Source organism: Amblyomma americanum, chromosome 1, assembly GCF_052857255.1.
Source record: "Amblyomma americanum isolate KBUSLIRL-KWMA chromosome 1, ASM5285725v1, whole genome shotgun sequence".
NCBI lineage: Eukaryota > Metazoa > Arthropoda > Arachnida > Ixodida > Ixodidae > Amblyomma > Amblyomma americanum.
The window spans coordinates 104445824-104517912 of NC_135497.1; the positions used below are offsets into that span (position 1 = coordinate 104445824).

The following is a 72089-nucleotide window of genomic DNA, read 5'->3' on the forward strand; positions in this document are numbered from 1 at the left end:
GTTATTTTATTTCGGATTTGTCGTTATGTGCAACTTCGGAAAAAATAGGCTGATCTTTTAATTTCTTTTTCAGAAAATCCGGGGGATTGAAACGAGGCGACAATTTTTAAGAACCTCAATTTGTGCATGGTACCTGGTACGCAAAAAACGTCTTAATGAAACGGACAAATAGTATATGCAGTCTATGCAATCTATGTGGGCATACTAGAGAGAGAGATGTAAACATTATTCAACCCAGAAGTTTTACTGCAGTAGAGAAAGCCTATTGTCTTGTTTTGCGACAAGAAACACCCACTGATAATTTTCTGTAGGTATACATACACAGTTATGTACAGAGCGTCACGATGATCCCAATATTGTAACATGCTACTGACGAGTAAAGAACCCGGGAACTGAAGCGACGCCAAGCCAAGAAAAGCCGAGAACGCTACGCTCACGCTTGTAGACTTGACTAAGAACAAAAAAACACTAAAACTAAACGAATTAGTGTTCCATACCCTTTGAGGGTGAGCGAGACACTTTCACGCATTTTCACAGGCTATGGTTTGCAGATTTTCATTGTGCCAACCAGCAAGCTAAAACAACAGGTGATTCGCATTAAAGACCGGCTAGAACGCTCCACTTACCCCGGCGTAGTGTTCAAGATAACTTGTCAAGGCTGCGATGCTGCCTATATAGGGCGAAATTGGGAGCTATAGAAGAAGGCTTAAATTAAGAGCATCAAAATGACGTCAGGAGCGGCCGCTCTACATCTAATTCTTCAGCGGCGAGCACAACGAATCAGCAGGACGATGCGTCTGTCATGGCCACAGAGAAAAAAAAAATTGATCATCGTGCCTTTTAGAGTCATTTCATGCACATAACATACATAACACGAAGCATGCTCTTAACAAAACTCGTCAAAACCTTCCAGAAATGTACAATCGTTCACTGCGCAATTTCAGCCGTATATAAGACATCGTCGTTCTATCCAGCGCTCTGTGGGATCAAGGGAACCGGACGGGCCCCGAAACCCCGTGTTTTCTTTCGTCAATTGTCTGTGAATGTATGTTCACCATTTCCTCAAAGCAGCGCTTCGAGGTGCGCCTAGGAATGCGCGGCTGATTTTTCCATTTGCTCACTCTTACTTCTACTTAAAAATTTTCCCGTGCTGCCTTGCTTGTTGTAATAGAAATTAACTGCGTGGTGCGAATGAAAAGTATACTGAAGAACCCTTGGAGATCTGGGCGGGAGAAAGTCCCGCGTCTGGACTGTGGAGAAGAAAACGAGAACTACATGGAACAGGACTGTAAGACTTGTCCCATCTTTGAGGGTGCGATCGAAGAAGGGAAGGAAAAGATGCCTTCAGGCCAAGGGAAATATACTGAATCATTTGTAGCAACAAAAAAGCTGAACTCTGCTGTCCTCCAACAGACACTGTATGCAGAGAAAAACCTTTCAGCCCACTGGATTCACGCGGCACTTCCTGGCCGCTGAGTTTTCAGCGTGCTCTCTTTGCTACGTTTGCTGCAGAGCAAGGATATTCGAGCTGACGGGACCATACTGAGCTGCACGCAGAGCGTATGACAACGAACGCGTTTATAAATTAGCGGGCGCTATGAGCACGCTGTGTCACCTATGACGGTGTAACGGCAGTTTCCTCGAAGAACGGCAATGCGGACGCAAGAGCGTATCACTACTCGAAAAAAAAAAAAAGTGGCCACGCATGCCCCAGCATGGCTCTAACGGATACTACGACCCCGTATATAGCTACTGCTCACAAACGTGAAACCACTCATAGCCAGTTTGATGGTTCCTTGAGGGTCACAGTCACGAAAACAGGTATTTGATAAAGCTGTCTTACTTGACAAAAGTCAGCAACTCTTTCTGTGTTTTACACTCGTTAGAAGCATGTTACAATATTGTGATCATCGTGGCGGTCTGCGCACAAACGTGTACATACCTGTAGAAAATGAATAGTGGGTGTTCTAAGTTTGTTGAAAAACAGGATAATGGGCTTTCTTTAGGCCTGCACTGACTATTTAAAGCAAAAAAAATGTGCTTCTATTAAACGCGGTATCTTTAAGGGGCTCAAGGTAATTAGGACCTGTACCTGGCGCCTGTCACTGGGTACGACGTAACTTTTTCTCCAATATCATAAGAATTTTTGGGGAACAGCTGGCGCATTGTCAGCTGTTTTGATTTATTTACACCCATGCCTTTTGAAAGCACACATTCGTTTTGTGTAACTTCTGGTCTCACAACCTTAAGCACATAGTCATCGCTACCAGTGTTGTTTTAGTTTGCAGGTAACCTTACAGGCATTGGACACAGTGAAACGAACTCAGGTCAGGGAGAGCAACCGCTCCTATGTCTCACTCCCGAAGGCTCAGATGCGAACCCCACCTCAAAATGTATACGACGTGACAGTGTCCTTGCATGTAACGAAGTGCATATTGTATACTGAACAGTTTCGTTGCTTAAGCGGCAAGCAAACTCCCTAATCACATTACCGCGAGAAAAACTCGCAGAATGCGGAGTAGGTACGGTGAACTTTACTAGGGTCTGCTTTTTATGTTTTTACCTCATGCGCCATTTCTCCTGACACATGTTTTCTCGGTATTTCAATTGGCCTGGTTCGTAAGCTGTAACCACAAGAAGACTGGGAAGGCCTGCGGGACTATCTGTATATTTAGTCATGCTGTACATTCCTGGAGTGCGTGCACTGGCCATTCTTCCCTCTGTGGTGTTATTAAAGCCGTTTTCAACCCAACAGCGTCCTAATGTCTTCATTTCGCATGTCGAGGGTGACCAGCCGGTCTGCCTTGAACCCGTGTGACTTTACTTACTCGGTATTTGTCTCTTGGTGAAGCCGATAAACACTGGTGGCCCTTTCCTCGGCAGAATTGCAACAGACGTGTCACAGTCTATCACGCCTAGGAATAATCCGATTGAAGTCGTGCCACATCTGCGAGACCTTCCTGGCGCGCAGTGACGGGTAAAGGAAAACTGAATCGGTTCTCGGTTGCTTCTGAAGTTTGTGATTTTCTTTCTGCTACTGACTCGTACTTTTCCTTATCTTCATTTGTTTACTTTTCCTTAAGTTGGTCACTGAATCCTAGTGACAGGCCAAGTAGCTCATGGCACGGCACCTTGCACACAGCGTAGTAGTGGACCGTCTGCCACGTCTCGTCAAACACGACGAGCTGTAGTCAAACAGGCCTCGGGACGCGCGGCCGACGTTTGTCCGCTGCCTGTGGCCGACGTCAGACTGCTCACGCGCCGTCCTTCCGGGCGTCAGCGGGGCCCCCCCGCGCGATCACGGCGGCGGCCAAGCAGCCAGTGGACACCCTGCACTTTCGTCAGCTTTTTCGCCGCCATCGGGAAACCGGGAACATCGGCGGCGGCGCTCAAGATGAAAGCGTGCCTTAAACTGGAGGGGGCATGTTTATCGGCGGGGGAAGAAGGATGGCAGAAGAGGGCGCTGGGCGTGGAGGAGCTCTTTCAGGCAGCCCTGTTGTCAGGGCGCCGCGCGTCACGGAGGTGCGAGAAAGGCGGGCGGCCGCCGCCGCCGCCGCCGCCTCATTGTGGGGGGTCGCCGCCGACGCCGAGGAACCGCCGCCGCCCCACCGATGAAGTTGCAACGCGGCACCGCCGACCGGCTCCGTGCCGCTCGGTGCACGCTCCGCCGTGGGCTGCCCACCGAGCACGAGCAGAGCGTCGCTCGTTCGCTGCGCTGCTCCGGCCCCACTCGACTATCCGCGAGCGATTGTTTGCCTCTGCGGCGGCGCAGGATTGCTCCGTACGTTGAAGCGGATGGGGGCGATGAAAGCAGCAAGACAGAGCAGTGGCCGCACAACTCAACTGTTGATTGGCACTGTTTTCTACTGGAAAGAAACGAACACTCAGTTATTGGAACATCAGCATCGCACCATTTATTTTTCTGTGCGGTTCTCGTTTTTGGATTGCTTAGCGTCGTTTATTTATTTATTCAAACAAATTATGCCCAGTTTGCCTGGACTTGGAACTAAAATAATATCCTTACCTGACACGATTACCTGATTTTTCGCATGCCTTGTAGATCTTCTTGGGACACATGGTCGTTTGTGTAGAAGTGGTGCAGTTTCGGAGCCGGCTGCTTAATCGCATAGCAGTGAATGTATGTGACGTGAACAGAAAATAAAAACACTTGCCGAATGTCGCAGTACGCCTCACTGTGAAGGTATCCTATTATCCTATGTAGTTATCCTTTTGTCAGTGTGATTGTCTGTCTTATCGCATATAGTTGAAGCTGGAAAACGGAAAATGCCGAAAAACCTTTTCACGTTCCACTGCAGGCTACAAGCATGAAATTCCTCCGTATGGCGGCTACCCTTTTTCCGGTTTCTATGCTGTGAAGATGCAGAAAGTTCACGGCGAAGCTGATCTGCGAATCTAAAGGCCCAGGCCCGGTAGCGCGACTCAGTCCCTCGACTCTATGTAATGTGCAGCGTATGTAGTGTTGTGGTCGACAGCGATGGGCGCGACTCAGTCCCTCGACTCTATGTAATGTGCAGCGTATGTAGTGTTGTGGTCGACAGCGATGGGGCCACTAAATGTCCTTCGGTGGACCTATTACGCTGGCATGAGATACTGGCATCTAAAGTTCGCCCTTGACCCGTCCTGGTGCGCTCAGGTAGTTTTCATTATGCCGTAACCGCTACCGCTCGTAATGAAACTTGGAAATCCTGCGGACCCTGTAAACACCCATCGCACATCAATCATTGTACACAGACTGCATGGGCCCCATAAACGACAACATCGACGGCGAGTTCACTATCGCAGAACTAAACATTGCATTACTTCAAAACAATAAGACGACGGCACCGGGCCCTGACGGTATCACATATACTCTTCTCCTAAACCTGCCTGACGCAAAGAAACGCTGCTCTCTCACATAAACGAGCATCGGAACACGGGTTCCCTCCCAAAGGAATGGAGAACGTCGCACATAACCATGATCCCAGAACGAGAAAAGGCAGCCGTACTTAGCAACCTCAGACCAATATCCTTAACGTTATGAGTGGCCAAAACAATGGAACGTCTGGCATTGAACAGACTAGAAAAACACCTCGAAAACACGAAACATTTTCCGCACCAGCTCATAGGGTACCACAAAAATATCTCCACGCAGAACTTATTTCTCATACTACGGAGCATGATTCTGCAGCCCGAGGCAGCACAGGCACAAGCACTTCTCTTAATAGGCATAAGAAAGGCTTTTGATAACGTTACACACGATCACATACTGCAGTCCGTTCACCACACAGGCTGCTATACTGACAACCACATAAGCAGTTTCCTTAAAGGTAGGATAGCCCGCTTCAAGGCCGCGCATTCTCACTCATTCCCAGTCAACATTACCCGCGGAACACCTCAAGGATCGATTATATCTCCCACCCTCTTTAATCTATGTATAACAGTATTATCCACGCAGCTAACCACCATCCCCAACCTTCATCACACATTCTACGCCGACCACATTACCCTGTGGTGCGAAACCGGATGTCCAGGGGACATTGAAACGACCCTCCAGGAAGGCATAAACACCATAGTGTATCACTTGCACAAAGCCGGACTCCAACCTTCAGCAGAAAAGTCGGAACTCCTCCTGGTGAAACGAACACAATACCGAAAGAAAACCAACGCCCTGTTACAACTCACCCTACTCGGCAAACAGGTGCCAAAGATGTCATCGTGCAGAATACGCGGACTCATAATACACAACAGCAACAATGCAAAAGCTAACGTTTTAGAATTTCAGAAAGATTGCCGAAATCTCATACACCTAATAAGACGGATCCTTAGCAAAAAACACGGACTTAGAGAAAAACAAGCAACGCAGCTCGTCGCTGCACTCGTGTATAGCAGACTCCTGTACACCGCCCCGTATCTAACACTAACACTTATACTAAAACAAACTAGAAAACTCCAATCTTCACTCAGCACCCTCTGGGTCTACCCATATACACATCAAATGAGCGACTTCGACACACTGGCCTCATTCTCACTCTCGCCGAAGTAACACAACAACATAGAGACAGGCAAGTAGCTTGCTTGTCTTGTACAGAGCACGGATGCGACATCCTGAACCTAGCGGGCATCACTACCATCAACTTGACACCAGTCAGCCAAAACCCTCAGCTACCGTGCAACATCGCATTTGCAAGCATACCTAGAAACATGTCGCCACACCTCCATGACGGTCGACGTCAAGCACATGCAACCATCACCACAGAGAGATGTATGACGATATACGCGGACGCCACACGCTCTAATATGGGGTCATACGTGTATACAATATATTGTTGGGGACGAGGGGTTCTTGAGTGAGCTGACTCTTTCAGCGCCGCAGGTCCCTTCTCCGAATGACGTTGTCGGACTTGGTTATGAAGGAAACTGTACAGGGCGTTTATTTTACATTATTTAAAACATTTTGGAACCCATTGGAGGGTGATGGGGGAAGGTCGGAGGATCTGAGCAGATCTGAGGATGATCGAGGATTCTCTTCTCACGGCACTCGTCGTCCGGTTTAAAAAGGGTCCGGTCCCTAGGATTCCCCAGGTTTGAGGAAGTCTTCGCCAGGTTGGGCGTGGCCTAACTTGCGTTGTCGTACACATACACACAAACACACACCACTTCACATAGGGACACGCCCCCGTCACATGCCTCGGCGGAGAAAGAGGGTGCCGCTGGGCAATCACCCCCACCAGAGAGAGCGTTGTCTTCGCGTCCGAACGACAGTTCTCACGCTCAAGCCGGACACGTCTTCCGGGAAGTCCGAATGGGCGAGGCGCCGGCGAGCAGGCATAGTTGAAGGGGTGAGTCACCCCCTGCTCGGTTCTGGCGGTCGCTAACTGCCTCCGTGCCGCACGATCTTCCGGGAACAAGGTTTACAAACGGCAGTGGAATCCTCCGTCTCGAATCCAATAAACCACGTGAGGACCGAGCGTGGGAACCCAGATGCCTATCGCCGTGCAGGGACCCCGGCTGCAGGTGTCCTGGCCGAATACGCAGCTGAATCAGATCACCGGCTGTCGCCAGAAACCTTACAATATGCACCCGGACAGACAGAACCAATCACTCGCACAGCTGGGCCATTTTCCAACCCTCCCAACATAACCACTCTAGAAACTGACGCGATAATATATGCCATACAGGAAGCATCTTTACTCACTAAAAACCAGACCACTAACATCAACCTCTATACCGACCCCAGAAAAGCCATCCGCAGTTTACAACGCCGACCACTGGAAACTCATCTGCGTGCCATTCTAGTAGCATCCTGTAACAGCAATCCGAACATCACAGATCACCCTGCGTTGGATACCTGGTCATGCTGGGGTAGAGGGGAAATGAGTTGGTTCATCAAAGGGCCCGCGAAGTTAATATCCGGGCGCCCTCGATGCCCTGGCCAAATACAACGTCAGCGAAAGATGCCGTAACGTACAATGTGCAAATATCCAAACGCTACCAGAACACCAGGGAAAACCGCACAATTTTACCCCAACCTCACCCGTCACTCAACACGGAGCAAGCACACGTCCTTCACAAAATTCAAACTAACACTCTCCTCACCCCTCTAATGCTCTGCAACTTCGGGTGGCGTTACACAGCTCACTGTCCCAACTGTCCGGAGACGAAGGCAGACACAGAACACATTCGCTACTGATGTGACACTGCCATTACCTCTCCTTATTTCCCTCCCCTCCTTCCTGGAGTACTTGGCTTCAATGCCAGATGATCAGCGGGCCTTAGCGGAGCAAGCGCTCTTCACTTTGCCTTACTGCTGGCCTCAAATAAAGTTTTTCCTCCTCCTCCTTCCTTCCAAATCACTGGTGGGCCATAAAAACTCTCGTCCTTCCCACTGTGGAAGTTCGGATTCCGCGGGTGCTACGCTACAAGAGCCCCACTACACGGCTTAAAGCGATCCCCTAAGGGATGTATTTTGCTCAGTCAATAGCGGAACAGACACTCTTCGAATCAGGAAGTAGAACTGCAGTTTGTTTGCTTTTTGACGAAGCAGATGTTAACGTGGTTCCAGTAAGGACACCATGTGCAGCTGACACGCGCCAGCACGCGTTATCGGCATTTCATCTTGGCAAATTTCTAACCAATTAGGAGGTCGGTACAGTCCAATTAGGGCAGAGCTGAGCACCGGAGACCTCTGTACTGTGCGCACTCTCGGCTGAGCGACTACATTCCAGAGAGGTAATTTCGGTCTGCGTAATGTGTGCGCGGATACACTGCGGAAAATACGGTTACTGGGTTTTCATTTCACGCCCTTAGAGCCTTCATAACATGCAGGCGCACTGTCTGTACTGGTACGTCATTTTGTGAATGTCGTGAAGAGTGCGTTACAGGGTCGCCCACATTAACTGATGCATTTAGTTCCCAAAGGATCACATCATTCTTGTGCGCGTGAATAGATTTTTATCTTTTTTTCATCGGCTGGGGTACGTTTGCTGTAGTTCTCAAGAGCCAGTTGCGCCAAAGAAATCGCGTCAGAGGCGTTTGAAATGAGTGGATTAAATACATTCAACTTAATCGCACAAGCACAAACTCGCTTGTGGATGATACGCCAGACTCTCTTGAAGGTGGCTTTCCTCGATATCTCTAGCGAAGAGCGTTTGTTCATATTCAAAGGGTCCTCGTGAAGCTGAAATGAGAAGCCGAGAATAGTGTCTTGTCAGCCAAGAATAGCGTTAAAAATACTCACGCATGCAGGCACACGCACACAAAGAATCACCTGACAGAGTTTCATGTCAAATTATGCAGTACACCTATCTGGCTCCACGTGGGAGGCTGCTAGTTCTCGAGTGAGGCTGCGATTTTCTTGGTTGTTAAAGGATGCGGCATCAATAATGAGCTCCACTTGAACAATGCAAGCTCAGCGTGAAGAACCATTTGTAATCGAACTGCGCCGCTTGAAGTGCACCTAACCACCTCGCGGCGGGCGTTCCGTGCCCTATGCGTGCACGACACGCAGCACTGAAGATGAGTGTGGGGCGAACCCGAGGGCTGGGAGCAGAGTTCGGTCGAGAGAGGCGGAGGCGCTCTCGGAGAACGGGTGGACGCGCCGATAGCGAGGGACACGCCTTGGGATCACCTGGCGGCTCGTTTGAGGCGCCCCGCGTGCCCCGGGCGGCCGCGCTCGATTGTGCGCCCAGCGCGTCCCGCGGCTCGTCGCCCACCGGCGCACGGCTCATCAGCCGCGGCGGCGGCAAGTGCAGCATGAGATCGGACGCGCGGTGCTGGCTGCCCAGCCAACGAGGAGGTCTGACGCGCTTTGAGGCAGCTTTTGACACGTCGCAGGCATTCATCACCCGCTAAACGAAGCCGGACGCCCGGCGGGCGTTCCATTAGAGAGTCATCCGAGCAGCCGCAGCGGCAGGAGCAGCAGCAGCCAGAAGGGATGACAAATGCGAGAGGCCGCGGTGCGCCCGTTGGCATCGGCGGCCCGGGGTGTGTCGAGCGCAGCATCAAAGGCGCCGCTCGCTCGTGCGCAGGCGGAAGACGGCGGCCGCCGCTCCGCAAACGAATCACGAGCCGCAGCAGCGCCGCCGCCAGTGGGTGGTCCCACGCATGCCCTGCACGCCGCGGCGCCCGATTAGGAGAAAGGCCCCGGAGACCCCTCGCGCCCAACGCCACTAATTACTGGTGCCTCGAAAGGGACGGTAACGAGTCAATTTTTCCTGACGCGGCCGGCGCAGCCGGTTGAGGTGTCCGAGCCCTAATTGTGATGGGAGTCGACACGTGAGCTGTAAGATCCCCACCCCTCCCTTCCCCCATCTTGCTTCTTGACAGCTTGTAGACCTGTCGGCCCGGCTTCCATCTTGAGCAGCTCGCCGCGTCCCATAGGAACCGCTCGCCCATGGGGCCGACATCGGCGATCACTTCCGTATGCTGCTGCTGGGCTCGTCGCTGCGCGCGGAGCACGCGACCGCCCTCTCGAGGACCACGTCTGCTGAGCGTGGGCTGCAGTCGATGATAGCTCACTCCTGTACGCGCTAACCTTGGCACACATGCAGCGGGGCGAACGCGCTGCCATTGTCCGAGACGCGCGAAGGCACGTCTTGGTGCAGCGCAATAGACACTTGTGCGACCTGCGGCTGCTGCGCTACTGGAAGCGAGATCGTGAGTTCAACACCCCGCCACAGGCGCCCCGCTTGTGTAGCCGCCCCACGGAAATCACTGCGATCAGGGCACGCGGTGAAAAACTCCGACTGATTTCCAGCTGTCCACTGTGACGTTCATTTGCCGGGCGGCATTGCTGGATGCATACAGAAAGACATCATTTCTATCCGCCTTCTGCTGTGTGCTTAAGTATATAGTTTTCACCAGAAATGAAGGACTTGTTCATTGATCAACGGCATGTAAATATGATTAAGTAACCATCATGACAACAATGCATGTTGCAGAGGCGGCACTTAGGTAAGGCACTGATGGGACCCATGACTTCATTCGAAAGCCTCACCATGCTGTATTGGTAACCTTGCGTCACGTTAGCCCTCCGTTTTATGAGCATTTATAGCATCAAAAAGGGCCACAAGTGGGATTTTACCGCACGAGGCGTTTTTATGGTTGCTTGACGGCGGAACAAACCACTGGCCCGTCAAGGCAACGGTTTATAGAGGCCACTCTTAATCGAGTAATTAAAAGGAAAAGGAATGGCAGCACAGGCAGGAGGAATTTGAAAGGAAAACTTTCTTCGCACTCAAGGACCTAATTTATTTTTACTTGAGTATCGAGCTTGAAAATACATGAAAGGGAACATGTGTTTCACACACAAAAAAAAAATTATGCAGTATTTACGCTATGCTGCGGAAATCGGTAAACTGAGCGGCAGATAATTAACGCACACCGTACCCTGATATTTACAGTCCCAAACATGCTTGTCGTGATGTCATAACCACGTTATTCCTTCACCGCTTCCTAAAGGTATAGTGGTCATCATCAGTCATCATCAGTCGTCAGTGGCCATCACATCATGGCCAGCCTATCTACGTCCTCTGCAAGACAAAAGCCTATCCCATGTCTCTCCAAATAACCCTGTCCTGTGCCAGCTGCGGCCACCTCATCCCCGCAAACTTCTTAATCTCATCCGCCCGCCTGGCTCTCTGCCGTCCTCTGCTACGCATGCCTTCTCTGAGAATCTACTCGGTTTCTAAGGGTCCATCGGTTATTTGCCTTCGCATTATGCCCTACCCATCTCTTCCTCTTTTTTTTTTCGGATTAGCGGACCATTTTTTGAGACAACTCCTTAATTTTCTACGTTTTTTTCTCACTACAGAAGTCTTTAACACTTTTCTGGGTTGTGTAGTCGACGTGCGACGATCTGAGGGTCCCTGCCCACCTGAAGAAGCACGTCAAGTGACCTCCTAGGCGCTCTGCGCCGTATCTCCCCGACAAGGAACCTCACCGCCAGCTGCACTCCGTGTTGCACTCATGGCAGCAGTGGCAACCACTAATCCAATAGCCACTGTAGTCGCGTTCACAGACTAAGACCCTTCGAACAAGAGAGTGCGAGACGAAGAAGCCACCTGTGAGCCTTTGGCCGGAAGTGCAAAGGAGATGGACCAGGCATCATTCACAGTTGTATAAGAAACATAGCCTGAGTCGCTTTGGGACGTTAAACCCCTATAAACCATAAACCGTATCCTACAAGAAAAAAAGAGCGGCTGGTGTTCCTGTAGTCTTCAGGCCCACCTCGGAAGGAGGAAGCCTATGGAAAGCCAACCCTAACATCGTATCATATGCGGTCGTAACGTCGGCTGAAGAGAAAGTTTTCAGCCATCGCCTTAACAAGGACGGAAGCCTGATGTTTAGTTCGACACTGCCCGCCGCCAGTCGTCTGCTCACAGTAACTGAGCTGGGTGTAGCGGCTGTAGAAGCCCGCGCCCATACTCGTACACGCCTTGTTATGGCAAAATTTAAGATGTAACTGTCACTTACTCAGGTGAAGCGCTAGAGGAGCACCTGCGTGACCAAGGTATCATCTCAGCTAGGCGGGTCACCGTTTACACTCCTGGAGCCGGTGGCAAGATCAAAGAGGTACGTCCTCGCTCGGTTCTCTTGGAATCCCCCAAGAAACACCTCTGCCTAAATGTGTTACGCTTTGATTCTTTAGTCACCCTGTATCTGAATGCGTTGGAGCAGCAACGCAGTGTTACAAATGCCAGAGACATGGCCACATATCAAGCCTTTGTACCAGCGCCGTTCGTTGAAAAGTGTGTGCTGGCCTCCATTCGCACAAAGAATGGACTTAGAGAGCGCAGCCTAAATGTACGAAAGGCGGCGGCCCACACCCTGCGTCATAAAAATGAGTGACACGCACTCCAGCAGCGCACACATATTCACAGACTCTCAAGCCACCTGTCGAGCGTATACAAGCGGCCGTGTACCACGACAGGCGCTACGCACACTGGGACACACTCTCATTTGAGACCATGCCATCACCTGGATCCCCGGCCACTAGGGCCTTGATGGCAACGTCAGGACGGACACTTAGCTCGAGAATATACTCACCGAGCGGGGCCATACCCTCCTGCCGTATACCCCCTATCCTCCCACTTCGCCACCCGACTCGAAACCCAACACCTTAATAGACGCCTTCTACCCTCTCCCTCATCCCTCCCTCACATCTGAAGACTCCTACTTCCTACGGCGTCTTCAAACACCTATCCCAGGCTACAGTATTGACATCGCCTACACCTAACACTTTGCAAAGACAAATGTCCATGGTGCGGCGACGCCCCAACCCTAACACATATCATGTGGACATTTCCCAAAAAACCCACCATCTAAAGCCGCGTAATGCGACCCTGGAGCTGTGGGAGGTGAAGCTGACCAGCGCACGCCTCAACGACCAGGCATCTCTCCTTCCCATCGCCAGAAGGTCGGCAGAAACATCCGTAGCCCTGGACTGAGGGCCGACTCAGATGCGCTCCAGCCACCATTCTCTTCAATAAATGTTTATTCAATTCAATTCAGTTCCTCCCAGCAAACTGTGCGTAGCCATCTCCGGCATGTACACCAAGGGAGGAATTTCCTACACCGTGTCCAAATAGCCCACAGTAAATCTGGCCTCGACCAAGCTGTGCAACCCCTGCACCTCCGTACTATTACTCAGTGACAGACATTACTGTTTCCGGCCTTCAAAACATCCAACAGTTTATAACAGGTGTGAATGCGAAGAGCCGCATGCCACAGGCTGCGCTACTCCAAGCTACTCTCAACTACTTAGTCGAGAAATAGTTTCAGGACACCCACCTTTTCACCGATGGCTCAACTTCACAGCAGACCTCCTCCTGTGGCCATTAAGTGCCCTCAACAAGCGAAATGCCTTCCTATCGCTTGCAGCGGAAGACACCTTCCACGACAGCAGAGCCTCACAGCGTTAAAGAAGCTGTAAGCTTCTTAAAGCCGTATGCTGATCGGTCTGTAGTTTTTGAAGTCTTTGGCGTCCACTTTCTAATGGCTTATTAAGATAATGATAGCGTTCCTTCAAGATTCTGGTGCGTTCAAGGTCATGGGGCATTGCGTATACAGGGCAGTAAGTTTTCCTAGGACAACAGCCCCACAGGGTAATTACACAGGGGGTATACAAGGTGGTATGTTCAGATTAATGCCCCGAAGCGACACATTGGCTATGAGGGATGCCGTAGTGGAGGGCTCCGCATTTATCAGATCACCCGGGCTTCTTTTATATCCACTGGCACCGCACAGCACACATGCGTTTTTAAATTTCATCTCCGTCGAAATGCGTCCGCCGTTGCCAAGATTCGATCCAGCGATGCTGGGCTCAGCAGCGCAACGCCAAAGATACCGAGCCACCACGGCGGCCCTCATTGGCTCGCTTAACGTACGCGGGGTCTTTAGGGGTATTCACATCACGTCGCCTGCAGATGCCGTTTTGTTGCACAGTGCGCAGCTTCAGTGGTGCAGGCAGTAGCAAATAGCGATAAGCTGATTAGTAATGCGTCTCAGGATGTCTCAGGAGACGAAAGATGTGATTAAGCAACGCTATAACATGAAAGACTCTAACCCCACAGACAGAACAGAACTGTCAGGGCTATCAAAGCTTATCAATAAGCGCTAAGTAACCGACATGAAGTTTAATATGGGATGAATGGAGCTTGATCTAAATAAATGAGGTAGCCAAGAGCAGTGAAGAGGAAACTAGACATAGGAAAAATCAGATATATGCGTTAAGAGACAAAAATGGCAATGTCATCAGCAATGTGGACAAGACAGTTAAAGTAGCTGAAGAGTTATACACAAATCTATACAGTAGCCAATGTAATCAGGACGTCAATGAGAGGGGCAGTATCGCACAGCAATGAGACATCCCGCCAGTAACGAAAGACGAAGAAAAGAAAGCCTTAGGAGCAATGCAAAGGGTGAAAGGAGCTGGTGAGGATCAGGTAACACGAGGACGGTTAAAGGACTGTGGGAAGACTGTGCTAGAAAAACTAGCCACCCTGTATACGCAATGCCTTATGACCTCGAGCGTACGGGAAGCTTTGAAGAACGCTAAAATCATCTTAATGCATAAGAAAGGAGTTTTCAAGGCTTAAAAAATTACAGCAACTGTACGTTGCCTACAAGATACTTACAAGGTAATCACTAATAGAGAGAAGACCACATTATAATTCAATCAACGAAATGATCAGGCAGGGTTTCGTAAAATGTACTCGACAATAGACTATATTCACACTATCAATCAGGTGATAAAGAAATGCGCCGAATATAACCAACCCCTATATATAGCCTTCATAGATTACGAGAAAGCAATTGACTCAGTAAAAACCTCAGTAGTCATGCAGGCAATACGGAATCAGTGGGTAGATGGGCCTTATTTAAAATGCTGGAAGATATCTATAACGCCTTCACATCCAGCATACTCTTCCAAGTAAGGAGTGAAATTCCAATAAAGAAGGATGTCAGGCAGGGGGACACGATCTCGCCAATGCTATTCACCACCTGTTTCAGAGGTATTCAAAGAGCTAAACTAGAATACCTGAGTAATCTGCGATTCGCTGATCCCATTGCCTTGCTATGTCACTCAGGGGATGAATTGCAAGGCATGATCAATGACTTAGACAGGCGCAGCAGAACGGTGGGTCTAAAAATTAATATGAAGAAAACCAAAGTAATGTTCAACAGTCTCGGAATGTAGCAGCAGTGTACAATTTGTAGCGAGGCGCTGGAAGTGCTAAAGTGGTACGTCACTTAGGGCAGGTAGTGACCGCAGATCCGGATCAAGAGAGTGAAATAACTAGAAGTGTAAGAATGGGTAGAGCCCATTTGGCAGGTTCTTTCAGGTCATTAATGTCAGTTTAAAAATATCCCTCAAGAGAAAAGTGTACAACAGCTGCATCTTGCCGGTGCTCACATATACGGGGCAGAAACGTGGAGACTAACGAGAAGGGTTTAACTTAAATTGAGGACAACGCAGCGAACTATCGAAAAATAATGGCAGGTGTAGCGTCAAGAGACTGGAAGCGGGAAGATTGGGTGAGCGAACAAACTCTGGTTAATGGCATGGTAGCCGAAATCAAGGGGAAGAAATGGGCAGAGGATGTACTGCGAAGGCAAGATAACCGATGGTCCTTAAGGGTAACGGATTGGATTTCAATGGAAGGGAAGCGTAGCAGGGGCAGCAGAAAGTTAGGTGGGCGGATGAGATTGAGAAGTTTGCGGAGATAGGGTGGCCGCAGCTAGCACAGGACAGAGTTAATTGGAGAGATATGGGCGACGCCTTTGTCCTGCAGTTGGCGCAGTCAGGTAATCATGGTGATGTCGTAGAAACCAGTGCATCTCTACTACCTCTGCTTACCAACACCTGTGTTCGCAGTGCAAGCGTGGCACCAGGTAAGCTCTTCACCCCCTCGCCTCTGCTAACCTCCTCCACACCCTCTCGTTTTCACTGCGTCAGCGCCCTCTCTCCGGCCCTCAAACTCCGGTGCGATAGAGAGCCTCGGTGGCCAGCGCCGGATCCGAGTGGACATCCAGGCACCCTACGATGCGATAGCATACAGAGGAACACTACGATGTGAGATCCCGCACCGGCATCCAGTGGCGATGCCTTGAACTTGGCTAAGCAGCGCCCTTGATGTTAGCTATGCGAAATAGCGTGACTGCTGCGACGCGTGGCTGCTTTGTGGAATGCCTCCCAGATAGCGATTTCCCTTTAAAAAAGAAAGATGGCCTGCACTGCACTGAAGCCTCCCGAGGCGAAATGCAATGTGACGACATACTGCGTGTGATTGTGCGACGTTTTGCGTTGACCACTGGCAAATGTTGTCTGCCTTTATTAATGCCATAGCATTTAAGCTGTGGTCTTACAAGAACCGCCGGGTTTCGTCGTAACGGAATTCCCTGATTCATCGAGAGGGTCGTGACGTCATCAGCACCGCTAATTTTGAAAATCTGAGGGCTTGAATGTTGAAGTACCTTCCACTGGACTATCATATGTGATTATACATAATGGGGCGCAATTATCAACCTTAACACACACTAATTTCCGCTAGTATACCTTAATCCGCCCACTATTATCCCTAATAATCCACCTTAATTCATTTTCAGGGGTGGGCCTACTTCCAAAATTTTAAGGTCTTTTGGAATTTTGGTGGGCAGGCCAACTTCCAAATGCTATCGTATTTTCTTTAAGAGTATTGTTCAGAAGACACCCAGTTTTTCCTTAATCTCTCTCAGTTTCACCCTGCCGTTTCACCCCTTCACGGTAAGATCCAGGGGCCGTTTTATAAGAATCCGTTTGAAATGAAAACCCATTTTTTTTATTTCATTTCGAGTGCCGTCACCGTGACGGCAGCATAAAACGAAAGCAGCAAGCGGCCAATCACAGAAATCACAAAGTAGCCCGTTCCCATGTCGACGACAGCCTTCCCTACTCGCCGTATGCACCGGTTAACCGTTCGCTGCGAAGTGTAGCCAATACGGGGTCCGGTCGTCAATGAGCCACTGGTCCCGCCGCTTCTCACGGACTCTTGAAAGCCGCGGCTGCGTCACCGAGCAGCACTGAGCAATGCCAGAAGACCAAGTGGACCGGAAAAGGAAAGTAGATAGTGGAAATAGAACAGTTTGGCAGCGGTGCGCAAAGGGAAAGCACGTCGCTAATTCCCTCTGCTCTTTGCAGCATCGAACGTCTACATTTCGTGCCTGAGCTACCCGTGCCTGAGCTCCTTCGGGCTACGTTGCGCAATCACTCCCGCCTGGACACAGCGGTTTTCCTGCGGTGCCTGGGCCGCAATCGGCGTCCAATCGGCGCCTGACAGCTGTCTTCTGCGAGCTTTAAAAAGAGCGACACTCCTGGATCTGCAACAGTTTGGCAGCGATGCGCAAACGGAAAGCACGTCGCTAATTCCCTCTGCTCTTTGCAGCATCGAACGTCTACATTTCGTGCCTGAGCTACCCGTGCCTGAGCTCCTTCGGGCTACGTTGCGCAATCACTCCCGCCTGGACACAGCGGTTTTCCTGCGGTGCCTGGGCCGCAATCGGCGTCCAATCGGCGCCTGACAGCTGTCTTCTGCGAGCTTTAAAAAGAGCGACACTCCTGGATCTGCAACAGTTTGGCAGCGATGCGCAAACGGAAAGCACGTCGCTAATTCCCTCTGCTCTTTGCAGCATCGAACGTCTACATTTCGTGCCTGAGCTACCCGTGCCTGAGCTCCTTCGGGCTACGTGGCGCAATCACTCCCGCCTGGACACAGCGGTTTTCCTGCGGTGCCTGGGCCGCAATCGGCGTCCAATCGGCGCCTGACAGCTGTCTTCTGCGAGCTTTAAAAAGAGCGACACTCCTGGATCTGCAACAGTTTGGCAGCGATGCGCAAACGGAAAGCACGTCGCTAATTCCCTCTGCTCTTTGCAGGTGAGCAATTCGCGCCGCCTTTTATTCAGTGCATAGTTTGTTGCGCACTGCTGCCAAACTTGAACTTTTGCGCATTTGCTTTTCTGCCGTTCTTGTGCCATGTCGAAAGAAAAAGGAATCATGAAGGCTTTAGAAGATTTCTAACGTGAGATGAGGGCCGAGCTGCGTTCTGTCAAGGATAGCCTGAAGTTCTGCAGCGTCACTTGTGACGAGACGAAAGTTATCATCTCTGATATCAAGGCGCTAAGAAAGGAGATTGTTGATCTTGTAAGCTGCAATGAAAATCTTTGGGCTGAAAACAAACGCTTGGCTCAAAAAGTTGAACTTGAACAATACGGCCGCCTAAACAATCTAGAAATCAAAGGTGTGAAGTCAGATATTCAACCCAGAGAAGTAATTGAGAAACTTGGCGAGGCCATCAATGAACAAGTTACTATCGCCGACTTAGACGCGTGTCACAGAATTCCCACACGTAGTAAAGGCGAAACCAATATTTTGGTCCGCTTTGTCCGCCGAGATAAGCGCCAAGCATTTCTTTCTAAGGCTAGAAAGCACGAGCTATCTAACAAGGACCTTGGTCTCACTGACAGCGGGCGCATCTATGCCAACGAAAAGTTGACTTATGGCAACAAACAACTGCTGGGAGCAACCATTGCCCGTAAGAAGGAAACAGGTTGTAAATATGTTTGGACGAACGGAGGAAAAATTTGTGCACGCAGGGATGAAACATCTGACACAATAAAAATTTGTGCACGATCTGACCTGAGTAAAATGACCGAGTAGGGCATCCACAACTTTGTCAGCTAGTGACTAACCTGTCGTTGACATGGATTGCCCGCCCCACTACATTCTACCTGATGTTTCTTGAACAATAAGTTTACTCCTCTCACAGAAATGTTCTCTGCTATGCATATTAATGTCCGCCGTATGAAGAACAAACGCGACTGTCTAGGCATGTTTCTTGGGTCAATAAACTGACCGTTTGATGTGCTTTTGTTTACCGAAACATGGCTTACAACACATGATGATCATCTTCCATTCAAAAATTACCAGTATCATGGCCCCCTTCGTTCTTATATTAGAGGTGGTGGCCTTGCCGTATATGTAAAGAGTTGTTATCCAGAGTGTGTGTTAGACGAAATTTCTGTAACAAATTCCAGTGTTGAGTGTTTAGCCGTATCACTGACTAGTATCATTGTAGCTGTTGTATACAGACCTCCTGCATGGAACAATCTACTTTTTTTCAAGTTTCTTGAAATCTTACTCTTGAACCTCGCCAATTCTCGGTTGCCTTTTGTAATAATGGGTGACATTAACATTAACCTCATGCACGAAGATCACAGTACACGTGAATTTATTAGCCTTATAGCATCTCATGGTTGTTTTCGTAGACAACTCCGGGGAATCTTTCCTTTGGCAGTGTGTACTTCACCTTTACAAGCTGATGGCGCATCTTTCTGGCCGGGACATGCGCCACCTGTTCCTCATATTCCCGTAGGACACGTGCCAGGCATTCAGTTGTACTGGGACATACGGCACAGAAGCCCGTTTCTTGAGCGGAGGGCGGGCGTCCGGTTGTCCTTGTTTTGACAGCTGACGTTCCACCACGTCGATGAAGTATGGCTCAGTATGGCTTTTTGAAAAATAAATCGTCTGAGCAAGCTTTACTCGCCGTTAAAGAAAAGATCTTTGACAACATTGAATCCAGGGCATACACTCTTGGTCTGTTCTTAGACCTTCGGAAAGCTTTTGACTGCGTACAGCATGAAATTCTTTTGAGTAAACTGAACAGTTACGGGATACGCAGAATAGCTCTAAACCTGCTGAAAAGGTACTTAAATAACAATACAATACGTTAAATGGCATAATTTTGTTTCGAACCGTTTGTGCATTACCCAAGGGGTTCCGCAGGAGTCTATATTGGGTCCACTTTTGTTTTTATTGTATATAAACGACATCTGTAACATACCTGATCCTCCAGATTTGGTTATGTACGCTGACGATACAAATATTTTTTTTCACATCACGTACTCTGCCGGAATTATAAACTATCGTGAACACTTATTTGGTAAAATTATACGCTTGGATGCAGGCAAATAAGCTTAGCTTAAACTTGTCAAAAACCAATTACATAATTTTCAGACCTATTAATGCCCCTGTTCATTGCACACTTAACCTAGCATACGCCAACACAAAACTGCATCAGGTAACAACTCAGAAGTTTCTTGGTGTCTGGTTTAATGAACATTTATCATGTAACACACATATTTCAAAACTTCTCACTGACCTTAGTAAAACTGTTGGTTGTCATTACTGGATCAGCGATCTCTTGCCTGTTTCCCTAAAAGTTTCCGTATACTACGCACTATATTTTTCCATATTGTCCTATTGTGCACTGGTCTGGGGCACTACAACAAAAATAATTTTCATAACTTATTCCTTTTGCAAAAGAAGGCATTACGGGCTATAGAGGGTTACCATGGTAGGCCGGAAAACCTACCAACAACACCACTCTACCATAAGCATATTTTACTTAAAGCAAACCATGTTTACATATTTCGCCTGTTACAGTACATTTATCGTAATCGTTTGTATTCCATTGCTCCAAACCACCCTCCTTCTAAATACCCGCTTCGGCAAAACAGAAACTTGGTCCCTAAAACAAGGACAAATTACGGCAAACAAAAAGCTCGATTACCTGATTCCAGTCGTTCTCAATAATCCATCTTTAAGTGTCATGTTTGATCTCCCTAAGAACACATTTAAAAAAGACATCAAAAGGTTACTAATCAGCACTGACTCAATAATAAATTCAGTTTTTACTTAGCGTAGCATCTCTAGTTTTCGTGTCATGCTGTTTGTGTGTGTGTTTTATTTAGTGACCTCATGCCATGTTTATACACTGCCTTTGATTTGATTTATGGCGCACTGCCTTTGTATCAAAAGTATTTTTTTTACGGTGATACTGTCGTTTGATGCAATGAATTTTGTTCACCATCATACTATGTTAATATTTGTTATTTCTGTGTTGCTCACTGCCATATAAACTGTTTTGGGGAACTGTGACCTCGTCAGGCTTTACCGCCTTTTGTCGCAGTTTCCTCTTTCATTTTTAAAGGAAAATAAACCTCAACCTCAACCTCAACCTCATCCTTACAAAATGTGGCCTCAGGTATCCGCCCACTGTTAAGAGCGCAACCACGTATTTATGTTAAACTATAGTTGTAACCGCCACACAGACGCGCTCCGAGCGTCCAGCGGGTCGTTTCGAAGCATTTGGTAGCGTCTGACGACCGGACGTCCCACCCAATGATAGAGAAGGTTGCACAAAGCGTGAGGTAAGCACTATGTGGCACGGGATGATCACATGATCGCTCACACGAACTACGTATGGCTAACGGGAACCATACTTAAGGGAAAATAGCGCAAAAGACGGGAACAAGTGAAGAGAACAACGGGACCGTCGGTTTGCCTGCATGACAGTGAAGTTCGGTTCCTCGATCACACATAGCTACACGTTTGTTTGCTTTGTTATCTTGTTTGATTGCGCTGTTTATATTCCTTGTTTCCTGTGAATAAACCTTCAGTTGTGAGTTAGCGCTGGTCATGTTGTTTTCTTCACTTGTCCCCGTCTTTTGCGCTATTTTCCCTTAAGTATTTATCACCAACTCGCCCGTCTTGCCATCGTGGGGAACCATATATTGCGCAGAGCTGCTGTGCGAACACGAATTTTCTACATTTTTATCTTAACTAAGATTTACGCGCCTGGCAGTAGTATGCACGGCATCATGGAGCACATGTCCAAAACTGTGGCCTCCTGCATCAAAATCGTAGCGCCATGAAACTGCGTCTGGGGAACGCAATGGCGTAGTTTCTTCACCCTGTAGGCGTATGTGCACCCTACTAGCGACGAACCTATGGGTGAGCTAGCATTCTGGACAAACTAGCCGAAAATGAGATGTGCAGGTCACAAATGCATATCTGTATTAAAAGGCAGACTTTTGCGTCACAGCACCCCCTACCGCACCGGAGCACCTCAGAGTATGAGTGCACGCCTTCCAAGGCATATATTGTGGACGGTATGTGGGGATTAACGTCCCGAGGGAAGCCGTAATGTGGGGCTCCGGATTAATTTAGACCGCCTGGGGTTATTTAACGCGCTCTAACATCGCACAGCGCACGGGAGTTTTTGTATTTCGCATTCGTCGAAATGCGCCCGCTGCTACCAGGATTGGATCCCGCCACCTTGGCATAAGCAGCTGAACGCCAGAGCTACTGAGCCACCGCGGCGCGTTCCTATTAGGCACGCCTGTGCCAAGGGCGCCCTCTTCCCGGACCACTTGCCCCTTACGGTTGCCCACTATAGCAACCCATCATGCCCACCATAGTGTTGCTAACCATGGAAGTGTTTCTACCAAAGACAGTGCTGCCAACTTGACAGTGTGCTCCACGAATGACAGTGGGTGCGTTCCAATACCTCCAAGTAGACGGCTACTTAGACGTCTAGCCGGACAGCCGCCATCTTGGGACGCGTTCCATTTCTCACGAAGCTGTCTAAGATGACTGCTTCGCCGAAGTCTACATCGATGCAGGCTAACTTGCTGTCTAAAGATGGCGGAGCTGATGTACGCGGATGAGCGAGTCGTGCTCTTGCGGGTGTCGGACTGTACCCGGAGTATAGAAAAGGAAAAATGTGAGTCATTCCATTATGTTATTTGGTACGCAAACTAGTGGCTAATTAATAGACGTTTTTAGCATACCGGAGACGTACTACCGGAGACGTATACCGGTTTACCGGACCCCTTCTGCGCACGCGCGGTGGCTCCCCCTCACCCCCACAACGCCACTGCGCATACGCAAGCGGGGTACGGTAAACCGGTATACGTCTCCGGCAGTACGTCTCCGGTATGCTAAAAACGTCTAATCTTCGTGGAAGTGCGATTCCTAGCAGTGAATCACGCCGGAGAAAATCGTGCGGTTGAGAGCTTTGCTATAGCAGCGGACGCTGCAGGTCTGTTTACGTGGTCTTTTTACGTGATCCGGCATCTGATGATGCCGGATCTTAATTAGCACCTTGATTTCTGTCGTTGGTTTCCTCGACGGGCGTTAAGATGGCTGGCGTGACGGTTAACAAATGTGTTTTTTTGTTGCTGTATTAGTTGCATCAACTCTTTCGCGTACATTCTTTTTCTCTACAGTCTCAGAACAAACACACCGGCATGTTGCGAATTGATTTCAGTCTTTACAGGATTAAAGCTCACTGCTGTCTTTAGGTTTCTGGCCGTCGCCGAGTACCACGTACAGCAGGCAGCAGGTTTAATGGCACGGATGTGTTTTCCTGTTGCGGTGTATATTAGCCGTATCGCATTTCGCGCATATTGATTACAGTCTTTCGTATTCTTTCTTATGTTTACAGGGCCGTCTGGACGAGCACGTTCGAGGAGCATGCACAGTTTAACATCAATAATAAAAGAATAATCTCATATGTCTTTAGCGTCGCCTTCGGAGAGCGGCCCCGTCTGCTACAAGTAAACTGACCGATAGGCGCATCCACCAGTCCGATTTACGCGCAAAGTTATTGCAGAAAGAAATGTGCAAACTTATTGAAAACGCCTTTTTAATTATCTTTATTGCTCATTTCGTGAAAAATTATAGTACAACTGTTCATAAGCTGTAGTTACATTTATATGCCGCGAGGCGGCGTGAGCAGTAGACGCTTCCTAGACGTCTCACTAAACGTCTTGTCGGACGTCTAGAGAATTGGAACGCACCCAGTGTAGTCCATCTGGCAGTGTTGCCTATCAAGTACAGTGTTGCCCACTAAGGACAGTGTTACCCACCATGATAATGTTGTCAGCTTGGCAGTGTTGACCATCAAAGGTATTGCTACCTTCCTGGGCAACACTCTTCGAGCAGGCGGTGAACCCGGGATTTTTCAATTACGGTAGCCCCGCCGCGGTGGCTCAGTGGTTAGGGCGCTCAACTACTGATCCGGAGTTCCCGGGTTCGAAACCGACCGCGGCGGCTGCGTTGTTATGGAGGAAAAACGCTAAGGCGCCCGTGTGCTGTGCGATGTCAGTGCACGTTAAAGATCCCCAGGTGGTCGAAATTATTCCGGAGCCCTCCACTACGGCACCTCTCTCTTCCTTTCTTCTTTCACTCCCTCCTTTACCCTTCCCGTACGGCGCGGTTCAGGTGTCCAACGACATATGAGACAGATACTGCGCCATTTCCTTCCCCCCCAAAACCAATTATTAATTATTATTCAATTACGGTATTCCACCACCGTCAACGCCCTTTACCGTGGAAGAAGTTTCTCATAACTTATCGCTGTAAAAGCAGGGGCTGGGTGCGTTTCTTGAGCAAGTTTTCCTGCAGCATGACTACCACCCCCCTCTCACGCGTGTTGCTTCAAGACGTTACTTTCGCATGTGTATGTCCACCGTAACGTTTAGGTATGACGGGATTTTCGCGGAGTTTAGTGTGTTTCTTTAAGCTAGGCATTCTTTATCAAAATTTCCCAAGCCACGTATCATGTTTCCTGCTGGCCCTCCTTCCTTCCCAACGCAAAGCTTCACAGTGGCGATGATGGGAGTACTTCTCCCCTTCCAGATGCTCGGAGTGGTGGGTGTCGAATACCGGCCGAACTGCACGGCGCAGCGGCAGCGAGTATGGACAGGGAAGTCTTTACCGAGATTACCATACGCAACTGTGGACGTGACATCAATAACTTTTCTTCCAACCATCATTCCCCAGAAACTGCGGCATAAATTCTTTTCCGCACTCAAGTTTTCGGAATAGCAATGTAAGTTTTTAAATTTGTTCATTTATCACTTGTTTTCCAAGGCGTGTGCGCATTATGGAGAGGCGCTTCACGTCGAGTTAGTGAAGCTGAGTTAATAGGTAGCTGGTTACGCAGCAGTAGCGCAGAACGTTATTAGGCACAGCTGCATAACGTATGGCTCTTGAAAGGTATGTACTAATTTGGTATTTAACAGCGCACTGATCATAGTCACTTAAAGCCCGAGTCAGTTTAAAAAGTGAGTTAGTTCCACTGTCCACTTTTCTGTCGGAAGCCGAGTTTGGGGAAAGAAAAACCGGGAGCACAGCTGCATGGAAGCAAGCGCGTTAGAGACGAGACAGGAAAGAGAGCCGGCAGCGAAAATGAAGGAAAGAACAGCGCGTATATACTGGCGGCGAGTCTTCAAGGTGTCGTATAGCAAATCTAGTGCCCAGTAGGCATTTAGCAGCTCTCTTTTTTTATTGTTATTCTTTCTGAAGTCGAGTTGGAAACGGCTCCGCTGGCGGAATGGCTCATATGAGCTAGAAGCAACAAAGCGGAAAATGGCATCTGGCGTGACTTTCTTCACGAAGCGAGGAGGAAAAACGAACAAGAAAGAGGAGCAGAACGACGCAGCGTCGTTGCAACAAGAAGACCGTCCCGTCTTTGAAGCACTGTGCAACAGCCCATGGCTTCCTTAATGCTTTCTCACTAGAGCGTTCGCCGGAAACACCATTATTACATAGCATTTCGCGGCACACAGCGGCGCCAAGTGTATGTGCCTTGGTTAACCGGAGGGAGTCGAGGCGAAAAAGACATTCCGGCGACAGCGGTATGGTACAAAGACTTGTTCAGCGATAGCGGGGACATAAAGTGCCAGGGACCCGGCGGCGCCGCTCGCCCAGAGGTGTGTGGACATGTGTCGTGAGGACGGAGTCATTATAGAGTTTGGGGGTCTCTACGAGGCCCCGAGCATCGCAAATGTACGACGGAAGCCGCGCAATGCGCGCCCCGAATCATTTTTTGTCCACCTTGCGAGCCGGCCTGATGTGCGCCGATGTGTGAAAAGAGCGAGGAGGAAGAGAAGAAACGCGCGCGTCGTATGAGTTTGTTTCATTCGTCTTCACGAGACCCCTGTCCACTGCTGCCCTATCTTTCTTTTTTTTTTTGCCACGCACATGCCTGGAGTCTTAATCTGCACGTTCTACTTTTGAATAACATGCGCCCACTCAGTTACTATATCCATAAACAAACTGTGGCGCTGCGGAAGAGGAGAGGCATAGAAATGGAGACGGACAGCAGGATCGTTAACTACCAAGAAATCTTATTTTTCTCAAGGAGCACAGCTCTACGCCAGAACACGATGTGTTATCACATGTGCGAACTGGATTATATATTAGAAGCGCCCTTTATCATGCATAAGAATATGTGCATAGAGTAATAACACATGTGCGTCCTGATCTATATATCTTTTCAGCTTAACTATTTATCCTGTTAGCCAATCTTTGCTTCTTCCTATCACAACGCATTTCTCAAGGAAACGCTTAGAATTCCGTGACTCACATGAAAGATTCTGATCGACAAGCGATCGTTCTCGCCCGTTGTGCACCAATAGGCGTCAGTAATCCCTTATAGTTCGGCAAAGTTAGATGCCCAGAGTATCGCATCATTCTCCCATTTTCCCTCTCCTTTGTTCCTATTTCCTAAGAATAAACAAAGTTCCGACACTTTTGTATCGTTTTGTATAGACGGCCTTTTGTTTCCCCTATACTTCGTCACAAGCTGATTGTAGTGCTGTGAAAAGTAGAGCTCTCTCGTCCAACAAGGGCCATGGAAAACAACAAATAGTCCCTCAGATATTTGTGCGGTGTTGTGACTGTTTTTCAAGCAAATATTGCAGTAATTAAAAAAATAGTTCGGGGTGGTGTTTTAAAAGCACTGCGAACGTTTCGTTTAGTGCTTAAATAAGCAGACAAAGTCCGCAGGAACACAGCACTGCGGAGTCCTGCTGAGAAGTGGTGCGCCGCCATTGGTAAACATGTCTCCCGCCGAGTCGGCTGAGTCTCCTGTGCGCAGCATCTGGAGACTGGTGTTCTTTTCTTCCCAGAGATGGATCCACGAGTCGCGGGGTAAGGAGTAGAGGAGAGAGAGAGAGAAACATTATTGACGTCAAAAATTGGTCGATTCAGCGGGACCCGGGTGTCTTCATGTTGAAGTTCTGAGTCTTCGAGGGATGGTGCCCTTATTCCAGGGCCCCACTGAGTCTTGCTACTTCATACGCATGCTGGACCAGTCCTTTTTGGACCGCCAGCACGCTGCTGGTGAGCAGGCTCTCCCACTGTTCCGCATTGGGCTCTTTTAGTTTATGGAATGAATAATTGTTTTTACACTCCCATGTAATATGGTATAAAGTGGGGGTGGCTCCACACCCCTTGCATGTGTCCGCGTACTGGTTCGGAAACATTTTGTGAAGTATGTGTAAGTTATGAAAGCTTCCTGTTTGCAGTCTACGCCAACCGACTGCCTCATATTGCGTTAATAGCTGGTGTGGTGGAGGATACGCTATCCTCTGTCCTCTGTAGTGATTTAGGATTTCCGCGTACTATGGTTCCACCGTTGTGGTGGGCTCAGGGTCACTTGATGTATCTGCTCGGTTGGTAAGCTCGCGAGCTAGATCGTCGGCCCTCTGATTCCCAGTCACCCCGGTGTGCCCCGGCACCCAGAAAATTTTGTGCTGAATTTCTTTGTTCGGGGGTCCCGCCTGGAGGATGATGCGTAGCGCTCCCTTGCTGATCCTACCATTAGTGTAGTGCCTGCATGCTTCTTTGGAGTCAGTGATTATTGTGAGCGATTTATTTCGGCGGTATCCTTCAGCTACTGCTAGCGCAACAGCAGCTTCTTCCCCCTCGGATACTCTGCAGCCGCTCTGTGATATACTGGTGACTAGGTCCCCTTGATGGTTCACCACCACTGATACTACTCTGGGTAGAGGAACATTTTTTGTAGCGCGTGGCGTTCTGATTGGCTCAGATCGCCGCACCCTTTGCAGCGCTGCAAACAGCTTGTTCATGAGATGGAGTATAGGCCTGAAAGACACAAAGTGGGGTCTTTTTTTTTGACAAACAGATGGCGCCTCTGACACATGTTCATCCATACACCTCACATACCTTCCGTGCCACGGTCTGCCACTTTAAAGGGAATACTAGATTTGTCTTTTTCTGACAATATTTAGAGCTTACAGAGCATCTCCAACGGGAACCGATCTACGCAATCTTCTTAGGAGAATAAAGCTTCATATCAGCTAGTAAATAATACGCCGAATCACCACTGCTCTCAGAAATTTAGCGAGGAGTGGGGGGGACAAGGGTATATTTAGCTGAAACTCGGTCCCTGTACCTGAAAATCACAAGATAAGGACTGGGATGGAAGTTTCTGTGGTCCTTTGGGCTGCATTGTTATCACGACCAAGTTTCAGCTGTAGTGATTAGGGACGAACATCAGGTTGCTGCAGCTACTTAGAATCAGGCAGCTGGAAGCACACAATTAGATGACGACTGGCAGTCAACTGTACGGGTCTCTTGTGGCCTTTCGCACGAAGGTATGCATATATCAATGAATGCACCATATAGCACATATGTATAACAGCATATATTTAGGTAACCTGAAATGTTTAAACGATACGTATCCATTAGTTCTTCGCATATCAGAAATGTACTCGTTCCCTAGAAATGTACAAGAGCAGGCTCATAATTTGACATAAGAACGGTTCTGAAAATGCTTTGAGGCGCAATATTGACCAAGTTGGAGGCACTCTGTGTCCTTTATGGACAGGGTCGGATTTATGGGCCACTTTTAGAGAGGGCTGGAGGGGGTCTTATTTTGAGCCACATTTAGAGAGGGCTAGAAAGGGGGGGGGGTCTTATATTCCATATGTCTATGCGCTTCCATGTGTCCATGTGTTTCTTGGACATTTTCGTCGATAAAGATCGGTTTGTTTGGCTTACCTATAAAAGATTTCTCGCTTCTGGGGCGCCCCCGCACTTGATGTCCTCAATGTCCCCTCCTGCGTATGTGTACCAACTTAATAAATTAAATTCCTCCAGTTTTCTTATACAGGGTATCGCCTACGGAGGCGCATTTGTATATCACCGGAACTGTGTTCAACTTACTTCCCACTAGCACATAACAAAATGTCAGCTCAGCTGTGCATATAAATAAATATTTGAAATAAATATCTGAATGACGCTAAATGATGCTTCTGCGAAACAATGCGCTGTCCGGGATCCTATCTTGTCCAAGATGGCCGCCGTGGTGACCCCGCCTTAAAGGGACACTGAGGAGAAATTGAAGTTGGCTTGTATCGATGGAATACCAGCTCCTAAACCAAAAACGCCGCTCTTTCTGAAAGCAAAGCTCTTGTAAGGTATAAAAGAACAATAACTAAAACACAGGTATCACCGCCACAGTGCAATCTCGCAAGTACAAGCGTGATAATGAAATAGAAGAAAAAACACCACAGATCACTGAGGTTGAGAAAGGGGCATGAAGGTTACGTGTTTGATCGATATTTAATTATATAAGTTTTGTGTTGAAACCACTAGTGCACTTTTATCACACGAGGAAGACGGAAAAAAGAAAATCTGTATGTTGGAAGTAAAAAAAAAACCTGTAATTGGCGGCGCAATAGCCGACCAGCTGAGTTTCGGTATGTTTTGGGGTGCTTCGCGGCTATGCGTTGTGCGTGCTCGCATGGTTTCGTTATGCGCTTCGATTTACAAGGACGGAACAGCACAATACCTCCAAGTGCCTCTCTAAGTGCTCCTCAGATGAAGTTCGTGCAACGGAACGCAAGTGGGACAAGGAAAAAGAACTGAGTGTAGACAATGTTCAACGTGACTCCACGTTAAGAAACACACCGCTCGGCGTGTTAGCTTAATTCGGCAACGCACCAAGACGCTGGGCTGCATAACCAGCCCTACGAGGACTATTATTACAGAATTTAAATATGCTCGCACGTACCATTCGCCACACATCAGTCGTGACGGTGGCTCGGCAGTGACAACGACGGTGCCGACCCCTCGGCGCTATAGGTCTTTGTTGCCAGACCGGCCGCCTCAGCCCTCAAAAGCCTCGCATGCTGTGTGGGGTTGAGGTCGCTGAATGCAGGCCGCAGTTCTTTGTGAGAAATTCGTTGTCGGAATCGGGAACGGGATCCATCGCAACGTTGGTGCAAATGTAAACGAAGCGACGACGGCTGATAGAGGCCTTCAGTGTTCGCCCAGCAGTAGTTTTCATTTCGGCTGCTGCTAGGCGGGAGCGCAGCGCTCGCCACCAGCAATCACGGGATCCTCGTTTCCGTTTCCTGCGCTTTACGTCATTCTTCTCCTATTTCGTCATCAGAAAGTCCCGAGCATGAATCGTAGCAACGGCACAGAGTTTTTCAACTTCGAATCCAAATCTCTTGACAATAAATGCACATTTCGCTGCCGGACAAGCGGCAACAAAGTAACGAAATTCGTGAAAGACACGAGAGCGCAAAATTGCACCACGGACGAATAAGAGAACAGGACGATCGCCGTACTTTCAACAGGATTTATTCATCGAAGAGCGTTTATATAGCCTCTGCCCTTATCCATGCTCTTAATCGCCGTTGACAAACAATCACCTCTCACAGATGTGCATCAAGAAACAGCATTTCACTGTGGCGAAGAAAAACTGGCGTGTCACTGATGCAATATTCACCTCGCTTCTTGATATAGCAGGCTTCCACGAGCTCACGTTCTGTCTTATCTCGGCTTTTCAAGAGCACTTTGCATTCCGATAGTCGAGTCTTGCAAGAAATCCAGCCGCAGGCTTGGTAGTGGTCTGGCAGATGGGCACCTTTCTTGTTTAATGAATTCTTGTGTTCAAGCAGGCGCTCATTAAGACACCGTGCGGTTTTTCTAACGTACACCTTGCCGCATGTAAGCTGGAACTCGTATACCACACCTTTCTTGCAGCCAACATGCGGCGTTCGGTGTCTGATGGCTCACTCTTCCATTTTTTTTCCTCCCATTGCGAGAACACATTCCGGAGAGTTTTCGAGGCGCTGAAAATACCGCGTCGACGCCGTATTTATTGGCCACCTTCTTGAGGTTATGAGATGTGGGGTGTACGTAAGGTGCAACTTCCGGCCTTGCCAGCCTTTTTTCTTGAGGTCGGTTGTTTTCCTTGCTGCCCTTCAGCTTTTTTCAGCAAGGTCTGCGTCACGGAGAGAACCAGGGAAGCCGGGATGCCTGCTTTCTGCAGCCTGGACACCTGAGATGCAAAGCAGGCGTGCATGGCATGGTGGCAGGACTTCTTTAGTGCGGACGGTAACCACTGGGACGCTAAGCACTGGTTCCCTTGTCCGTGTTGCCAATTTGCGCTCGATCATGTATTATTTCACGAATACGCACCAACAAGCCCCGTTGAAAGTACTTCAAAGCCACGAAATGCCGATTTTGCTAACAAAAAAAATTGCTAGCGTTATCCTCAGTGTCCCTTTCAAGTCTGTTTTTGAATGGTCAGTGCTCCACGGCATACCGTGGACGCACTGCTGCCACGCTTGCGCCGGGTTCGTAACTGCATGTTCGTGTGCACAAGATAGTCTTTTGACTTTTTCACTAAGTCACGGCCCCAAATTCCGCCGCAGATTGCAAAGCACTATCTCAGCTTTGACGAACGAAATAGGATGCAGCCAAGAACCTCACATGTTGGGTGCTGTACTCTTCCATTCTGAAAAAAAAAAATTCAGAACGGTTTGGCTCGTTTGGAAAATTGGCGTTAAAACATATGCAGTGGGTGGCGCTTTCCGCAACAACCGAACAGTTTGATGAGCTGCGTGCCCAGGGGGGATATGACTATAGATTCCACAGCTGGATACAGGCATACACTATAGTCGAACTTCACGAACGTGCTTGCTTCACAAGGATGCGACTACCATTGCGAAGAAACCTCTCGAAGTGTCTTGTAGAGAGGAGTCGCACACCGCATGCCCAAACGGAACAAAGAGTCCACGGGTGTTTTCGTTCTGGCGTCGAGCCTTCGCCCATAACGATCGCTGGAATGATGGGAGCTATGCGGGCTGCGCCTGCGGCTCTGTGCGCTCAGCTCTCACAAAAGGAAGCCGATATGGTTTTGTTGGGAAGCCAAACTATGTACTCATACTTGTAGGACCTCTTTGGAATGTTCCCCTCCGCTCGTGGCTGTTCCTCGGTCCAGCCGCCGCTCATTGGTGCAGCCGCGGCAGACAAAAGCCAAGAGCCCGCGCAATTTGCCGTTTGTGGCGCGTTCTGTCCCCCCTCTACGGCAACTCCGCCAAAAGTTCTCGCCTTGAGGAGGGCTCGCATTCCAGCCAGAAAAGCGATCACCACACCACCACCACTGCTCGGGGGCAATACCGGGAAAGATGAATGAAAAGAGGCAGCGTGGGGGCTTTTCGCGGGCCTTCCGCTGAAATGCCCCTCCTGTGTGGGACGCGAACTCGCTTTCAGAGCCTCCTGTGCGCAGCGTTTATATACACTGGTCTGGAATTTCGGCGCCAAAGCCGATGCCGTGACAGCGTCGCGGCCGACGCGCGCGCAACGCCGTTGCTTCTTGCCGCCGAGGCGAGCAGAACGTTCGTTCGGCGACGTTTTCAGATGCCGCCCCAAATCGGGGCCCGCCCTGATCGCTGCTGTTTATCTTCCTCCGCTGGAATGTCCCCCTCTCGGTCGGGCTCCGGGGTTGCAATCAGTTTGCGGTGGCCAAATAAATTGAAATCCGGTAAACTCGCGCTTCCATCGCAGCGCCGCCCGTCGCCCCCGCCCCACGGCGCGCCCTTCCCCGTCTCGCAGCCAGCGCCGACGCTGCCGCTGCTGCCGCCAGTTGCGGCCACCAGGGCAACAGCGGCGACGACATCCGGTTCCAAACGACAGTTTTTCACTGCTGTTTTTCCGCAAGCTGCGCGATGTCCTGCGCACGCCTCTTTTTTTTTTCTTTTTTTTTCGTCTGTCATTTAGTCTTAAAGCGCTTGCCTACGTGAAGGTTATAACTACGTAGAATTTGGACGGGGGGCTTGTTCTGAAGAGTCATAATCTTGTTGATATGCTACGTTGTAACAAGAACGTGAAAAAAAAAAACAGTTGTTAGATGCATCATTAATCCTGGCGCTCAGCGACAGTTGTGCTTGAAAAAAGGTGTATAATCTGATTAACCTTACAGTAATATTGTTTATGACACGGAATATACCAAGAGTGCGGCACGCTGCGCGTTCTGCCTCAAGCTACGTGCCCTGTAATCATATATATATTAATATCAGCTTCACATCAAGAAATATGACAATGCGAACCGGCAGTGCTGTGCCCCCCCCCCCCCCCCCCCCCCGCTCCACACGAGTCTTTAGTTTATCTGTTTCTTGATTAATTTGTATGCCCTTCACCCTCTCTCTCTCTCTGGCTATTTAAGCGTTATCACAGGCCTGGTGCAAGTCGGGGCTATTATCGAGCGGTGTTTTCGCCTCGGTGCTGGTCATTTTTTGCTCACCAACGCCTGCGATAAGGCGCACTTTGCATGTCGAGCAGGCCGCCACAGTGATCCATCATACTTGGGGACAGAAACTGGGATAATTGCTCTACGGGACAAGGGGCGCCTCGGCGACTTTCTGTACTTTAAAGCAGGTGGGTTACAGAGCCTTCACTCTAGCGTGGATACACAAGATCGCCGCACCATAATGTTAGATACGGACAGGCAATCGGTTTCTGCTCGGCAACCGAATACAACGTGCGGTGAGGACACGATGCCCCGGGGCCACAGCTTTTTCCGAACGCCTCGAGTGCAGTCGCTGCAATCACCAGGGTGACATTGCATTGCCCTAAAGTCGAGAGCTGAACGAAACGTCGCGTCGTGCACAGTCCTGATCAAGAAACAGGTCCCGCGGCAAACTGTTCAGCTAACGTAAATATGTCGTTAGTTCATCTCCGCACCTTCCTTTGCTCCAAAAGAAACTCGTGTCACTGAAATGTAAATATGAGCTTTAATAATCTAACACAAATAAACGAACAAGTCCATGCCAGGTAATCATGCAGGAAGAGATATTGTGGTCTTAGGACCCTTGAGCTTGTTTCTATTAGAGAGTACTAAAGTGACTTTAGGCACGGGTTCTTGCACTATCGAGCCAATTCACAGGAAAAAAAATAAAAACGCACTCTTGCAGAGGCCCAGATGTGAGTTATATCAGTTGTGATATCATGATAAATAATTAAAGGTGAGATACAGCGAAATTATATTCCCTTTTTTTTCTCCCTTTGTCCCAGCTGGTTCAGTGCATGTACGCTATTATGACTGTTGTTGACATTTATTGAAGAATAGAATCCGTGAAATGCCGAGCCGATCACGCCATCTTAAATGTTAGAATTCACGCAGTTGCTCTAAAACCACGCATATCGTACGTTTAGAACGATGAGTGGAGAAAAAAATGTCCGATCCTCCTCCGGCCTCTAAAGGGGGAACTGCCAAGAAAAAAAGAAAGTAGAGCACTGTGTGAATAGGCCTCTTCCCCAAGATGATTTTTTTTTTCGATGCAGTCGCACCACTATTCAAAAGACGCTTCGTGCTACCGCCACATATGCAATTTGCTGAGCGAACCTACGAATTACGTATTCCCCTAGGCCTGGCGGGGCGTATCAGCTATTCATTTACACCTAGTTAAATGGGTATATCACCAGGTGTGGCCATTATTTATTTATTTATTTATTTATTTATTTATTTATTTAATATTAAATTCATCATTTTTTTTCTGTTTGTGTGACCTCCTTTATTTATTAATTTCCTTCTTTCACAAGAGCACCGCATGGAGCCCTGCATCAAAGGTGAGAATTAAAGGGCAACTGCACTACTTTTTAAGAATTCTCCAGCATTCAAAGGTTCAAATCTATATAGGCTGTAGGTAAAGCATGCAGATGTTTTTTGCGCCAGCTTTTAACATGATGTCGTAATCGCCGACTGCAGCGCATGCTTCTCCTTAAAGCGTCAGAAAAGTGCGGAGAAGCTCGGTGATATGACTGCATGGACGGGCAGATTCCAAATTTCTTTCTTTACCCAAACCCTGCCGCGTGTCGTCGGATGCCGTCACACAACGCTCCAAGACCATATCTTATCGTATGCGCGACGGTAAGCCTGCGCAGCGCGCGCATAAAATGTATATGATACTCACGCAAAAACTTGTCCTTGCCCTCTTTTGCTGCTTCCAGTATAAATACGCGCTGCTCAAGAAAGCGGGGCTTCTTCCCCCCTGTTGGCTTCGGCGTTCCTGAACTTCGATGCATGGTGTCAGAAGTGGCTAAATTTGACGCCCACTTCTCGGAACATCGGCACGGACGGAAGAAACAAGCCGCGGAATGGCTTTCCTACGCCCACCCGATGCACTACACCTCAAAGGGGATATCGCGAAGAATTGGAAGCTCTTCAAGCAGAAGTTCGAACTTTTCCTGACTGCGACAGAACCAACAGAAAAGCCTCGACCAGAGCCAACAAAAACTGCACTTCGGCTGACTACCGCAGGTGAAGAAGCCAATAACGTATTTAACACCTTCGCCTTCTCCGAAAACGAAAGCAACAGTGACTATGCAACGGTAGTCAAAAAGTTTGATGAGCACTGCAAGGCCCAAAGCAATGAGGTATACGAGCGTTACTTATTCAGGAGACGAGTACAGGAACCGGGCGAGCCATTGGAGCCCTTCTTGCGGGATTTAAGGACTCAAGCACGGCTGTGTAACTTTGCGTGGTTACTAGATTCAATGATCAGGGACCAAATTGTTTTTGGTACAAAGGACGACAAAATACGGGAGAATTAGGTTATTAGGAGATAAAAAGCTGACTCTCCAGGCGGCAGAACAGACCTGCAAGGCTGCCGCGCATGCAGAAATGTGTGAACGAGACCACAAGCAAGTAGACCCGGTTCAGAAGGTGCGCTCTGGTCCTCGGGAAGAGCAGCAGGCGTACAAATGCCAAAGGTGCGCATGAACACACGCACCGCGGAGCTGTCCTGCTTTTGGGCGTACATGTCGCAAATGCCAGCGAAAAAACCACTTTGTCATCTGTTGCAAAGCAAAGCAACAAATCGGCGAACTCACTGGTGTCGAAGAGGAATTCGATATACTGAACGTGGCTTTGAGGAGCGTGGTCAGAGAACGCGACTGGCTTGTTCAAGCAAATGTTGGCAAGCAGTCAATTCACCTGAAAGTTGACACCGGTTCCCAAGCCAACAGTCTTCACCTAAGTGTCTTCAACAAGATGCAGCTAAAGGCACCATTGAAGCCCAGCTGCGCGACTTTGCGGTCCTTCGGCAGAAGCAAAATTGATCATTTTGGCACCATCACGTTGGAAGTAGAGTTAAACGGTCACAACGCCGCCTTGCAATTCTTTATTATGAGGAAAGGGCAAGCCATACTAGGAGTTGAAGCCTGCGAACGCCTTCGGCTTCTTTCTCGGCAAGTGCACAGCGTGTCGCAAGACTCAGCAGAAAGAGTGGTAGATCAATTCCGTCATCTCTTCAGCTGCACAGGTTGCGTGAAGCGTCACTACCACTTTGTTCTCCGCGACGACGCCGTGCCGGTCGTACAGCCAGCGCGACGGGTGCCACTATCCCTTCGGGAGCCGCTGCGGGAGGAGCTGCAGCGTATGGAACAGGGCGGAATCATCGCAAAGGTGACCGAGCCCACAGACTGGGTAAGCCCTCTTGTAATTGTGCGAAAAAAGGATGGACGGCTTAGGGTAGGCATGGACCCGAGGAAGTTTAATGATTGTATCAAAAGGGAGCACTACCAGATGCCGACGCGAGAAGACATAGAGGCGCAACTGGCAGGAGCAGCAGTTTTCACGCGCCTCGATGCAAACGCTGGCTTCCATCAGATACCGCTGGACGAGACAACCTCAAAAATGTGCACGTTTGCAACGCCTTTTGGGCGGTACCGTTTTTTGAGACTACCCTTTGGAATTTATTCAGAACCAGAAGTTTTTCAAAAAATTCTTAATGAAATGTTTGAAGGTCTCCCTGGCGTGAGGGCGTGTGTCGACGACATAACAGTGTGGAGCACGTCGATTAAAGAGCGCAATGAGCGACAAAGGTTAGCGCTAGAGGCGGCGGAACGTGCTGGGTTGACTTTCAACGCGGCCAAGTGCACAATTGGCGTGAAACAGAATTCCTAGGCGACGTAATCATTAAGGAGGGTGTAAGGCCGAGTTCCTCCCTGATACAATGCCTGATGCAAATGCCAGAGCCGAAGGACAAGCAATCGATGCAGAGAATGCTCGGAGTAGCGAACTACTTCAGCAAATTTATGCCATCGTTGGCGCACAGGACAGCATTGCTACGAAGTCTACTAAAGCAGGGCACAATGTTTGAATGCACGGCGAATCACGCCAAAGAGTGGAACCAGCTGTGCGAATTCATGGCCAAACAGCCACTACTGTCGGTTTTTGACCCTGCTCAAGAATCCAAGATACCGTGCGATGCATCACAGAACGGCTTAGGCGCTGCCTTGCTGCAGTGTCACGATAACTATTTGAAGCCGGTTGCGTACGCGTCTCGGCGTAGCCTCTCTGCTCTTTCGAGAGCAGAGAGGCTAGCAGTAAGATAGCATTTGAGGAACGATTGAGAAGGATGGAGGAAAAGCGGTGGGCTAGGAAAGTTTTCAGATACCTGTATATAAAGAATGTTGACACGAAATGGAGAAAGCGAACTAGAAAATTGACAAGCAAATATCTGGACAGCAGTAAGGGGGCAAATCAGCAATTATCGGTTAAGAAAAAGGTTAAAGGAACAGAGAGAGCTTTGTGGAAAACAGGGATGCTGACGAAATCGGCACTAGAAACATACCGGACCTTTAAACAGGAAATTGTCAAAGAAAATATCTATGATAATTGTAGGGGAAGTTCTTTGTTGTTTGAGGCCAGGACTGGAGTTTTGCGGACTAGGAAGTATAGAGTCAGGTACCAGAAGATAGACACTTTGTGCATTGCGTGCGGAGAGGAGGAGGAAACGGCTGAACACTTGATACTTTTCTGTAAAGGGCTTCACCCTACAGTGGAAGGCAGCGGGGCTGACTTGCCCAAGGCATTGGGGTTTAGGGATAGTGAAGGGAAAGTGGATTTTAAGAGGTTAGAAGTAACCAAGCGAAGGTTATCTGATTGGTGGCTAAAAGCAAGACAGGAGTAAAATTTCACAAGACATGGCTAGGTGGCTTGAGCCACCGCCCGATGTAAAGGGTTCAGCCGTATCCATCCATCCATCCATCCATCCATCGGAAGCCCAGCAGCGATGTTCACAAATAGAAAAAGAGGCGATGGCTATCGTGTGTGGCTGTCAAAGATTCAATCATTTCACGTATGGACATCAGGTTATCGTAGAGACTGATCACCTACCTCTGATTGCTATATCCCAGAAATCAATCGGTTACATGCCACCTAGACTGCAACGCTTCTTTCTGCGACTACTTCGATACGATATCAAATTGGTTTGTGTTCCAGGAAAACTTCTATTCTTGGCTGACATGCTGTCCCGGGCTTCAGTCAACTCCGTGAAGTTCGACGCCGAAAGTGAAGATGCAGAAGTACACGCCGTAAGTGTGCTCGCATCTCGCGTGAGCGATAGAACTTTGACGCGACTAGCCGCTGAGGCTAGCAAAGACGAATACTTGAGCAGTGCGCTCTCAAGTCTGTGCAGAGGCGAACCAATCGAAGGCCAGTTGAAGCCGTTTACTAGCGAGCTCTCGCAAGTCCAGGGAGTTCGGTTAAAGGGCTGCAAGGTTGTGATTCCCGCCAGCATGAAGTGCGAAATACTAGAAAATATTCACCAAGGCCACTTGGGTATAAACAAATGCAAATCGAGAGCCCGAGAGGCAGTCTTCTGGCCGGGCATGAATAGCGACATTGAAACCATCGGTCAGACATGCGCGGTGTGCAGAAAATACTCGTGCAGTCAGCCAAGCGAGCCGCTGCAGATGCGCCCAGTGCCTGAGTAACCGTGGCACCGAGTTGGCATCGGCTGTCCAACTTTCCAGAGGTGGAGCTCCTCCAAGATACATCGGCTAGCACGGTCATTCAAGTAACCAGCGCTATCTTCGCGCGATACGGCATACCTATGGAAAATGGTAGGCAAAACAGCGCTGACGGACGGGACGGAAGAAGGCGAGACAGACACATGCGCTGACTAACAACCAAATGGTTTATTGCGAAAGAGGGGGCAATATAAAGCATAGAAGGGAAGAAGAAATGCGGTGCAAAACAAGATATGGCATACATTCGGGATATCATCACTCATTAAGAAAAGCGATCTCCTGTGGGAATAGAGCCACCGATGGTTGGCTTACACATGAGTTGCCTAATGCATGAATGTGAAAGGCCTCCGATATCAGGCGCGAGGTATGATCGTTATATTTGGCGATGATAGTTGTTTGGTTCAAAAACGCCTCACATTCTTCGCGATCTGCGAAATGAATGACCATATTATTTCGGCGTGACTTGTTTTCAATGTCTTTCGCGTGTTCGCGTAGCCGATCGTTGACGCACCGTCCGGTCTCTCCGATGTAGAAACGGCCGCATGACAGTGGGACCTTGTACACTACACCACAGCAACAGTTGACAAATTTGTTTCCCTGTTTCTTCTGACAAGACTTCTTTCCACTCTCCTGATTCACTCTCTTGCACAGGCCTCCCAATTTGTTCCTGGCAGAGAAAAGGAAGCAACGTCCCTCCTGAACAAGGGAATAGAAGATTCAGTCAAGACCTGCGTGTAGCTTCGCAGACGGCGGAATTCATGTGGCGACAGGTTCTTCCTAGGCTCCCTCGCCGAAAGGCGCCCCCGACCTCGCCTCAACAAGACGTCGTCGTGCTGGGGAACGCAAGTGTCCCCCTGAAGGTGAATAACCTGCTCGTGCTGGGGCCGCAATACTGCGAGCATCCACGACTCGACAAAACACAGCTCCTCTCTCTTGTTAGGACCGCTGCCAGAAGAGTAAGAACGGATGAAGCTGGGAGATGCATCAAGGAAGGCGTGGATTCCCTACCCCAGGAGGTGAAGAAAGGAAGCACGCGCCGTCTCACTGCAGCAGTATCAGCCCTCAAAGACGCTGGCGTCAAGCTCGTTCAGTCGGACAAAGAGGGTGGTTTTGTCGTCGTGGTAAACGACCTCTACAAGGAAAAGGCTCAAGCTGCAGTCGCTGCAAACTTCAGACAAGTGAAAACTGTCAAGCCGTCGAAAGTGCAAGAGCAGGCAGTACAGCTTTGTGAGCGTGCTGGACTTTCAAGACTGGCCTCTTCCGTCAAAGCGTCGAAGGCATCTAGCCTTTTCGTCTTCTTCAGCGCCAAGACGCATAAAGTAAGCTTCCCCTTCCGTGTCATTGTGTCCGAACGAGGAACGTGGCAGCGCGAGGTAGCGGTATTCCTGCAGAAGTGCCTGTCGCACCTTGAGGTTGAAGATCCTTTCCTCATCAGAAAGCCGGAGACCGTGTCAGAATTCCTTCAAAACGAGTGTCCTGCCCACGTTGGCGCGTTTTCGGTGGATGTCAAGGACTTGTACTACTCCCTGCCGCAAAGCGTGGTGATCGCAGAAATCAGCAAGTGCATCGACCGTCACGGAGGCACCAAGTTCCAGAACTCTAGTGGTATAAACGTTAGCATGTTTCTAGAAATGCTCCGCTTTTATTTAAAGTCCACGTTTGCTAGAGTTGATGATAGTTATTTCATCCAAAAACAAGGTGTTTGTATTGAATCCAGCCTCGCTCCCGTTCTCAGCGATCTGTTCTTAGCTTCGTGCGATAGACAACTTCAAGCCAAGCTGGACGGCACCATTGTTAAGGTTATGCGTTATGTAGATGACTTTTTAGTATTTTATCGCAAAAGTAACGCCCAACAAACTGTTGCTCAGATTTTTGACGTGTTCAGTACTGAACTTAACAACCTACAATTGACCACAGAGCTACCCACTAGCAACAAACTAAGGTTTTTGGATCTGGAACTTGTGCTATCGTGTGACCATGTGTGTTGGATATACTCCCCGCGCTCCCAGAAAAGCCTGCTCCCCTTCCGGTCGGCCCACTCTAAGATAGTCAAGCGCGGGATAGCGAAAACATGCATGAAAGCCGCTCTGTTTAGATCATGTGCACATAAGACCCAAGCCAGCTTTGACACGCAGGTTACTAGGCTTGCCACTGCGGGATACCCGACGAAGATCTTACCTAGCATAGCAGAGTCGATATTAAAAGAATGCAGAATTCAGAAGGAGACGCGCAAACTGGACACTAAGCACACAACATGTATTCCGTACGTTCACTAAGTTTCGCATAACCTGAAAAAGATTGTGAACAAAGCCGGCGTAAAGCTCCTTTTCTCTGCCAGGAAAAAATTGGGAGGCCTGTGCAAGAGTGAATCAGGAGAGTGGAAAGAAGTCTTGTCAGAAGAAACACAGAAACAAATTTGTCAACTGTTGCTGTGGTGTAGTGTACAAGGTCCCACTGTCATGCGGCCGTTTCTACATCGGAGAGACCGGACGGTGCGTCAACGATCGGCTACGCGAACACGCGAAAGACATTGAAAACAAGTCACGCCGAAATATGGTCATTCATTTCGCAGATTGCGAAGAATGTGAGGCGTTTTTGAACCAAACAACTATCATCGCCAAATATAACGATCACACCTCGCGCCTGATATCGGAGGCCTTTCACATTCATGCATTAGGCAACTCATGTGTAAGCCAACCATCGGTGGCTCTATTCCCACAGGAGATCGCTTTTCTTAATCAGTGATGATATCCCGAATGTATGCCATATCATGTTTTGCACCGCATTTCTTCTTCCCTTCTATGCTTTGTATTGCCCCCTCTTTCGTATTGCCCCCTCTTTCGTTAGTCAGCGCATGTGTCTGTCTCGCCTTCTTCCGTCCCGTCCGTCAGCGCTGTTTTGCCTACCATTTCAACATGAACCAACCAGCCCGACTCAGCCCTCTCCTTGATACCTATGGAAGTGTGTTCAGACAACGGACCCCCTTTCTCAAGCAACCAGTTTGCAGCATTTTCAAGGAAATGCGATATTCTTCATATCACGGCTAGTCCCAGATACCCACAATCGAATGGCTTAGCAGAAAAAAGGGGTGCAAGTGGTCAAGCGGATATTAAAGAAAACCGCTTAAACCAATCAAGGTTTCTGGCTCGGTTTGTTTGCTTACAGGACAACCCCACTGGAAGCTGCTGCACCACCGGCAGCGATCCTTCAGGGCCGAAAGCTACGGACAACGCTGCCAGCTATTCAAGATAGCCCTGGTTTACATGTGGTCAAGCATCGTCAGACGATGAACAACCGAGAACCATTACCACCGCTTATCCAAGGTGACGTCGTTCGCGTGAAGAAGCTCTTCTGCGACAAAAAAGCAAGCGTCACGCAGCACTGTGCTCAACCCAAGTCCTACAACGTGTTCACAGAGGATGGGAGGCTTCTGCGCCGCAACCGAAAGCATTTAATGCCTACGAAAGAAGCATAACGGCGTGAGCTTGATGACGACAGCGAGGACGCCTCCGGAAACAGTGCATCGCAGCAGCGACCAGTGACGCTTGATGGTGGTGCAGTGCCAAGCGCTCCAGTGTTAAGACGATCACAGAGACCACGTGTACCCCCGCGACGTTTCGAATACGGCCGAAACTTTGGGCAAATCTCTTCGGTTATTGTTTTGTGAATTGAACTGATGTAATGCTTATAGCTTAGCTCTTTGTGTTTTGATTCTTTTTATTCCGAAAGAAGGAATATGTGTCGTATGCGCGACGCGAAGCCTGCGCAGCGCGTGCATAAAATGTATCTGATACGCACGCAAGGACTTGCCCTTGCCCTCTTTTGCTACTTACAGTATACATACATGCTCCTCAGTAAAGCTGGACTTCTTCCCCTCTGTTGGCTTCGGCGTGCCTGGACTTCGATGCCAAAAAAGACCAGGTAACCCACCCTGAAGACTACGTCACGAAACGCACAATGGGGCTCAGAGGCGGACCTATCCCGCATGGTATGGGCCTGTCAAGACAACACGGAAATAAAAAGGATAGAACTGACGACTGCGCGATGGGAGGAAATCCTGGCCAGCGTTGTCTAAGGTTCAGCAGGAGATGACTGAAAGCTTAGGAGCGGCTGCAAGATCCAACGGACACCAGGTATGGGGGAAGAACGACCACCAATTCAAGGCCCAATGAAATGGTTTCATCATTTCATCACAGCCATATTTTTCGTCGTTTTTCGCCTCTAAATAGAGAAAAAGTAGAAAAATTCGAAGCGATGGGTACAAAGTTGTTCAAATGCAATTCAACGAACAGGCCAAGGCAGATATTTCACAAAGGCTATATTATGCTTCTTCGTCTAGTCTCTTTCTTTACTTATTTTCTTCCAGAATAACCAAGATAATACGAGAATATGCGCTATCCTTCTACGTGAAAGCTTAAAGACGCTAGGGTAGCCCAGTGGCGATTGTGCTCGGCTGCTGACGCAAAAGACGCGGGCTCGATCCCGACAGTGCCGGTCGCATTTATGTCGAGGCGAAATGCTATAGGCCCATGTACTGAGTAGTGTCAGTGCACGTTAATGGACAGTTCATGCCCTTCTCTAGGTAGGATTCACCAGTGTTGCCTTCCCGCGTGCTTTTCTGTTGCCTTTACTGAGTACAGGTGAACTGCAATGTCTGCCTCCTGATTCTTGGCCGATCCCCCATTGTGGGTATGTGCCATCTTTTGTAAGGCTAACAACAACAATAATGAACCCCAGGTGGTCCACTACGGCGTAACTCAAAGCCTGAGAAGCTTTGGGACGTTAAGCGCCGTTAACCAAACCAGTGTACGCTTAAAAGGATAAGGGTGGTCTTTATTGCTTGCCAGGCCAGCTATCCAATGCTGAAACAAAAGTATGCTCGCGAATTACGTACAGGGGCATTCAATATGAAAGGGAACAAAGTTTCATTCCTCCAAATTACTGTTACGAGCCCTCTTTTTCCTCAATTCTAGGTTCTTTTCCGTTGGGCCTTTAATATCTAAAAGTGTATTTGAAGATAGTAAAGAAATAAAAAGATCGTGCATTTTGCAAAGGGATTTTTTTCCTTTCATATCGGACGGACCAGTGCGTGCTAAATTCGAATCCAGCATTCAGGCATGTAAGCCCTGGAACGCATTTCGGCATCACCACCAACTGGGCGATTTAATTATATTTCATGTCCCTATAGAAGGCAGTGTACCCTGCTGATCGGAATGTCGACAAACTAGCCGCACTTGGATGAGAGGTTTACACCTCTATTTGGGAAAAGGGATGACAAATTCTGGTGAAATCGATGCAAACACATTGATGTAAGTGAGGTTGAAATTGATGAGTAACGCCCTGAAGCTGCACACCGGCTACAAGAAACGACGGGAGGCTCCGAAATAAATTTAGACCACCAAGGCTTCTTGAACCTGCACTGACATCGAAAAGTATCTGGCAGCTTTTGCTTCGCCCCCATAGAAGTACGGTCGCCGTTGCCGGGATGACAATCCGAGTCTTGGGATCAGCAGCCGAAAGCTAAAGCTACTGTCCGATTGAAGTTAGCCTGATGAGAAATAAAAAAGACTGAGTTAGAGTAAGTGAACTCGGTTTATTGGAACAATTTTTTTTCTCGACGCAACCGTACTTGGCACAGAGAGAAATTTTGCATCTTTGATCTTTCAGATGAGTACCGGCCAATCAGCTGGAACCGCTCTACCCGGCGCCTTGCGTCTTTCGTTACTTCTTGGCGGTCTTGCGCTTTCCCGGGCTTTTGGAGGCTATTCCGGTTGAATGGTGGCGCCGTTTTCCGCCGCGTTTCCGACCGCCGCTGCGCCTTGAGGAGCCCGAGCGAGATCGGCGGCGCCTCTTGCCAGCACGCTTGCCTGCGGTGCTGCTACCAGAGGACCTGGATCCCGACCGGCGACGGGAACGGGAGCGCCCCCTTTTTCCTCCGGTGCTACGCGACCGCTTGATGCTTCTCCCGGAACGCTTTCTGGCAGCTCCAGATTCGCGAGATTTGCTGCGCGTCCGGTGGCCGCGTCCAGTGCGGCGCTCACTTGTGCCGGTAACGGCCGATGATGAACGAGACAAGGGACCAGGAGCACGTGGCTTGCGGGGCGCTGCACTGCTCTTGCCTTCACTGGTGGACGGCCCAGCCTCGTTGGTGCCTGGCGAGTCTGCAGCCTTTTTTGCCAAACTTCTCTTGGAAACGGGGACTACCTTCTTCACTGGAGACCTGGGTGTAGGCCTAGCTGTGACTTCGTCCATGGCTTTCTCCAGTCGACCGAGAGGCACGTCGCGTGGTGTTCCCGGTTGCTCAGTCGATGAGTTGACCTCGACCGGAGCCGCCTTCAGCGTGTTCCGCGCTCGCCTTTGCTTGGAGCCGTTGGTGCCATTTGCGGATGCGTTCTTATCTCGACTTGTGCCTTTCCTTCCACTTCCAGGCTGGTCGCTAGGCATGGTGCGGTGAGATCAGGCTTTGTAGGTGAGCTATTTCTTGTGAGGTGCTTCAGACGGCTGCCTCGAAGCTCAGGAACGGCAGGGTGCGGTGTCTCCTCGGCGAAGCAAGGAAAGTAGCTCACCCGAGTACGATTCAGAAGGGCCTTCCAACGGATGGTAGCAGTGGGCGCGGAAAACCTTTGCTGGGAGCCTCAGGCTTCGCAGTCATTCCGCGGCGTTCTTCTGTTGATGACGCATGCTGGGGACTGGCGAATCCCTTGGCCAGTAGGCGCAAGTCGCCGGGAAGAAGGGGTGACCAGCGAAGGCTTGGGCGAGCGTTCCAGCTGAGGCCAAGCAGGGCTCTAATGCGCGTGGCACGCGAGCCCAGCTGCTTTCCTCCTCCACATCGCCTTCTGCTGGTCCCCTATTGTGGCACGGGCTCATGCCAGGGTACCTAACGAGTCCAAGTGCTCAAATCGACGTGTTTAATCCATCACTTTTTGCATTCCGGTACCAAATACTGGTAAATGAAGGAGCTTAGTTTCAACAATGCCGTGCAAGAAATTACGCATGCCGTCCTTAGACGATGAAGAAGGCAACGGCAGCTCAGTACGCTTTGGCTTGTACATTCCTTTCACTTTCCTTCAGAACTCAAACATCTGGGTAAATATAATACCACTGCAGTTTAATGCGCCACTTATCGCGGACATAGCAACTGCAAATTTCTTTATCATCTGCGAAATACTTCACCTCACAACTTCCCCGCAGGGGGGCGCCTGCAGCTTGCAGGCGTCGCGACGGTGAGTGGCGACACCGCGGGTTCCCGAGCATCCGCAGGGACATCCCCGCAAGGGGATGATGGTGAACTGTGCATCACCACGGACCCGAGCACCCGCGCCTCGCCGTGCGTGGCATCGCCGTGTCCGGGGAAAAGGGGATACTGGTGGTTGAGCCGATGCCGAGCGTTTGGACCCTTAAGGCCCCTTGGCGGAGTCAACACACCACTTTGGCCCCAGCTTCCTGCAGACGGCACCTCCGGCCTGACCCGACCGGGGGGAATCGGCAGTCGCCTTTTCCTATCCTCCTCTCCATCTTTCACTTTCCTACCTCTGTCTCCCAACTCTCCTATATCCTGCTCGCTTTTTGGTTTTTCCTTTTTTCCTGGCGGCGAGGGTTAACCTTGTGTGGCCAACCACCCTGAGTTGCGTCATATTTCGTTATAGTTGAGGTGTACAGCTGGCGTGGGCAGGACTTGCTATCAAGTTCCTGTCCCGTCCCCTTGTTGGACTCCGTGGTGGGTGGCTGGTACCATGACCGAAAAAGAAAATTTTTTATGGCTCCCCAACTTTCAAAACCTGATCGTTCTCTCAAAAGAGGGCGGAACGAGGCAGACAACTTCTTTAAAAAAAAAAAGTAACTTTCCCCAAATATCATGTGATCCACAGTGAACAACAAGATAAACAGGCAGGAATAATATCCCCCTTCCTTGTGTCAAAGTGCTTGACTGAAACATTAGGCATTGGCTATAAGCTGTCAAAAATGGCCAGCGGCGACTTATTGCTCGAACTGTGTGACAATGTCCAACAATCTAAGCTCTCCAACCTAACGTCCATAGGGGAAATCCCGGTCTCCGTGACTCCTCATCGCTCACTTAACACTGTCCGAGGCGTAATATCGGAAAATGATTTTCTTCCCATAACTGAAAAAGAAATGCTCGAAGGGCTCATCGACCAAGACGTCATAGATGTCCACCGAATCAAAATCCGGAAGGACAACAAGGAAATAGACACAAAACACATGATCCTGACGTTCAACACCAGAACCCTGCCCGACACAATCGACGTGGGAAATTTGAAAATCAATGTAAGACCATACATACCAAACCCTCGCAGATGTTTCAACTGCCAAAGGTTCGGCCACGGCTCACAGAGCTGCCGCGGTCGCAAAACATGCGCAAAATGTGCCTCGAACGATCACCAGTCTGATGTATGTGACGCAGCCTTGTGCTGTGCAAACTGTGAAGGAGAACATGCTGCATACTCCAGGGCATGTCCGTCCTGGAAGAAAGAAAAAGAGATAATCACCATAAAGACAAAAGAAAACATTTCTTTTAAAGAAGCGAGAAGGCGTTTTGCGCTTACAAACACATTCTCCTTCACAGCAAAACAAAACTTCGCTGATGTGGTGCGCAGGGGCGTAGCACCACACAGCACTCCGGCACCTGCCAAGGCCGCTCCCACCGAGCCGATGGCAGGGCCATCCACGCCCCAGGCAGGGTCAGCGAAAGCTGCCCTGTCATTGCCAAAGCAGGGACCGCCGGTCCATGGGTCGGCATCCCGCAGGACCTCCCCCCGTCGGGAGAAACCTGAAACTAACACAACCGAGACTGCGCGGTTCTCCAGCATTTCTGTTGAGGTGATGGATACAACACCCACTCCGCCTCCATTACAGCGGCGGAACAGCTCTTGTGAGCGAAAAAAAGACAGGCCCCTCATAACGAGCCCACCACATAAATCCCCTTTCATTTTCTCTCAAAAACACAAACATGGCTTTTTTAATTCAATGGAATTGCAGGGGACTTATGCGGAATTATAGTGACATAACACATATTTTAGGGTCAATGCTACCCATAGTTTTATGTCTTCAGGAGACCAATCTTGGTCCACAACATGTACATATCCTGAAACATTATCAAACTTTTAGACGCGATCGCGAGCAGGCAAATCGACTCTCAGGAGGCGTCGCAATTGTCGTCCAAAGCGGCGTCCCTGCTCGAGAAATCAAGCTCAATACAAAACTTGAGGCGGTTGCAGTCAGCATCGTCAGCTATAAAATACTAACAATCTGTTCCGTATACATTCCTCCACATTTTACATTAACAGTCCATGATCTAGAAGAATTGATAGATGAACTTCCAGAGCCATATCTGGTAGTTGGGGATTTTAACGCTCACTCCCCTTTTTGGGGAAGCGATCGCTGCGACTCTAGGGGGCAAACAATCGAAGATTTTATCCTCTCAAATAACATCTGTCTTTTAAATACAGGAAAAGCAACTTATTGTTGCCCAAGCTCGGCAAAAATGAGCTTTCTCGATTTAGCTTTCGCATCACCATCGCTTTTTAACGATTTTAAATGGGATGTTTTAAATGACCCTCTGGGAAGTGATCACCTACCTATTATCATCAGCCTCTCATCGTCTACTGCAGTCATCCCCACAAGACCACGGCGCTGGAAACTTCACCTCGCCGACTGGTCACTTTTTACAGCAAGTGCCACACTAGAAAAAGAATTTTGTGAAGCTCTCAGCATAGACGAAATTAATGGAAAGTTTACTACATGCATAATATCGGCCGCTACACTAGCCATACCACAAACAACAGGACTCGTACACAAAAAACATAAAGTATGGTGGACACAAGAATGCACATTGGCAAAAAACAAAACAAAATAAAGCTTGGGGCTCTCTGCGTCGGTATCCCAAAGCGGAGAACTTGATTGCCTTTAAGAGGGCCAAGGCCAGAGCGCGATTCGTTCGGAGAAATGCCGAGAAATCCTCGTGGCAGAAATATGTGTCCTCAATAAACAGCTCAATAACCTCAAAAAAGAAATGTGGGAAAAGGTTCGAAGATTCAGTAGTGACCATACCCCTTTCACACTTACTCTATTGACTACACCCGGGACACAAACATCATTAGAAGAACAGGCCAACATACTAGGTGAGCATTTTGCTGAAGTTTCCAGTTCGTCCAATTACACAAACACGTTCCAGAAGTACAAAGAAATAGCAGAAAAACAAAAACTTCCATTTGCAGCAGGTATCACACTCCAGGAATTGATTAGGGTATTATCTTCTGGTAAAAAGACAGCAACAGGCCCAGATAATGTGCATTACGCTATGCTCGCCCATCTCTCTGAGGCTGCCGTGCAGGCATTGTTGAAATTCTTTAACAAAATATGGACAACTGGGAATATACCTGAGGAGTGGAAGAAAGCAATAATAGTACCTTTTCTGAAACCCGGAAAACAACCAACAAGTCCTAACAATTACAGACCGATAGCCCTCACCACCTGCATCGCTAAATCTTTCGAAAGCATAATAAACATTAGACTGACCTTCACACTTGAATCTCGTCGACTCTTAGATTTACATCAGTGTGGATTTAAGAAAGCATGCTCGACCACTGATCACCTTGTCCGCCTAGAAAACACCATCCGGGAGGCGTTCATCCACAAACAGCACTGTATCGGGGTCTTCTTCGATTTGGAGAAGGCCTATGATACCGCGTGGAAGTTCGGCATCCTCCATGACCTAGCAGAGCTAGGGATCCGCGGCAGGATGCTGAACTGCTTGAACGACTTCCTGACTAACCGCCCATTCAGAGTCCGTCTGGGAGCAACTCTATCAATGACATTCACCCAAGAGAATGGCGTACCCCAGGGATGCATTTTAAGTACGACACTCTATATAGTAAAAATGAACTCTTTGTCCAAAGTAATACCTAAGTCCGTAATGTATTCAGTTTATGTAGATGACATACAGATAGCATACACTTCTTCCAACATACTGTCCTGCGAGAGACAAATACAAATCAAACTAAATAACCTGACTGCTTGGGCAGAGAAAAATGGATTCAAGTTCTCCCCTCAAAAAACAGTAGCTGTTTTGTTCTCATTACGACGAGGCCTACAGGTCGATCCCAATCTGTGCTTGAATCAAACCACACTTCCAGTCAAACAGGAACATAAATTTTTAGGTGTCACTTTTGACAAGAAACTTACATTTCTGTCACACATTAACAACCTGAAAAAGAAAGCATCCCAAGCCCTCAATGTATTAAAGGTACTCTCGCGAAAACGGTGGGGGTCCGATAGAGCATGCCTATTGCAAATATATCGCTCTTTGGTGCGCTCCAAGCTGGACTACGGGTGCATAGTATATGGTTCGGCAAGAGCATCCTACTTGAAACGACTGGACCCTGTTCATAATCTTGGTTTGCGCCTATCAACTGGAGCATATAGAACATCCCCGGTAAATAGTCTTTACGTTGAAGCTAATGAGCCCACACTAGAGGATAGAAGAGTCACACTAACATGCACGTTCATCCTAAAAACCCGTTCTCTCCCTAAACATCTCTGCTATCCCATTGTTACCAAGTGCCCATCTAGGAGATTATTCAGTAATAAACCACATTTTATCAGGCCACTAATAATGCACTTTGAAGATAAATGTGAAGATTAAGGAGTGCTGGACGCCCTACCTAATATTGCACAAACACATGAATATCTACCACCATGGTACAGCCTTCCTTCGGTGTGTGACTTCACATTGACACACGTAAACAAAGAGAAAATACCACACGAGCACATACTGCAAGAGTTCTTTGCACTACAAGGAAATTATGACACTTACACTGAATTTTACACTGATGGCTCAAAAACAGAAAGTCATGTCGGAAGTGCAGTAATTCAAGGAACAAATGAAAAAATGATACGATTGCCACAGTATGCATCGGTATTTACTGCGGAGTGTTATGCCATCTTTGTAGCTGTAGAACAAATAGTAAAACAAAACATAAAAAATAGCATCATTTACACCCATTCACTGAGTATGCTAAAAGCGCTGCATTCTACAAACGCTGCTGAACCCATAATAGGAAAAATCATACATAACATAGTTAAAATTACAAAGCAAAAACATAACATTATATTCTGCTGGGTCCCTAGTCATGTTGGAATTTTAGGTAATGAGAGAGCAGATGCTTGCGCAGCACAAGCTAGAATTGGCCATATAAAACAAGTTAACATACCACAGAGGGATTATTCTGAATTACTGCACAGTAAACTCAGGAATAAGTGGCAGATTGCATGGGACGAAAAAACAAACAACAAACTACATTCTATAAAACCTGTTTTGGGAGAATGGAGATCATGTACACATCAGGAGCGTTTCATAGAAGTTATTTTGTGTCGACTACGCATTGGACACACACACCTTACTCACAACTTCTTACTGACAAAAAAAGACGAACCTCTCTGCGAAATGTGTGGCGATGAACTCACGGTAAACCACATTTTAATTGTATGCAAAAATCTGGAACAACTGAGGAAAAAATATTTCAGAACATTGTACAATGAATACATCCCACTACACCCCATGTTACATTTAGGAGATCAAGCACTGGTTGATTCTTCAAGCATTTTTAAATTTCTTAGAGAAGCCAATGTTTTATACAAACTTTAGATATAAAAAGCGTAACCTTTAACAAAAGCTCTAACCGTGTGTTTGGCGCATCATAGCCTCAGTTGCTTTTGCGCCATTAAAATCAATATAACTAACTAACTCACCTCACAACTTTGGAACTGCAACGCAGAAATGCAGAGCAGTGTTAGAGAGACACAAACTGCCCTACATTAAAAAACGCAACACTGATACGAAGCCCTCGAAGAGTTGAAAAACATCTTACAAGTGAAGCGCATGCAAAGGAACATGCACATGGTACACCATAGAGGAAAATGATAGGCCAGTGCTCAAAACCATAGAAACATAAAGGAAGAACGACCGAGAGACACAATACACAGGCGCAGCTGGGCCGGTTAGAGGCATCATAACGATAGCAGTCACAAACAAGGATGGCAATTCCTCAGAAATGGCGCATCAATTTGGTGCAGATACCCAACCAAAACGACGGACGCAGCCATTGCACTCGCAATAACAGCGCAGATAAAAACTGATATAATAATGAATTCGCAAGAAGTGTGCAGGAACTACACCAGGAGATCGAATGATGCGGCAGGCAGCCATTAGGATGGCAAAGGACATCAAGGAAGGCGGAAGCGATCCAAAGCTCATGTGAACACCAGCGCTTCAGTCCGTGGAGGGGTTTTCACTTCGTTTACATAAGAATTTTTCGCACTTTCCTGCTCCTGTCCTTTTATCCCCAATTCCCTTTGCCACGCAGAGTGGCATTTTAGCAAATTTTTTATGCCGGCTAAAATCTCGGCTTTTTAACCAAGGTTGTCTCTTTCCTTCTCCATAGAGGTAAATGAAGGCGCACACGCTTCTGCACGACCACTCCGACCCGGGCATCCGAACAGATGGACGAGCAGAACTACTCAAACATGCTGAGCACATACTCATACAGCGTACAACTCTATACGCAGAAGATGAAGAACTAGACAAGGTACCAGAAATAACGCTGAGAAGATTAGAAAAGAAAACAGGTAATCTCTATCGTATGCGCGACGAAGCCTGCGGAACGCGTGCATAAAATGTATCTGATACGCACGCAAGGACTTGCCCTTGCCCTCTTTTGCTACTTACAGTATACATGCGCGCTCCTCAGCAAAGCTGGGCTTCTTCCCCCTTGCTGGCTTCGGCGTGCCTGGACTTCAATGCATGGTGTCAGAAGTGGCTTATACTTTGACGCCCACTTCTCGGAACATCGGCACGGACGGAAGTAACAAGCCGCGGAATGGATTTCCTACGCCCACCCGATGCACTACACCTCAAAGGAGATATCGCGAAGAATTGGCAGCTCTTCAAGCAGAAGTTCGAACTATTCATTACTGCGACAGAACCAACAGAAAAGCCTCGGCCAGAGCCAACAAAAACTGCACTTCTGCTGACTACCGCAGGTGAAAAAGCCATTAAGGTATTTAACACGTTCGTCTTCTCCGAAAACGAAAGCAACAGTGACTATGCAACGGTAGTCAAAAAGTTTGATGAGTACTGCAAGGCCCAAAGCAATGAGGTATACGAGCGTTACTTGTTCAGGAGAAGAGTACAGGGACCAGGCGAGCCATTCGAGCCCTTATTGCGGGATTTAAGGACTCAAGCACGGCTGTGTAACTTTGCGGGGTTACTAGATTCAATGATCAGGGACCAAACTGTTTTTGGTACAAAGGACTACAAAATACGAGAGAAATAAGTTATTAAGAGATAACAAGCTGACTCTCCAGGCGGCAGAACAGACCTGCAAGGCTGCCGCGCATCCCGAAATGTGTGAACGAGACCACAAGCAAGTAGACCCAGTTCAGAAGATGCGCTCTGGTCCTCGGGAAGAGCAGCAGGCGTACAACTGCCAAAGGTGCGCATGAACACACGCACCGCGGAGCTGTCCTGCATTTGGGCGTACATGTCGCAAATGCCAGCGAAAAAACCACTTTGCCATCTGTTGCAAAGCAAAGCAACAAAGCGGCGAACTCACTGGTGTCGAAGAGGAATTCGATATACTGAACGTGGCTTTGAGGAGCGTGGTCCGAGAACGCGACTGGCTTGTTCAAGCAAATGTTGGCAAGCAGTCAGTTCACCTGACAGTTGACACCGGTTCCCAAGCCAGCAGTTTTCCCCTCAGTGTCTTCAACAAGATGCAGCTACAGGCACCATTGAAGCCCAGCTGCGCGACTTAGCGGTCCTTCGGCGGAAGCAAAATTGATCATTTTGGCACCATCACGTTGGAAGTAGAGTTACACGGTCACAACGCCGCCCTGCAATTCTTTATCGTGCGGAAAGGGCAAGCCATACTAGGAGTTGAAGCCTGCGAACGCCTTCGGCTTCTTTCTCGGCAAGTACACGGCGTGTCGCAAGACTCAACAGAAAGAGTGGTACATCAATTCCGTCATCTATTCAGCGGCACAGGTTGCGTGAAGCGCCACTACCATATGGTTCTCCGCGACGATGCCGTGCCGGTCGTACAGCCAGCGCGACAGGTACCACTATCCCTTCGGGAGCCGCTGCGGGAGGAGCTGCAGCGTATGGAACAGGGCGGAATCATCGCAAAGGTGACCGAGCCCACAGACTGGGTAAGCCCTCTTGTAATTGTGCGAAAAAAGGATGGACGGCTTAGGGTATGCATGGACCCGAGGAAGTTTAATGATTGTATCAAAAGGGAGCACTACCAGATGCCGACGCGAGAAGACATAGAGGCGGAACTGGCAGGAGCAGCAGTTTTCACGCGCCTCGATGCAAACGCTGGCTTCCATCAGCTACCGTTGGACGAGACAACCTCAAAAATGTGCACGTTTGCAACGCCTTTTGGGCGGTACCGTTTTTTGAGACTACCCTTTGGAATTTATTCAGAACCCGATGTTTTTCAAAAAATTCTTAATGAAATGTTTGAAGGTCTCCCTGGCGTGAGGGCGTATGTCGACGACATAATAGTGTGGGGCACGTCGACCAAAGAGCACAATGAGCGACTAAGGTTAGCGCTAGAGGCGGCGGAACGTGCTGGGTTGACTTTCAACGCGGCCAAGTGCACAATTGGCGTGAAACAGAATTCCTAGGCGACGTAATCAGTAAGGAGGGTGTAAGGCCGAGTTCCTCCCTGATAGAATGCATGATGCAAATGCCAGAGCCGAAGGACAAGCAATCGATGCAGAGAATGCTCGGAGTAGCGAACTACTTCAGCAAATTTATGCTATCGTTGGCGCACAGGACAGCATTGCTACGAAGTCTACTAAAGCAGGGCACAATGTTTGAATGCACGGCGAATCACGCCAAAGAGTGGAACCAGCTGTGCGAATGCATGGGCAAACAGCCACTACTGTCGCTTTTTGACCCTGCTAAAGAATCCAAGATACCGTGCGATGCATCACAGAACGGCTTAGGCGCTGCTTTGCTGCAGTGTCACGATAACTATTTGAAGCCGGTCGCGTACGCGTCTAAAGCTCGCACGGAAACCCAGCAGCGATATTCGCAAATAGAAAAAGAGGCGATGGCTATCGTGTGTGGCTGCCAAAGATTCAATCATTTCACGTATGGACATCAGGTTATCGTAGAGACTGATCACCTACCTCTGATTGCTATATCCCAGAAATCAATCGGTTACATGCCACCTAGACTGCAACGCTTCTTTCTGCTACTACTTCGATACGATATCAAATTGGTTTCTGTTCCAGGAAAACTTCTATTCTTGGCTGACATGCTGTCCCGGGCTTCAGTCAACTCCGTGAAGTTCGAGGCCGAAAGTGAAGATGCAGAAGTACACGCCGTGAGTGTGCTCGCGTCTCGCGTGAGCCATAGAACTTTGACGCGACTAGCCGCTGAGACTAGCAAAGACGAATACTTGAGCAGTGTGCTCTCAAGTCTGGGCAGAGGCGAACCAATCGAAGGCCAGTTGAAGCCGTTTAATAGCGAGCTCTCGCAAGTCCAGGGAGTTCTGTTAAAGGGCTGCAAGGTTGTGATTCCCGCCAGCATGAAGTGCGAAATACTAGAAAATATTCACCAAGGCCACTTGGGTATAAACAAATGCAAATCGAGAGCCCGAGAGGCAGTCTTCTGGCCGGGCATGAAATGCGACATTGAAACCTTCGTTCAGACATGCGCGGTGTGCAGAAAATACTCGTGCAGTCAGCCAAGCGAGCCGCTGCAGATGCGCCCAGTGGCTGAGTAACCGTGGCACCGAGTTGGCATCGGCTGTCCAACTTTCCAGAGGTGGAGCTCCTCCAAGATACATCGGCTAGCACGGTCATTCAAGTAACCAGCGCTATCTTCGCGCGATACGGCATACCTATGGAAAATGGTAGGCAAAACAGCGCTGACGGACGGGACGGAAGAAGGCGAGACAGACACATGCGCTGACTAACAACCAAATGGTTTATTGCGAAAGAGGGGGCAATATAAAGCATAGAAGGGAAGAAGAAATGCGGTGCAAAACATGATATGACATACATTCGGGATATCATCACTGATTAAGAAAAGCGATCTCCTGTGGGAATAGAGCCACCGATGGTTGGCTTACACATGAGTTGCCTAATGCATGAATGTGAAAGGCCTCCGATATCAGGCGCGAGGTATGATCGTTATATTTGGCGAAGATAGTTGTTTGGTTCAAAAACTCCTCACATTCTTCGCAATCTGCGAAATGAATGACCATATTATTTCGGCGTGACTTGTTTTCAATGTCTTTCGCGTGTTCGCGTAGCCGATCGTTGACGCGCCGTCCGGTCTCTCCGATGTAGAAACGGCCGCATGACAGTGGGGCCTTGTACACTACACCACAGCAACCGTTGACAAATTTGTTTCTGTGTTTCTTCTGACAAGACTTCTTTCCACTCTCCTGATTCACTCTCTTGCACAGGCCTCCCAATTTGTTCCTGGCAGAGAAAAGGAGCTTTACGCCGGCTTTGTTCACAATCTTTTTCAGGTTATGCGAAACTTGGTGAACATACGGAACATACATGTGCTTAGTGTCCAGTTTGCGCGTCTCCTTCTGAATTCTGCATTCTTTTAATATCGACTCTGCTATGCTAGATAAGATCTTCGTCGGGTATCCCGCTGTGGTAAGCCTAGTAACCTGCGCGTCAAAGCTGGCTTGGGTCTTATGTGCACATGATCTAAACAGAGCGGCTTTCATGCATGTTTTCGCTATCCCGCGCTTGACTATCTTAGAGTGGGCCGACCGGAAGGGGAGCAGGCTTTTCTGGGAGCGCGGGGAGTATATCCTACACACATGGTCACACGATAGCACAAGTTCCAGATCCAAAAACCTTAGTTTGTTGTTAGTGGGTAGCTCTGTGGTCAATTGTAGGTTGTTAAGTTCAGTACTCAACACGTCAAAAATCAAAGCAACAGTTTGTTGGGCGTTACTTCTGCGATAAAATACTAAAAAGTCATCTACATAACGCATAACCTTAACAACGATGGCGTCCAGCTTGGCTTGAAGTTGTCTATCGCACGAAGCTAAGAACAGATCGCTGAGAACGGGAGCGAGGCTGGATCCAATACAAACACCTTGTTTTTGGGTGAAAAAACTATCAACTCTAGCAAACGTGGACTGTAAATAAAAGCGGAGCATTTCTAGAAACATGCTAACGTTTATACCACTAGAGTTCTGGAACTTGGTGCATCCGTTACGGTCGATGCACTTGCTGATTTCTGCGATCACCGCGCTTTGCGGTAGGGAGTAGCACAAGTCCTTGACATCCACCGAAAACGCGCCAACGTGGGCAGGACACTCGTTTTGAAGAAATTCTGACACTGTCTCCGGCTTTCTGATGAGGAAAGGATCTTCAATCTCAAGGCGCGACAGGCACTTCTGCAGGAACACCGCTACCTCGCGCTGCCACGTTCCTCGTTCGGACACAATGACACGGAAGGGGCAGCTTACATTATGCGTCTTGGCGCTGAAGAAGACGAAAAGGCTAGATGCCTTCGACGCTTTGACGGAAGAGGCCAGTCTTGAAAGTCCAGCACGCTCACAAAGCTGTACTGCCTGCTCTTGCACTTTCGACGGCTTGACAGTTTTCACTTGTCTGAAGTTTGCAGCGACTGCAGCTTGAGCCTTTTCCTTGTAGAGGTCGTTTACCACGACGACAAAACCAGCCTCTTTGTCCGACTGAACGAGCTTGACGCCAGCGTCTTTGAGGGCTGATACTGCTGCAGTGAGACGGCGCGTGCTTCCTTTCTTCACCTCCTGGGGTAGGGAATCCACGCCTTCCTTGATGCATCTCCCAGCTTCATCCGTTCTTACTCTTCTGGCAGCGGTCCTAACAAGAGAGAGGAGCTGTGTTTTGTCGAGTCGCGGATGCTCGCAGTATTTCGGCCCCAGCACGAGCAGGTTATTCACCTTCGGGGGGACACTTGCGTTCCCCAGCACGACGACGTCTTGTTGAGGCGAGGTCGGGGGCGCCTTTCGGCGAGGGAGCCTAGGAAGAACCTGTCGCCACATGAATTCCGCCGTCTGCGAAGCTACACGCAGGTCTTGACTGAATCTTCTATTCCCTTGTTCAGGAGGGACGTTGCTTCTGCACGCAATGCTCAGGCACTCCGTGTAAAATCTCGCTTGCCTCCAGGTCTCGGAGCGTAAGATGCGGCACGTCCGCTTGGCATGGCCTTCCGAAGGAATGAGACCCCCGAATAAGCGGAGAACGTCCGGAGGCAGAAAGGAATTCTTCAATGAGTACGTGAGGAGACGTGCCCGACACGTTGCTGTAGCCAGAAGGTTTACACATACAACAGATGAGCGGAGGCATTAAGTGGAAAGGAAAGAGCCCGATGTACAAGAAATGAAATCAAGGAGAGGGCTGAGTCGGGCTGGTTGGTTCATGTTGAAATGGTAGGCAAAACAGCGCTGACGGACGGGACGGAAGAAGGCGAGACAGACACATGCGCTGACTAACAACCAAATGGTTTATTGCGAAAGAGGGGGCAATATAAAGCATAGAAGGGAAGAACAAATGCGGTGCAAAACATGATATGGCATACATTCGGGATATCATCACTGATTAAGAAAAGCGATCTCCTGTGGGAATAGAGCCACCGATGGTTGGCTTACACATGAGTTGCCTAATGCATGAATGTGAAAGGCCTCCGATATCAGGCGCGAGGTATGATCGTTATATTTGGCGATGATAGTTGTTTGGTTCAAAAACGCCTCACATTCTTCGCAATCTGCGAAATAATGACCATATTATTTCGGCGTGACTTGTTTTCAATGTCTTTCGCGTGTTCGCGTAGCCGATCGTTGACGCACCGTCCGGTCTCTCCGATGTAGAAACGGCCGCATGACAGGGGGACCTTGTACACTACACCACAGCAACAGTTGACAAATTTGTTTCTCTGTTTCTTCTTACAAGACTTCTTTCCACTCTCCTGATTCACTCTCTTGCACAGGCCTCCCAATTTGTTCCTGGCAGAGAAAAGGAAGCAACGTCCCTCCTGAACAAGGGAATAGAAGATTCAGTCAAGACCTGCGTGTAGCTTCGCAGACGGCGGAATTCATGTGGCGACAGGTTCTTCCTAGGCTCCCTCGCCGAAAGGCGCCCCCGACCTCGCCGCAACAAGACGTCGTCGTGCTGGGGAACGCAAGTGTCCCCCTGAAGGTGAATAACCTGCTCGTGCTGGGGCCGAAATACTGCGAGCATCCACGACTCGACAAAACAGAGCTCCTCTCTCTTGTTAGGACCGCTGCCAGAAGAGTAAGAACGGATGAAGCTCGGAGATGCATCAAGGAAGGCGTGTATTCCCTACCCCAGGAGGTGAAGAAAGGAAGCACGCGCCGTCTCACTGCAGCAGTATCAGCCCTCAAAGACGCTGGCGTCAAGCTCGTTCAGTCGGACAAAGAGGCTGGTTTTGTCGTCGTGGTAAACGACCTCTACAAGGAAAAGGCTCAAGCTGCAGTCGCTGCAAACTTCAGACAAGTGAAAACTGTCAAGCCGTCGAAAGTGCAAGAGCAGGCAGTACAGCTGTGTGAGCGTGCTGGACTTTCAAGACTGGCCTCTTCCGTCAAAGCGTCGAAGGCATCTAGCCTTTTCGTCTTCTTCAGCGCCAAGACGCATAAAGTAAGCTGCCCCTTCCTTGTCATTGTGTCCAAACGAGGAACGTGGCAGCGCGAGGTAGCGGTGTTCCTGCAGAAGTGCCTGTCGCACCTTGAGGTTGAAGATCCTTTCCTCATCAGAAAGCCGGAGACCGTGTCAGAATTCCTTCAAAACGAGTGTCCTGCCCACGTTGGCGCGTTTTCGGTGGATGTCAAGGACTTGTACTACTCCCTGCCGCAAAGCGTGGTGATCGCAGAAATCAGCAAGTGCATCGACCGTCACGGAGGCACCAAGTTCCAGAACTCTAGTGGTATAAACGTTAGCATGTTTCTAGAAATGCTCCGCTTTTATTTAAAGTCCACGTTTGCTAGAGTTGATGATAGTTATTTCATCCAAAAGCAAGGTGTTTGTATTGGATCCAGCCTCGCTCCCGTTCTCAGCGATCTGTTCTTAGCTTCGTGCGATAGACAACTTCAAGCCAAGCTGGACGGCACCATTGTTAAGGTTATGCGTTATGTAGATGACTTTTTAGTATTTTATCGCAAAAGTAACGCCCAACAAACTGTTGCTCAGATTTCTGACGTGTTCAGTACTGAACTTAACAACCTACAATTGACCACAGAGCTACCCACTAACAACAAACTAAGGTTTTTGGATCTGGAACTTGTGCTATCGTGTGACCATGTGTGTTGGATATACTCCCCGCGCTCCCAGAAAAGCCTGCTCCCCTTCCGGTCGGCCCACTCTAATATATAGTCAAGCGCGGGATAGCGAAAACATGCATGAAAGCCGCTCTGTTTAGATCATGTGCACATAAGACCCAAGCCAGCTTTGACACGCAGGTTACTAGGCTTACCACTGCGGGATACCCGACGAAGATCTTATCTAGCATAGCAGAGTCGATATTAAAAGAAGTCAGAATTCAGAAGGAGACGCGCAAACTGGACACTAAGCACATAACATGTATTCCGTATGTTCACAAAGTTTCGCATAACCTGAAAAAGATTGTGAACAAAGCCGGAGTAAAGCTCCTTTTCTCTGCCAGGAACAAATTGGGAGGCCTGTGCAAGAGAGTGAATCAGGAGAGTGGAAAGAAGTCTTGTCAGAAGAAACACAGAAACAAATTTGTCAACTGTTGCTGTGGTGTAGTGTACAAGGTCCCACTGTCATGCGGCCGTTTCTACATCGGAGAGACCGGACGGTGCGTCAACGATCGGCTACGCGAACACGCGAAAGACATTGAAAACAAGTCACGCCGAAATATGGTCATTCATTTCGCAGATTGCGAAGAATGTGAGGCGTTTTTGAACCAAACAACTATCATCGCCAAATATAACGATCATACCTCGCGCCTGATATCGGAGGCCTTTCACATTCATGCATTAGGCAACCATCGGTGGCTCTATTCCCACAGGAGATCGCTTTTCTTAATCAGTGATGATATCCCGAATGTATGCCATATCATGTTTTGCACCGCAATTCTTCTTCCCTTCTATGCTTTGTATTGCCCCCTCTTTCGTTAGTCAGCGCATGTGTCTGTCTCGCTTTCTTCCGTCCCGTCCGTCAGCGCTGTTTTGCCTACCATTTCAACATGAACCAACCAGCCCGACTCAGCCCTCTCCTTGATACCTATAGAAGTGTGTTCAGACAACGGACCCCCTTTCTCAAGCAACCAGTTTGCAGCATTTTCAAGGAAATGCGATATTTTTCATATCACGGCTAGTCCCAGATACCCACAATCGAATGGCTTAGCAGAAAAAAGGGGTGCAAGTGGTCAAGCGGATATTAAAGAAAACCGCTTAAACCAATCAAGGTTTCTGGCTCGGTTTGTTTGCTTACAGGACAACCCCACTGGAAGCTGCTGCACCACCGGCAGCGATCCTTCAAGGCCGAAAGCTACGGACAACGCTGCCAGCTATTCAAGATAGCCCTGGTTTACATGTGGTCAAGCATCGTCAGACGATGAACAACCGAGAACCATTACCACCGCTTATCCAAGGTGACGTCGTTCGCGTGAAGAAGCTCTTCTGGGACAAAAAAGCAAGGATCACGCAGCACTGTGCTCAACCCAAGTCCTACAACGTGTTCACCGAAGATGGGAGGCTTCTGCGCCGCAACCGAAAGCATTTAATGGCTACGAAAGAAGCATTACGGCGTGAGCTTGATGACGACAGCGAAGACGCCTCCGGAAACAGTGCATCGCAGCAGAAGCAGCGACCAGTGACGCTTGATGGTGGTGCAGTGCCAAGCGCTCCAGTGTTAAGACGATCACAGAGACCACGTGTACCCCCGCGACGTTTCGAAAACGGCCGAAACTTTGGGCAAATCTCTTCGGTTATTGTTTTGTGAATTGAGCTGATGTAATGCTTATAGCTTTGCTCTTTGTGTTTTGATTCTTTTTATTCCGAAAGAAGGAATATGTGTCGTATGCGCGACGCGAAGCCTGCGCAGCGCGTGCATAAAATGTATCTGATACGCACGCAAGGACTTGCCCTTGCCCTCTTTTGCTACTTACAGTATACATACATGCTCCTCAGTAAAGCTGGACTTCTTCCCCTCTGTTGGCTTCGGCGTGCCTGGACTTCGATGCCAAAAAAGACGAGGTAACCCACCCTGAAATCTACGTCACGAAACGCACAATGGGGCTCAGAGGCGGACCTATCCCGCATGGTATGGGCCTGTCAAGACAACACGGAAATAAAAAGGATAGAACTGACGACTGCGCGATGGGAGGAAATCCTGGCCAGCGTTGTCTAAGGTTCAGCAGGAGATGACTGAAAGCTTAGGAGCGGCTGCAAGATCCAACGGACACCAGGTATGGGGGAAGAACGACCACCAATTCAAGGCCCAATGAAATGGTTTCATCATTTCATCACAGCCATATTTTTCGTCGTTTTTCGCCTCTGAATAGAGAAAAAGTAGAAAAATTCGAAGCGATGGGTACAAAGTTGTTCAAATGCAATTCAACGAACAGGCCAAGGCAGATATTTCACAAAGGCTATATTATGCTTCTTCGTCTAGTCTCTTTCTTTACTTATTTTCTTCCAGAATAACCAAGATAATACGAGAATATAAGCTATCCTTCTACGTGAAAGCTTAAAGACGCTAGGGTAGCCCAGTGGCGATTGTGCTCGGCTGCTGACGCAAAAGACCCGGGCTCGATCCCGACAGTGCCGGTCGCATTTATGTCCGAGGCGAAATGCTATAGGCCCATGTACTGAGTGGTGTCAGTGCACGTTAATGGACAGTTCATGCCCTTCTCTAGGTAGGATTCACCAGTGTTGCCTTCCCGCGTGCTTTTCTGTTGCCTTTACTGAGTACAGGTGAACCGCAATGTCTGCCTCCTGATTCTTGGCCGATCCCCCATTGTGGGTATCTGCCATCTTTTGTAAGGCTAGCAACAACAATAATGAACCCCAGGTGGTCCACTACGGCGTAACTCAAAGCCTGAGAAGCTTTGGGACGTTAAGCGCCGTTAACCAAACCAGTGTACGCTTAAAAGGATAAGGGTGGTCTTTATTGCTTGCCAGGCCAGCTATCCAATGCTGAAACAAAAGTATGCTCGCGAATTACGTACAGGGGCATTCAATATGAAAGGGAACAAAGTTTCATTCCTCCAAATTACTGTTACGAGCCCTCTTTTTCCTCAATTCTAGGTTCTTTTCCGTTGGGCCGTTAATATCTAAAAGTGTATTTGAAGATAGTAAAGAAATAAAAAGATCGTGCATTTTGCAAAGGGATTTTTTTCCTTTCATATCGGACGGACCAGCGCGTGCTAAATTCGAATCCAGCATTCAGGCATGTAAGCCCTGGAACGCATTTCGGCATCACCACCAACTGGGCGATTTAATTATATTTCATGTCCCTATAGAAGGCAGTGTACCCTGGTGATCGGAATGTCGACAAACTAGCCACACTTGGATGAGAGGTTTACACCTCTATTTGGGAAAAGGGATGACTGAAATTCTGGTGAAATCGATGCAAACACATTGATGTAAATGAGGTTGAAATTGATAAGCTGAACGCCCTGAAGCTGCACACCGGCTACAAGAAACGACAAGAGGCTCCGAAATAAATTTAGACCACCACGGCTTCTTGAACGTGCACTGACATCGAAAAGTATCTGGCAGCTTTTGCTTCGCCCCCATAGAAGTACGGTCGTCGTTGCCGGGATGACAATCCGAGTCTTGGGATCAGCAGCCGAAAGCTAAAGCTACTGTCCGATTGAAGTTAGCCTGATGAGAAATAAAAAAGACTGAGTAAGCGAACTCGGTTTATTGGAACAATTTTTTTCTCGACGCAACCGTACTTGGCACAGAGAGAAATTTTGCATCTTTGATCTTTCAGATGAGTACCGGCCAATCAGCTGGAACCGCTCTACCCGGCGCCTTGCGTCTTTCGTTACTTCTTGGTGGTCTTGCGCTTCCCCGGGCTTTTGGAGGCTATTCCGGATGGATGGTGGCGCCGTTTTCCGCCGCGTTTCCGACCGCCGCTTCGCCTTGAGGAGCCCGAGCGAGATCGGCGGCGCCTCTTGCCAGCATGCTTGCCTGCGGTGCTGCTACCAGAGGACCTGGATCCCGAGCGACGACGGGAACTGGAGCGCCCCCTTTTTCCTCCGGTGCTACGCGACCGCTTGATGCTTCTCCCGGAACGCTTTCTGGCAGCTCCAGATTCGCGAGATTTGCTGCGCGTCCGGTGGCCGCGTCCAGTGCGGCGCTCACTTGTGCCGGTAACGGCCGATGATGAACGAGACGAGGGACCAGGAGCACGTGGCTTGCGGGGCGCTGCACTGCTCTTGCCTTCACTGGCGGACGGCCCAGCCTCGTTGGTGCCTGGCGAGTCTGCAGCCTTTTTTGCCAAACTTCTCTTGGAAACGGGGACTACCTTCTTCACTGGAGACCTGGGTGTAGGCCTAGCTGTGACTTCGTCCATGGCTTTCTCCGGTCGACCGAGAGGCACGTCGCGTTGTGTTCCCGGTTGCTCAGTCGATGAGTTGACCTCGACCGGAGCCGCCTTCAGCGTGTTCCGCGCTCGCCTTTGCTTGGAGCCGTTGGTGCCATTTGCGGATGCGTTCTTATCTCGACTTGTGCCTTTCCTTCCACTTCCAGGCTGGTCGCTAGGCATGGTGCGGTGAGATCAGGCTTTGTAGGTGAGCTATTTCTTGTGAGGTGCTTCAGACGGCTGCCAGCTCAGGAACGGCAGGGTGCGGTGTCTCCTCGGCGAAGCAAGGAAAGTAGCTCACCCGAGTACGATTCAGAAGGGCCTTCCAACGGATGGTAGCAGTGGGCGCGGAAAACCTTTGCTGGGAGCCTCAGGCTTCGCAGTCATTCCGCGGCGTTCTTCTGTTGATGACGCATGCTGGGGACTGGCGAATCCCTTGGCCAGTAGGCGCAAGTCGCCGGGAAGAAGGGGGCGACCAGCGAAGGCCTGGGCGAGCGTTCCAGCTGAGGCCAAGCAGGGCTCTAATGCGCGTGGCACGCGAGCCCAGCTGCTTTCCTCCTCCACATCGCCTTCTGCTGGTCCCTTTTCGTGGCACGGGCTCATGCCAGGATACCTAACGAGTCCAAGTGCTCAAATCGACGTATTTAATCAATCACTATTTGCATTCCGGTACAAAATAATGGTAAATGAAGGAGTTTAGTTTCGACAATGCCGTGCAAGAAATTACGCATGCCGTCCTTAGACGATGAAGAAGGCAACGGCAGCTCAGTACGCTTTGGCTTGTACATTCCTTTCACTTTCCTTCACAACACCAACATCTGGGTAAATATAATACCACTGCAGTTTAATGCGCCACTTATCGCGGACACAGCAACTGCAAATTTCTTTATCATCTGCGAAATACTTCACCTCACAACTTCCCCGCAGGGGGGCGCCTGCAGCTTGCAGGCGTCGCGACGGTGAGTGGCGACACCGCGGGTTCCCGAGCATCCGCAGGGACATCCCCGCAAGGGGATGATGGTGAACTGTGCATCACCATGGACCCGAGCACCCGCGCCTCGCCGAGCGTGGCATCGCCGTGTCCGGGGAAAAGGGGATCCTGGTGGTTGAGCCGATGCCGAGCGTTTGGACCCTTAAGGCCCCTTGGCGGAGTCAACACACCACTTTGGCCCCAGCTTCCTGCAGACGGCACCTCCGGCCTGACACGACCAGGGGGCATCGGCAGTCGCCTTTTCCTATCCTCCTCTCCATCTTTCACTTTCCTACCTCTGTCTCACAACTCTCCTATATCCTACTCGCTTTTTGGTTTTTCCTTTTTTCCTGGCGGCGAGGGTTAACCTTGTGTGACCAACTACCCTGAGTTGCGTCATATTTCGTTATAGTTGAGGTGTACAGCTGGCGTGGGCAGGACTTGCTATCAAGTTCCTGTCCCGTCCCCTTGTTGGACTCCGTGGTGGGTGGCTGGCACCATGACCGAAAAACAAAATTTTTTTATGGCTCCCCAACTTTCAAAACCTGATCGTTCTCTCAAAAGAGGGCGGAACGAGGCAGACAACTTCTTTCAAAAAAAAAAAGTAACTTTCCCCAAATATCATGTGATCCACAGTGAACAACAAGATAAACAGGCAAGAATAATATCCCCCTTCCTTGTGTCAAAGTGCTTGACTGAAACATTAGGCATTGGCTATAAGCTGTCAAAAATGGCCAGCGGCGACTTATTGCTCGAACTGTGTGACAATGTCCAACAATCTAAGCTCTCCAACCTAACGTCCATAGGGGAAATCCCGGTCTCCGTGACTCCTCATCGCTCACTTAACACTGTCCGAGGCGTAATATCGGAAAATGATTTTCTTCACATAACTGAAAAAGAAATGCTCGAAGGGCTCATCGACCAAGACGTCATAGATGTCCACCGAATCAAAATCCGGAAGGACAACAAGGAAATAGACACAAAACACATGATCCTGACGTTCAACACCAGCACCCTGCCCGAAACAATCGACGTGGGATATTTGAAAATCAATGTAAGACCATACATACCAAACCCTCGCAGATGTTTCAACTGCCAAAGGTTCGGCCACGGCTCACAGAGCTGCCGCGGTCGCAAAACGTGCGCAAAATGTGCCTCGAACGATCACCAGTCTGATGTATGTGACGCAGCCCTGTGCTGTGCAAACTGTGAAGGAGAACATGCTGCATACTCCAGGGCGTGTCCGTCCTGGAAGAAAGAAAAAGAGATAATCACCATAAAGACAAAAGAAAACATTTCTTTTAAAGAAGCGAGAAGGCGTTTTGCGCTTACAAACACATTCTCCTTCACAGCAAAACAAAACTTCGCTGATGTGGTGCGCAGGGGCGTAGCACCACACAGCACTCCGGCACCTGCCAAGGCCGCTCCCACCGAGCCGATGGCAGGGCCATCCACGCCCCAGGCAGGGTCAGCGAAAGCTGCCCTGTCATTGCCAAAGCAGGGACCGCCGGTCCATGGGTCGGCATCCCGCAGGACCTCCCCCCGTCGGGAGAAACCTGAAACTAACACAACCGAGACTGCGCGGTTCTCCAGCATTTCTGTTGAGGTGATGGATACAACACCCACTCCGCCTCCATTACAGCGGCGGAACAGCTCTCGTGAGCGAAAAAAAGACAGGCCCCTCATAACGGGCCCACCACATAAGTAAATCCCCTTTCATTTTCTCTCAAAAACACAAACATGGCTTTTTTAATTCAATGGAATTGCAGAGGACTTATGCGGAATTATAGTGACATAACACATATTTTAGGGTCAATGCTACCCATAGTTTTATGTCTTCAGGAGACCAATCTTGGTCCACAACATGTACATATCCTGAAACATTATCAAACTTTTAGACGCGATCGCGAGCAGGCAAATCGACTCTCAGGAGGCGTCGCAATTGTCGTCCAAAGCGGCGTCCCTGCTCGAGAAATCAAGCTCAATACAAAACTTGAGGCGGTTGCAGTCAGCATCGTCAGCTATAAAATACTAACAATCTGTTCCGTATACATTCCTCCACATTTTACATTAACAGTCCATGATCTAGAAGAATTGATAGATGAACTTCCAGAGCCATGTCTGGTAGTTGGGGATTTTAACGCTCACTCCCCTTTTTGGGGAAGCGAGCGCTGCGACTCTAGGGGGCAAACAATCGAAGATTTTATCCTCTCAAATAACATCTGTCTTTTAAACACAGGAAAAGCAACTTATTGTTGCCCAAGCTCGGCAAAAATGAGCTTTCTCGATTTAGCTTTCGCATCACCATCGCTTTTTACGATTTTAAATGGGATGTTTTAAATGACCCTCTGGGAAGTGATCACCTACCTATTATCATCAGCCTCTCATCGTCTACTTCAGTCATCCCCACAAGACCACGGCGCTGGAAACTTCACCTCGCCGACTGGTCACTTTTTACAGCAAGTGCCACACTAGAAAAAGAATTTTGTGAAGATCTCAGCATAGACGAAATTAATGGAAAGTTTACTACATGCATAATATCGGCCGCTACACTAGCCATACCACCAACAACAGGACTCGTACACAAAAAACATAAAGTATGGTGGACACAAGAATGCACATTGGCAAAAAAAACAACAAAATAAAGCTTGGGGCTCTCTGCGTCGGTATCCCACAGCGGAGAACTTGATTGCCTTTAAGAGGGCCAAGGCCAGAGCGCGATTCGTTCGGAGAAATGCCGAGAAATCCTCGTGGCACATTGACACACATTGACTTCACATTGACACACGTAAACAAAGAGAAAATACCACACGAGCACATACTGCAAGAGTTCTTTGCACTACAAGGAAATTATGACACACTGAATTTTACACTGATGGCTCAAAAACAGAAAGTCATGTGGGATGTGCAGTAATTCAAGGAACAAATGAAAAAATGATACGATTGCCACAGTATGCATCGGTATTTACTGCGGAGTGTTATGCCATCTTTGTAGCTGTAGAACAAACAGTAAAACAAAACATAAAAAATAGCATCATTTACACCGATTCACTGAGTATGCTAAAAGCGCTGCATTCTACAAACGCTGCTGAACCCATAATAGGAAAAATCATACATAACATAGTTAAAATTACAAAGCAAAAACATAACATTATATTCTGCTGGGTCCCTAGTCATGTTGGAATTTTAGGTAATGAGAGAGCAGATGCTTGCGCAGCACAAGCTAGAATTGGCCATATAAAACAAGTTAACATACCACAGAGGGATTTTTCTGAATTACTGCACAGTAAACTCAGGAATAAGTGGCAGATTGCATGGGACGAACAAACAAACAACAAACTACATTCTATAAAACCTGTTTTGGGAAAATGGAGATCATGTACACATCAGGAGCGTTTCATAGAAGTTATTTTGTGTCGACTACGCATTGGACACACACACCTTACTCACAACTTCTTACTGACAAAAAAAGACAAACCTCTCTGCGAAATGTGTGGCGATGAACTCACGGTAAACCACATTTTAATTGTATGCAAAAAACTGGAACAACTGAGGAAAAAATATTTCACAACATTGTACAATGAATACATCCCACTACACCCCATGTTACTTTTAGGAGATCAAGCACTGGTTGATTCTTCAAGCATTTTTAAATTTCTCAGAGAAGCCAATGTTTTATACAAACTTTAGATATAAAAAGCGTAACCTTTAACAAAAGCTCTAACCGTGTGTTTGGCGCATCATAGCCTCAGTTGCTTTTGCGCCATTAAAATCAATATAACTAACTAACTCACCTCACAACTTTGGAACTGCAACGCAGAAATGCAGAGCAGTGTTAGAGAGACACAAACTGCCCTACATTAAAAAACGCAACACTGATACGAAGCCCTCGAAGAGTTGAAAAACATCTTACAAGTGAAGCGCATGCAAAGGAACATGCACATGGTACACCAAAGAGGAAAATGATAGGCCAGTGCTCAAAACCATAGAAACATAAAGGAAGAACGACCGAGAGACACAATACACAGGCGCAGCTGGGCCGGTTAGAGGCATCATAACGATAGCAGTCACAAACAAGGATGGCAATTCCTCAGAAATGGCGCATCAATTTGGTGCAGATACCCAACCAAAACGACGGACGCAGCCATTGCACTCGCAATAACAGCGCAGATAAAAACTGATATAATAATGAATTCGCAAGAAGTGTGCAGGAACTACACCAGGAGATCGAATGATGCGGCAGGCAGCCATTAGGATGGCAAAGGACATCAAGGAAGGCGGAAGCGATCCAAAGCTCATGTGAACACCAGCGCTTCAGTCCGTGGAGGGGTTTTCACTTCGTTTACATAAGAATTTTTCGCACTTTCCTGCTCCTGTCCTTTTATCCCCAATTCCCTTTGCCACGCAGAGTAGCATTTTAGAGAATTTTTTATGCCGGCTAAAATCTCGGCTTTTTAACCAAGGTTGACTCTTTCATTCTCCATAGAGGTAAATGAAGGCGCACACGCTTCTGCACGACCACTCCGACCCGGGCATCCGAACAGATGGACGGGCACTACTCAAACATGCTGAGCACATACTCATACAGCGTACAACTCTATACGCAGAAGATGAAGAACTAGACAAGGTACCAGAAATAACGCTGAGAAGATTAGAAAAGAAAACAGGTAATCTCTATCGTATGCGCGACGAAGCCTGCGGAACGCGTGCATAAAATGTATCTGATACGCACGCAAGGACTTGCCCTTGCCCTCTTTTGCTGCTTCCAGTATAAATACACGCTGCTCAATAATGCTGGGCTTTTTTCCCCCCTTTGGCTTCGGCGTACCTGGACTTCGATGCATGGCGTCAGAAGTGGCTAACTTGACGCCCACTTCTCGGAACATCGGCATGGACTGAAGAAACAAGCCGCGGAATAGATTTCCTACGCCCACCCGATGCACTACACCTCAAAGGGGATATCGCGAAGAATTGGCAGCTCTTCAAGCAGAAGTTCGAACTATTCATTACTGCGACAGAACCAACAGAAAAGCCTCGACCAGAGCCAACAAAAACTGCACTTCTGCTGACTACCGCAGGTGAAGCCATTGAGGTATTTAGCACGTTCGCCTTCTCCGAAAACGAAAGCAACAGTGACTATGCAACGGTAGTCAAAAAGTTTGATGAGTACTGCAAGGCCCAAAGCAATGAGGTATACGAGCGTTACTTGTTCAGGAGACGAGTACAGGAACCGGGCGAGCCATTGGAGCCCTTCTTGCCGGATTTAAGGACTCAAGCACGGTTGCGTAACTTTGCAGGGTTGCTATATTCAATGATCAGGGACCAAATTGTTTTTGGTACAAAGGACGACAAAATACGAGAGAATTAGGTTATTAAGAGAAAACAAGCTGACTCTCCAGGCGGCAGAACAGACCTGCAAGGCTGCCGCGCATGCAGAAATGTGTGAACGAGACCACAAGCAAGTAGACCCGGTTCAGAAGGTGCGCTCTGGTCCTCGGGAAGAGCAGCAGGCGTACAACTGCCAAAGGTGCGCATGAACACACGCACCGCGGAGCTGTCCTGCATTTGGGCGTACATGTCGCAAATGCCAGCGAAAAAACCACTTTGCCATCTTTTGCAAAGCAAAGCAACAAATCGGCGAACTCACTGGTGTCGAAGAGGAATTCGATATACTGAACGTGGCTTTGAGGAGCGTGGTCAGAGAACGCGACTGGCTTGTTCAAGCAAATGTTGGCAAGCAGTCAATTCACCTGAAAGTTGACACCGGTTCCCAAGCCAACATTCTTCCCCTAAGGGTCTTCAACAAGATGCAGCTAAATGCACCATTGAAGCCCAGCTGCGCGACTTTGCGGTCCTTCGGCGGAAGCAAAATTGATCATTTTGGCACCATCACGTTGGAAGTCGAGTTAAACGGTCACAACGCCGCCCTGCAATTCTTTATCGTGAGGAATGGGCAGGCCATACTAGGAGTTGAAGCCTGCGAACGCCTTCGGCTTTTTTCTCGGCAAGTGCACAGCGTGTCGCAAGACTCAGCAGAAAGAGTGGTAGATCAATTCCGTCATCTATTCAGCTGCACAGGTTACGTGAAGCATCACTACCATAGTGTTCTCCGCGACGACGCCGTGCCGGTCGTACAGCCAGCGCGACGGGTGCCACTAGCCCTTCGGGAGCCGCTGCGGGAGGAGCTGCAGCGTATGGAACAGGGCGGAATCATCGCAAAGGTGACCGAGCCCACAGACTGGGTAAGCCCTCTTGTAATTGTGCGAAAAAAGGATGGACGGCTTAGGGTATGCATGGACCCGAGGAAGTTTAATGATTGTATCAAAAGGGAGCACTACCAGATGCCGACGCGAGAAGACATAGAGGCGGAACTGGCAGGAGCAGCAGTTTTCACGCGCCTCGATGCAAACGCTGGCTTCCGTCAGATACCGCTGGACGAGACAACCTCAAAAATGTGCACGTTTGCAATGCCTTTTGGGCGGTGCCGTTTTTTGAGACTACCCTTTGGAATTTCTTGAGCATCGAAAGTTTTTCAAAAAATTCCTAATGAAATGTTTGAAGGTCTCCCTGGCGTGAGGGCATATGTCGACGACATAATAGTGTGGGGCACGTCGACCAAAGAACACAATGAGCTACTAAGATTAGCGCTAGAGGCGTCTGAACGTGTTGGGTTGACTTTCAACGCGGACAAGTGCACAATCGGCGTGAAACAGAATTTCTAGGCGACGTAATCAGTAAGGAGGGTGTAAG

At 48.8% G+C, this 72089-nt stretch overlaps 1 protein-coding gene and 1 pseudogene across 1 annotated transcript; one reads left to right on the forward strand and one right to left on the reverse strand.

The window, feature by feature from the left end:
- Positions 1–35615: 35615 nt before the first annotated feature.
- Positions 35616–42224, forward strand: LOC144113013 (uncharacterized). The gene is made up of 4 exons (XM_077645885.1): positions 35616–35704; positions 36248–36419; positions 39424–40718; positions 41915–42224. The coding sequence occupies exons 1-4, from the start codon at positions 35616–35618 to the stop codon at positions 42222–42224; spliced, it is 1866 nt and encodes a 621-aa protein (XP_077502011.1).
- Positions 42225–51513: 9289 nt separating this feature from the next.
- Positions 51514–58218, reverse strand: LOC144113018 (uncharacterized; annotated as a pseudogene).
- Between the last annotated feature and the right edge of the window lie 13871 nt (positions 58219–72089).

What these genes read in the sequence shown, in the direction of transcription:
- LOC144113013 (XM_077645885.1), top strand. Translation starts at nt 35,616, where the DNA reads ATGTGTGAACGAGACCACAAGCAAGTAGACCCGGTTCAGAAGGTGCGC. An exon ending in CAGGCGTACAAATGCCAAAG is followed by an intron (nt 35,705 to 36,247) that starts GTGCGCATGAAC and finishes TCATCTCTTCAG; the next exon opens with CTGCACAGGTTGCGTGAAGC. An exon ending in TGACCGAGCCCACAGACTGG is followed by an intron (nt 36,420 to 39,423) that starts GTAAGCCCTCTT and finishes TGTTCCTGGCAG; the next exon opens with AGAAAAGGAAGCAACGTCCC.